The sequence below is a fragment of the Sminthopsis crassicaudata genome, chromosome 5, assembly GCF_048593235.1.
Source record: "Sminthopsis crassicaudata isolate SCR6 chromosome 5, ASM4859323v1, whole genome shotgun sequence".
Classification (NCBI taxonomy): Eukaryota; Metazoa; Chordata; class Mammalia; order Dasyuromorphia; family Dasyuridae; genus Sminthopsis; species Sminthopsis crassicaudata.
Genome location: NC_133621.1, coordinates 242,252,901 through 242,324,989, shown reverse-complemented (window position 1 = coordinate 242,324,989; position 72,089 = coordinate 242,252,901). Strand labels below are relative to the sequence as shown.

The 72,089-nt window shown below is 34.2% G+C and overlaps 1 protein-coding gene across 2 annotated transcripts; it reads right to left on the bottom strand.

Annotated features, from left to right (window-relative positions):
* Window positions 1–32,149: 32,149 nt before the first annotated feature.
* PTHLH (parathyroid hormone like hormone) lies at window positions 32,150–45,357 on the bottom strand. Of its 2 annotated transcripts, none has more exons than XM_074270666.1 (4): window positions 45,014–45,357; window positions 44,312–44,434; window positions 37,455–37,880; window positions 32,150–32,624 (listed from the first exon to the last, which is right to left on the bottom strand). In XM_074270666.1, exons 2-4 carry the CDS (start codon window positions 44,410–44,412, stop codon window positions 32,615–32,617), a joined length of 537 nt encoding a protein of 178 aa, XP_074126767.1. In that variant the 5' UTR covers window positions 44,413–44,434; window positions 45,014–45,357; the 3' UTR covers window positions 32,150–32,614. The 2 variants fall into 2 exon arrangements, with proteins under 2 accessions (XP_074126767.1, XP_074126766.1); XM_074270665.1 differs by lacking the exon at window positions 45,014–45,357 and adding an exon at window positions 44,582–44,725.
* Between the last annotated feature and the right edge of the window lie 26,732 nt (window positions 45,358–72,089).

Genomic DNA, 72,089 nt, shown 5'->3' with positions numbered 1-72,089 from the left:
TTAAGATTCACTGATTAATTATTGTTTTACTCAGTGACCAATATAGGAATTGCTTCATCATTCCCTGAGTTGTTTGGGTCATTCAGGGCTAAGTTACACAATATATATGTATATGTATCTATGTATGTGTATGTATGCAAACACGAATCTGTACAAATGCCTTGCCCTGAAGCAATTGGTAACTTGCAACTATCTTAGAAATTCTGTATTTATATTATTTCAGTGTTCACTATGTCCTTTATACAGTGAGTAGTAGTTACAATCCTTTTTTTGTAGACTGATAATTCCCACCTAGTACTTTCTTCCTTCTCTAGTTGTTTGAAAATAGACTTTTTGACTAATTCTTCATATTACATATACATAATTCATATACATAATTCATATTACAGGACTGATGACAAAATGGAGAATTTTGCTTTCTTTTCTTCAAATAACTTGACCTGAATTTTAAGTTATTCTGAACCTTTTAAAATTCAGCTGTAATACATGTCATTTCTTCCTCCCTTCTCCATCCTCCCTTGATTGTGACACCTAATGAAAAGTTATATTAGAAGACAATGACTATAATATCTAATTGAATAGGGAATTGGGATTCTGATCTGGTACTTTATAGCTATAGATTAACATCTGTTTCTTGGGATCCAGATCGTTTTACAATATTTGGAAAAAATTGGGTTTGAGTAGTATTTTGTTAGGACTAGGGTCAATTTTAGGGACATAGTATAGTTGCTCAGTGGGGCATCCAGTGCCAAGGAGTGCTCCAATAGGGTATGTACAGTACTCAATCTTAGACTTAGGTTTTCCCTTGGTCAATAGACCTTACATAATATTGCTGTATATCTTTTTTTTTTTTTTTAAGAGTAAAATGGAGTCAGATATACCAGAGTAGGCTAGGGTACTTCTCTGTTAGATTGATGACAATATATCTAGGAGATTAAAAAAAAGTTTCAGATTTGTTAGAGGAAAATCTAGGAAGAATTCAAGTGATTGACATGGACAGAGCTTTATGATGAATCAAGTAAAGCCGGGACCATAGACCAAAAAACCAAGTAAAGTCAGAGTGAAGTGTCAATTAAGTTCCATCTCTCTTTGCCTTTTTCCAGTCCCTACTCAAACTGGAGAGGAAGTTGAAACTAAAATCAGAATTTTTCTCATTCATTGCCACAGCGCCCTCCAGTGACTATATTTACTCCAGTTCTTTCCTAAATTGAATTAATTTCTTAGAAAACTTTTTTTTTTTTTTTTTTTTTTACTGCCTTTAAGATTTTAGAAATAGATAGTAAACAAACAAACAAATAAGTATGCCCAGAAACCAAAACTGGATGAAAGGAAGAAACTACTGCACATTAATTTATAACCCTCCCTCTCCTATCCCAAATGGACACTTTCACTCCAGTGATTTTACAAAATACACAGGGTAGGCACAGACATCTGTTAGCTGGAGAAATCATTAGCTGTTGAAATTATTTGTGATTGGTCAATGAATGAGTAAAAGCCATTCTGCAATGTGCCAAAATGTTCACATAGAAAATCAGTATGCTCAAGGGAAAGATGAAGGTAATTGGGGGGTGGGGAGCAACTCTTGAAACAACCAAAAGCTGAAGTCTTGGAGCAGGTTGAGAGGTAACAGAAAAGGAATGATTTCATCTCTGAGGTGGTCCCATTTTATAAAATGTTGAGCCTTTTCCCTGAAAGTGGTCCTCTGTATACTTTATATACCTGGCTGCCAGGAATCTTTCTCCTCCTCCTCCTCCTCCTTCCACTTTCCCTTTAAAGCCACAGCTGCTTATTTGAGTGACTGTATTCTATATATCTTGTACAAACACCTGGATGTGTTAACCTCAGAGAGAGAAGAAGGTGGGGGGATGTAGGTAGGAAAGAGAGGAGAAATGGAAGGGGGGGGAGAAGGAAATGGAGGAGGGGTAGAAAAAGCCAATGTATGTGTGTGCACATTTCATGAGCTGTGGTGAATATAAGGCTGCACTTAAATTATAAACTATAATTTATAAACTATAACTATGACTATAAATATATGTACATATGTATACATATGTACATATATATATATATATATATAGTAAAACATAAAATGATGCCTTGAAGGAAAGAAGTCATTGGAATGGCACAGCACTGTTTACTGTCATAGAGCGATTAGAATAAAATTAACTCATTGTATATGCATAAATTCATTAGACTTTTTAAAAGAGATGATCAAAATAATTATGGAAAGCAATATAGATTTTATTCCAACCTTTTGTTTTTTAATACTGCCTTGATTACTTACTTGATGAAGAAACATTAGATTAGTTTGTTCTTACTGGAACTTCATTTTTTATTAGGGGAATTATTAGGAATGAAAAAGCATTTATTACTGTAAAAGGCAGGAACTTTCTAGAAATATACTTAATATAATTGATTTAGTCCACATATGTTCTAAAACAAAAAAAAAGACGAAGATGTAAAGGGCAGAATTTTGGAGAAATATACTTAAGACTCTGTATGATTGTGTTAACTCAGTTGGAATTAAGATAATGATTCTCTAGTTTACATGTACTTAGTACTTAGTATAGTTCTACAATATTGACACCTATTCTACATGATTGACACCTATGATGATGTACTTGTAATAGGGTATATAAGAGCCAACATGGACTAGGAGAGAGACATTCCATCTGGCCTGTCCTCCTGCATTTCCTGCACTGCAACCAAGACCCATTCCGGAGGGCCTTAAGATGGGGACTTGGTCTCAGTCTAGGATCTTACATTCTTTTTTTTTTTTTTTTTTTTTTTTCCCCCCTGAGGCTGGGGTTAAGTGACTTGCCCAGGGTCACATAGCTAGGAAGTGTTAAGTGTCTGAGAACAGATTTGAACTCGGGTCCTCCTGAATTCAAGGCTGGTGCTCTATCCACTGCGCCACCTAGCTGCCCCAGATCTTACATTCTAGTAAGGGAAGACAACTTAGATATAAAAGTAATGACCAGGTAAGGAAGCATTAGGGAGTCACAGGGATGACTAAGTAGCCCACAATCAATTGAATTACACTTTCCAAAACAATGGCCCTATGTTGAATTTTTCTTTGGATCTCTGTGAGCAGCCTTTGTTTCAGGTCAGTAATCAATACAAATGCAGCCAGGTGTTAAAGTCCAAATCTTTTATTATCTCTTTCAAAGTCTTGTCTCCTTTTCCTAGGGCCGGTTAGCTTTCTAGAGGCTTGTCTCTCTCCTTGGTTCCGAGAACTTGAGCTCCTGACACCAGTCCTTTGTCTTCTCTACCTCTGCCAGGTTCTTGAGGTCCTCCTGAATGTGTCTTGCTTTCTGTGGGGGAAGCAGGAGGACCACCACCAGGGTCTCTGTCTTCCAGTTCTGCATTTTGGCTGAGTTTGTCTGAGTTTATGTGCTCTCTTAGCATAGGTGTGAATTTTGTGGGACTATAGTAAGTACTAAGTACATGCATTGAACTATCATTGTCTTTATCAATTCCACTGACTTAACAACTTGTAAGAATCCTTGTTTCAGAGTTCTGGCCCATAACAGTCCTACTATTTTTATTGCTGTGCCTGAAGTAAAAGAAAACTGATGGAGAAGAAAAAGAGCACAAGTTGTCTGGGAGATGAAGATGATTTGGGTGGATGACTGAATGAGAAGTGAAGGTGAAGCATGGAATTTAAGGCAAGTGAAAAATTGGGGCAATTATACATGGGGATTCCTTGCATAGATTGCATTATATTCTCTTTTTTTTCCTCCCAAAATAATAATGTTGGCTTGTAGAAGACCAACAACACTCTTTTGTCCTCTTTTAAACTCTCTCCTCCCTTTCTGAAATAATCATTAACTGGATAAAGTACAATTGACAGGAAGAGAGAGTTTTGATTCTTAAAGAGTTTGATTATTAAATTTCTCCTGCTGTGCCATTTAAGGAATGGGTTTTGCTGTCTTTTTTTTTTTAAATGTGTATATTTTCTTGGTAACTTCAGTACAGACCACAGGTGTATGATTTCTTACCTCATACCAGCTCCAGAGTTTTGCTAGCATTTTTGAGGAAGTGAAAGAAACAAAAATGTGAGTCAATAATGTCTAATTTCTGAATGTCGTCTCTTATTCTTCTAGTGCAGAACATGGAATTCAATATCACCTCTTCCCCCTTACTTTTCCATGATTACACTCATAAAGTCATAGAGTCTTTTTCTTTTCTCATGTCAAAGTAGTGCAGATTTTAAGGGGGGGGGTAGGGAGAGTCTTCCTTAAAACAATTCATTACTTTGTTTTTTTGCATTTGTTCTAAATTGTAAGTGCTTTTCTGTACTTCAGGAGAAAAAAGGAAACTCAGAGATTTTTTTTTTTAAGTCAAATACAAATATACATTTTTTTCTTTGTGAAATACCCCTTATGTTTTATGTATTTGTGAACAGGTAAAAAACATATCCCAGTATGTTAATGTTTTCATCTTAATGTTGGAAAGCTTTTGATAGGAATTATGCACATTAATCTTCAGTCCAAATAGTAGCATGTTTCTTTTTCATGTCTGGGCCCTGTGGGAAACTTCTGTGTAGTGTGTTCAAAGGAAGAGAACCTGATATTTTAAACTCTCCTCCCTTCCTTTGGGAATATTCCCAAACCTTTGCTTCTGTGCTTCCAGTGCTGAAAGAGGTCCTATTAAACCAGATTATGCAAAACAAAGGGCACTTTGGTGAGGAATTGATAATTCTTCTCAGATATTCTTTGTGGGGATCACCTCCTGTCTATTAGAATAAGGAATTAGTATTGTTTAATGGATGATGATATGATTAGAAGTTTGAAACTTTTAAGATCAAATGAAATCTTTGCTAAAGACAGACTCGAACTGGAAACTTGGCTTTTTAAAGTCTTTTTCTGATATTGAAAGAGAAATGTTGTCTACATATAAGGGGGTTATTGTGTGAAATTGTGCTAGGCATCCATGACTTACATGAAAAAAAGATAAGGCAAAAAGTTGCAACTTTTGTTTTGGGATTCAAGGAAGCACTGTTTCCTTCTCATAAGATTCCAGAATTTCAGATTTGAAAGTAATATGGGGTCATATAGTCCAACATGTATTTAAGCAAGAATCTTCTCTACATCATCAGCTGAATTAATAACTTCCATTGACAACAAATTCACTAACTTTTGAGATAGTCACTTCTAGTTCTAATATTAGGCAGTATTGCCTTACACTGAATCTGAAACTCCTCTTCTGCAACTTCTACTCACTGTTTCTTGTTTTGTGAGGCCTGAGGAAAAAATAATTCCTTTTAGGATAAAGTAGAAAAGATGATATTGATTTGGTAATGGAAGATAGAATTTCTAATTCCAGTTTTGCTAATTGCTATGCCTGATTGAATACAAATAATGCATTGCAAGTACTTAGATTTTTCCGTACTTATTAGAAAAACCAACTTTAGTAGGTGACTGTGTATAATAAACATATTTTTAACATTGGAAAAGTCTATTTTCCATGATACCTTGGCATTTATTTTGTTACAAGTCTAATGCATTACAGTAGTGAGGGCACAACTCTTCTGATGGGCAATAATATTCAGAGGTACAATTTTCTTTTTTTCTTTTTTTATTATTTTTTATTTTTTTAAATTTTTAAAAATTTAAAAAAAATTTTTTAAATTTTTAAAATTTTTTTATTTTTTTATTCATTTTTCCAAATTATCCCCTCCCTCCCTCCACTCCCTCCCCCCAATGACAGGCAATCCCATACATTTTACGTGTGTTACAATATAACCTAGATACAATATATGTGTGTAAATACCATTTTCTTGTTGCACATTAATTATTAGCTTCCGAAGGTATAAGTAACCTGGGTAGATAGCCAGTAGTGCTAACAATTTACATTCGCTTCCCAGTGTTCCTTCTCTGGGTATAGTTATTTCTGTCCATCATTGATCGACTGGAAGTGAGTTGGATCTTCTTTATGTTGAAGATTTCCACTTCCATCAGAATACATCCTCATACAGTATTGTTGTTGAAGTGTATAGTGATCTTCTGGTTCTGCTCATTTCACTCAGCAACAGTTGATTTAAGTCTCTCCAAGCCTCTCTGTATTCCTCCTGCTGGTCATTTCTTACAGAGCAACAATATTCCATAACCTTCATATACCACAATTTACCCAACCATTCTCCAATTGATGGACATCCATTCAACTTCCAGTTTCTAGCTACAACAAAAAGAGCTGCCACAAACATTTTGGCACATACAGGTCCCTTTCCACTCTTTAGTATTTCTTTGGGATATAATCCCAATAACAGCAATGCTGGGTCAAAGGGTATACCCTTTGTATGCACAGTTTGACAACTTTTTGGGCATAGTTCCAAATTGCTCTCCAGAATGGTTGGATTCTTTCACAACTCCACCAACAATGTATCAGTGTCCCAGTTTTCCCACATCCCCTCCAACATTCATTATTATTTGTTCCTGTCATCTTAGCCAATCTGACAGATGTGTAGTGGTATCTCAGAGTTGTCTTAATTTGCATTTCAGAGGTACAATTTTCTAACCTTGTCTGTTGGGTAAATATGTCTTGCCAAAATCTGGTTTAGAGTCTCAGTTTAATGAAATACATTAAACTGTGATATGATTAGAACTGAGATGGAAAAAAGATTGTAATCTCAAAGATTCATAGAATAATAGAGCTAAATGGAATTTTAAAGATAATCTATTATGGATTTGTTTTACAGAACAGGAAACTACTTTGTAAGTAGAGAGGTTAAGTAACTTTCCCAAAATTGCATCTGTGTTCATGGCAGGACCAGGACTCCAATTTCCTGGTCTAATGCTTTTCCCACTATATCATGAAAACCACTGGAGGTCAATGTCTAATGTTTCTTGAAAGAGGCACAGTCAAGCAGTCAATAGCATTTACTAAGAACCTACTGTGTGCTAGGCACTGTAGTAAGTACTGGGGATTTAAATTGAAAAAATGCAAAAGATAGGTACCCTCAAGATTCTTATAGTCTAGGAGAAAGAGCTCACTCAAACAACTAGTATCAACACTAATTGAGGTTAGTCTCAGAGGGAAGGCTAAGATAAAGCAAAGGTTTCTTGCAAAAGATGAAAAATTAGCTGAGAAGTAAAGGAAGCCAAGAGACAGAAAAGAAGAGGGAAAGCGTTCTATATATGGGGGACAAAAAGTGAAAATTCTGATCGGAGATGGAGTATCATGTAGGATGCCAGTGTCACTGAATCCCAAAATGTGTGGAGGGAAGTAAGTGATAAGCTAAGTAGAGTAGAAAGGTAGGAAGGCTTTAAAAGTCAAATAAAGAATTTCATCTTTTAATCTGATGGTAAGAGTAAGCCATTAGAATTTATTGAATAGGGTATTGATATGATTAAACCTGGCTGAGTAGAGAATGTATTGGAGTGGGATAAGAATACATTTTATTCTGAAGGTAGAAATAACAGAATAACAAAAGGTAGAAATAATAGGTGGAAGAAAGTAAGGAAATTTTTTTTCAAATTCATGAACAGAATAATTGATCATTGATAAAAATAGAACCAATTCTGTTATAATATGAATCTGTTAAAATAAGATAATATTCTCTTATAATGCTATATGTAATATAATATTTTATAATGAGATTCTGTTTTATGTTATAGATTTATTCTAAATTACTCAACTTATCAAATAGAAGAAAATAGGTTAAGATTTATACAGTTCTCACAGCAGGAATGAGATTAAGTAAAATTGTGGAGTGATGTCTCTAGAGAGAGCTCTCAGACCTCAAAGACATATTATTTATAAATAATGAACACTATAAGAATCTTTACAAATTGAATTGTAGTTTGTCTTTGTAATAACCTATCCAGTGATCCTACATCGTGTTCTAACACTTTTAAAATACTTTTTACTATGTTATCTGTTTTATTTTTCCTCTATGCATTAGAAATGATGAAAAAGATGTTTTCCCAACACTTTTGGAGGGCACCTACTTGTATATAGATTAAACCGTATTTGCAAATTTATTAAATAAAATTAAATTTAATTAAATTTAAAAATTAAAAATTAAATTAAATTTAAATACTAGTAGTGGAGTATATTGCAATAGACATCTCTTTGAACTCTATAATGTGGTTACTGTGTAGTAAATTAAAGATATTTTTAGAAGCATCATATCTCTTTTGTTCTTTGTGACTTGTAGAGGAGTCAGAGGAACAAAACATAACAAAAAGTGTGTTCTTCCACCCACATTCATTCAATGGGCTAAATAAGGCACAACTGGTATAGAGTGGCAGTGAGAAAAAAGGAACAGCTGTGACACTGGCATTAGAGGTGTGACATATTACTACTCCCCAGGAAATGCTTCAACTCCTCCATGATTTTCATTGTCATAGCACTTTTATTTGCATACTAGCCTTTTGGACAAGGGAAGAAGATGCCAAAAATGTTGGTCATGAAGATTTTCAGGACTAATCTTTTTAGCTGATCATAGAATATGACTTAATATGTTCTTGAAAGTATTAATGTCATTAGGAAGTCTAGTACAATAGAAAGGAGACTTGTGTGAACTGAGGTAAATCATTTCACTGCTCTGCGCTAGGTAGCACAGTAGTTAGAACACTGGCTTTGGAATCAGGGAGACTAGAGCTCTAGTCTGGACTCAGGAAATTATGATGTGACTTACAGGAAAAATCACTTTATCCTCTCCTAGACTTGGTTTCCTTCACTGTGAATAATAATAGCAATAACCTTGCATAGTTGATGCTAAGGATCAAATGAAAGTGTATATTCAAAGCACTTTGCACCTTAAAGTGCTGCATAAATACTAATTATTGTTTTCCTTATATAGAATCAGATTAGATTCCTCTCCATTCTATATATATATATATATTCTATATATATAGAATATATGTTCTATATATATAGAGAGAATCAGATTAGTCCCCTCCATTCTATAATGCAAGAGACTATAGTTTAAAAATATGTAGTTTTGTGTTCGTGTGTGTGTGTGTGTGTGTGTGTATGTGTGTGTGTATGTGTGTGTGTGTGTATGTGAGGTGGGGAGAAAGGGAGAAAGAGAGGAATAGAAAGGAAGAGAGATGGTGGTGGTGGAGATGGTAATGGTGAAGGAGACAGAACAGTCATAAATTGAATATTAAGAAAATCCTAAAAGTGGAGAAAAAGACCTTCATTATCACCCTCTTTGAGAAACAATCAGCAATTATATATAGTTCTCTAACTCTCATTTCCTCTTAAGTGGGTTTGGTTTATTTGTTTGTTTATTTGGGTTTTTTTTTTTTTTTTTTGATTGTTGTTTTGGTTTTGTGAGAGTCAAATTCAAAGAGAGTTTTCAGAAATTGATTTTATCTGTATAATTTTAGGAAAATTCTTTTTGTCTTCTGGACCTTGGCTAATTTAAGAAAAGGTCATTTACATTGATATTGCTGATTAACTGATAGGTTATAGCAACTTAAGCCATCATCATCATTTTAAATTCATTTACTCCTTTTTCCCCCTCCATTCAAAATGGTAATTTCGCTCACTTTCCTTTCTCTGCTGCAACTACTGACCCATTTTCCTTTAAGTCTCAACTTAAAATCTCTTTTCCTGAAAGTCTTCCTTAATCCCTCTGAATTGCAATCCATTCCTTCTGTCAACTACTATTTATTTTATATGTAGCCTGCTTTGTATAAATTTGTTTGTTATCTCCACCTTTAGATTGTAAACTTCTTAAAGGCAGGGATTTCTTCTTTTTATATCCTGAGTACTTAGCACAATGTCTGAAGCAGAGTAAGTGTTTGATAAGTGTTTATTGGTTGATTAATATGCCTGTTTATTAATTTCTCTTTCTATCTGTTCTCTGGTGATGAGTAATGTTTATTCACTGGAGGTTTAAGTAATACACAATTCATAGTCATATGTATCACATGAAAAATATTGCTATTCATTTCAACAACTATCTTGGATTTATTAAAAGCATGATTTATCTAATTCAACTCAACCCACTCTTCTGTTCAATTCTAGATCAATCATTGTATATCTGCAGTAATTGTTAGAGATACACACACACACACACATATATACACATATATAAATAGTATATCTATAGTAATAAGTACCTATCTCTGTGTATATAAAACTTTGTTGTTCAGTCATTTCTATTGTGTTCTACTCATTTGTGATGACCACATTAACAACCTAGATACCTTAGAATCAGCTAGAGTCAGGATAAGCAAAAGTCCTTAGTCTTTATTCTTGGTCTTTAGCAATAGAAGTGAAGGCCGAGGAGGATCTCCGTGACCTCACCTCTTTGTCTCCCGCCCAGAAGTGATCCTGCTAGTCTTACTCCATCCCCTAGTCCCTCCTCCAATTCTCTGTATATACCAAACAATTGGGCCAGCACAGGATAGTGGGAAGGGCCATATTCCAAGCAAATTCTTATAGGGTATTGTCCAATTGGTAATTAGCCTCAAATGCTCAATTGTCTGACCTCAGTGCATTAACTCAAGAGTTTCAGCCCTTTACATCTCCTGCTTTCTTTTGTTTTAGAACACAGGTGGTCATGCCATTCCTGACTTCTCAAGCAGGTGAGAACCCCAAAAAAGAGGTGATCACACCCTCCCTGACTTCTCAGGAAAAGAGATGAAAACACCAAAAAGGATGTGATCACGCCCCCTTACCCCCTGACTTCTCAGGAAGGGAGGTGAAAGCACTAAAAAGGAGATGATCACACCCTCTCTGATATCTCAGGAAGGGAGATGAAAAGCACCAAAGGGAAGTGGGGGTTTCTGGGCTGAAGGATCTTATTAGAAACAGGTATGCACAAACCTGTCAGCATGGGAGGCATTAGACAAGCACATAGCAATAACGCACAAGCTTTTAATGATGACTCTCCCTACAGCCAGTGCAGGCTCAATGTGGTGTGTTACATGTAACATGAATTGTACATGCAAGTAATGATATAACAAACAATATAAATCAACATAGTGTTTTAAAAGATTTCCAGAAGGCCTAGAAGGAGGGTATGTAAATAACAGTCACACATACACTTTCTTCAGCAGCCAAGAGATAGTCCAAAACCAATCTACTGTCCATAGCTTCACAAGTCAGAGAATCCAATGATCCCCACAAGTTTTTGAAGTTCTGCAACAGTCTTTTTATGTGTTAAGGAATCCAATGATTCCTGCAGATTTTGAAGTCCTGCAATGGTTTTATCATGTCTCAGAGAATCCAATGATTCCTGAGGGTTTTGAAGTCCGTGTCTCAGGGATTCCAATGATTCCTGAAGATTTTGAAGTCCAACAATTTTTGATGTCCATGAGTCAAATGCCATAACTGCCAGGCTCTTTCAGTGGTGGGCACAGTCAGCAATGGGACCACCCAATGTTTCTTGGGTCTTCTCCTTCATTTCAAGGGTCTGCTCCATCTCTTTCCTATGGACAAGACGAATATGGCTCATTGGCACCCATCTGATTCTTTCTCCATCTGTGGAGATACAAGCAAACCCTCTTCCCCAAGCAGTTAACCTAACTGGTCCCTTCCATTCACTGCTTTCTGGGTCTTTCTACATCATCTGGAAGTTATCTAAAGATAGTGGAGCTGCTCATACTGGACACTGCCCTTCCAGTGGGTTATAAAACCTGTCTGCTGGAGCCAGTGCATCTTTGTCAAAAATCAAGAAGTTAATAGTATAAAGAGCTAGATTTAGAAGTTCTCTAGGGTTACCTGTGGCTTCCCCTTTCTTTTGTTTTTGGAGGAAAGTCTTAATTAATGTCTCTCTCCTCTCTACTATTGCCTGTCCTTGAGAATTAAAAGATATGCCAGTGGTGTGTAAAATCTTATACTGTGCACAAAAGTATGCAAAATGTTAAAAGTATATGCAAGGCCATTATCTGTGTTTATTGCTTGTGGCACACCCATAATTGCAAATGCTTGTATAAGGAATTCAGTGACCACTTGGGCCGCTGGTATTGCAAAAGTTAATCCTGAAAAAGTGTCTACCACAACATGGATAAAAGACAGATGACCAAAAATTTTATAATGGGTCACATCCATTTGCCAAATTTCATTAGGCCTTAAAACATGAGGGTTCTTCCCTGGAGGGAGCATAGGAGTGTGGAAAGGAATGCAAGCTGTACAGGCTTTCACTATATTTCTAGCTTCCTATCTTGTTATTCCAATTTGTAAACATAAAGCTCAAGCAACCTGATCATATTTAAAATGAGATTCTTGGGCTTCTTGAAATAAAGATTGGCCAACATGGTTAGAAGGCCTTTGAATTACCATCAAAAATAAGACCTGGAAGTCCACTATGAGAGTGGCATACAAGATATAAATTTTACCTGAATGCTTTCTCATTTGTTCTTGAAGTTCCTTAAAGAGCTGATATATATTAGAGGCTACAAATTTTATTTAGGCTGTGGCAATTCTTTGTACCACACCTACTGAATAGGCCAAATCAGATATTATATTTAAATCTTCTGGATAATAAGTAAGAGCTAGAATGATTGCATACAATTCATTCTGCCGAGTGAACTGAAAAGGAGTTCTGACTACTCTCTTTATAGTTAAGTCCTGAGAGTATACAGTGCAAATATTATGTTTGGATGAATCTGTAAAGATAGTTTGTCCTTAAAGAGGAACTTTAGAAGCCTTTTCTTCAAGAAGCCATTGCCAATTATGTAATAGTCTGGTTATCTTTAATGGAGACCAGTGTGTAAAATTTGGAGCTATGGCTAATAAAATTTGCCACTCTGGATGGTTTCACAGCATACATTAATTTGTGCATTAGTATAAAAGTGTATATCTTGTCAGGTTTTATCCCAGATAATTGTACTGATCTCTTAATGGTCTTTAATAAAATTCTAGCCACAAGTATTGGGTAAGGAGTAAGGCTTTGTTCTGGTTGTGTTGGGAGGTTCACCCACTCTATCACACTGTCTCCTTGATGAAGGACTACTGTGGGTGCCTCTTGTGTACCAAAAACTGATATTTCCAAAGATTTTTGAGTGACTCTTTCAACCACATTGGATAAAACCAGTTCAACTTCTCTCAAAGCCTTTTGAGCTGCTTTTGTAAGCTGGCATGGTGAGTTTAAAGCATTGCCTCCCCTTAAAATGTCATATAATGATTGTAATTGATAGGTAGTCAAGCCTAACACTCGACACAGCCATTGGATATCTCCTGTCAATTTCTGGAAGTCATTTAAGATGTTTAGCTTCTCTGTTCTTTTTTTTTTTAATTAATTTTATAGTTATAAATTTTTTTGACAGTACATATGCATGAGTAATATTTTTTTAACAACATTATACCTTGTATTCATTTTTCCAAATTTTCCCTTCCCTCTCTCTACTCCTTCCCCTAGATGACAGGCAATCCCATACATATTAAATGTGTTTCAGTATAACCTAGATACATTATATGTGTGTAAATACAATTTGCTTGTTAATCGGTAAGAATTGGATTCTGAAGGTATAAGTAACCTGGGTAGAAAGACAGTAGTGCTAATACTTTACATTCAATTCCCAGTGTTCCTTCTCTGGGTGTAGTTATTTCTGTCCATCATTGATCAGCTGGCAGTGAGTTGGATCTTCTTTATGTTGAAGATATCCACTTCAATCAGAATATATCTTCATACAGTATTGTTGTTGAAGTATATAGCGATCCAGTTCTGCTCATTTCACTCAGCATCAGTTCATGCAAGTGTCTCCAAACCTCTCTGCATTCATCCTAATAGTCATTTCTTACATAGCAATAATATTCCATAACATTAATATACCATAATGTACCCAATCATTCCCCAATTGATGGATATCCATTCATTTTCCAGTTTCTAGCCACTACAAAAAGAGCTGCCACAAACATTTTGGCACATACAGGTCCCTTTCCCTTCTTTAGTATTTCTTTGGGATATAAGCCCAGTAGTAGCACTGCTGGATCAAAGGGTATGCACAGGTTGATAACTTTTTGGGCATAATTCCAAATTGCTCTCCAGAATGGCTGGATTCTTTCACAACTCCACCAGCAATGCATCAGTGTCCCAGTTTTCCCACATCCCCTCCAACATTCATCATTATTTGTTCCTGTCATCTTAGCCAATCAGACAGGTATGTAGTGGTACCTCAGAGTTGTCTTAATTTGCCTTTCTCTGATCAATAGTGATTTGGAACACTCTTTCATATGAGTGGAAATAGTTTCAATTTCATCATCTGAAAATTGTCTGTTCATATCCTTTGACCATTTATCAATTGGAGAATGGTTTGATTTCTTATAAATTAGGGTCAGTTCTCTATATATTTTGGATATGAGGCCTTTATCAGAACCTTTAGCTATAAAAATGTTTTCCCAATTTGTTACTTCCCTTCTCATTTTGTTTGCATTAGTTTTGTTTGTACAAAAGCCTTTTAATTTGATGTAATCAAAATCTTTTATTTTGTGATCTATAATGATCTCTAGTTTTCCTTTGGTCATAAATTCCTTCTTCCTCCACAAGTCTGTGAGGTAGACTATCCTCTGTTCCTCTAATTAATTTATGATCTCATTCTTTATGCCTAAATCCTGGACCCATTTTGATCTTATCTTGGGATATTATGTTAAGTGTGGGTCCTAATCTAATTTCTGCAATACTAATTTCCAGTTTTCCCAACAGTTTTTTTTCAAATAATGAATTCTTATCCCAAATGTTGGTATCTTTGGGTTTGTCAAATACTAGATTGCTATAGTTGTACCCTATTTTGTCCTGTGTACCTAATCTGTTCCACTGATCAACTAGTCTATTTCTTAGCCAATACCAAATGGTTTTGGTGACTGCTGCTTCATAATATAGCTTTAGATCAGGTACAGCTAGACCACGTTCATCTGACTTTTTTTTCATTAATTCCCTACAAATTCTCGACCTTTTATTCTTCCATATGAATTTTGTTGTTATTTTTTTCTAGGCATTAAAATAGTTTCTTGGGAGTCTGATTGGTATAGCACTAAATAAATAGATTAGTTTGGGGAGTATTGTTATCTTTATTATATTTGCTCAGCCTATCCAAGAGCAATTAATGTTTTTCCAATTATTTAAATCTGACTTTATTTTTGTGGCAAGTGTTTTGTAATTTTGCTCATATAATTCCTGACTTTTCTTTGGTAGATGGATTCTCAAATATTTTATACTCTTGACAGTTGTTTTGAATGGAATTTCTCTTTGTATCTCTTGCTGTTGCATTTTGTTGGTGGTGTATAAAAATGCTGAGGATTTATGTGGATTTATTTTGTATCCAGCAACTTTGCTAAAGTTGTGAATTATTTCTAATAACTTTCTATTAGAATTTCTGGGGTTCTCTAAGTATACCATCACATCATCTGCAAAGAGTGATAGTTTGATTTCCTCATTACCTACTCTTATTCCTTTAATCTCTTTCTCAACTCTTATTGCCAAGACTAGCATTTCTAATGCAATATTGAATAGTAATGGTGATAGTGGGCAAACTTGTTTCACTCCTGATCTTACTGGGAAAGGTTCCAGTTTATCTCCATTACATATTATGCTTACTGACGGTCTTAAATATATGCTCCTGACTATTTTAAGGAATAGTCCATTTATTCCTATACACTCAAGTGTTTTTAGTAAGAATGGATGTTGTATTTTGTCAAATGCTTTTTCTGCATCTATTGAGATGATCATATGGTTTTTTAAAATTTGATTATTAATATGGTCAATTATACTAATAGTTTTCCTAATATTAAAGTAGCCCTGTATTCCTGGTATAAATCCTACTTGATCATAGTGTATTATCATGGGGATGATTTTCTGAAGTCCTTTTGCTAATATCTTATTTAAGATTTTAGCATCAATATTAATTAAGGAGATTGATCTATAGTTTTCTTTCTCAGTTTTCAACCTACCTGGTTTAGGCATCAGTACCATGTCTGTGTTATAAAAGGAATTTGGTAGGACTCCTTCATCCCCTATTTTTTCAAATAGTTTATATAACATTGGGGCTAATTGTTCGTTAAATATTTGGTAGAATTCACATGTAAATCCATCTGGTCCTGGGGATTTTTTTCCTGAGAAGTTGATTAATAGCTTGTTCTATTTCTTTTTCTGAAATGGGACTATTTAAGCAGTTTATCTCCTCCTATGTTAATCTAGGAAGCTTATATTTTTGGAGGTAGTCATCCATTTCACTTAAGTTATCAAATTTATTGGCATAAAGTTGGGCAAAGTAACTCCTTATTATTTCTCTAATTTTCTCTTCATTGGTGGAAATATCCCCCTTTTCATTTTTAAGACTAACAATTTGATTTTCCTCTTTCCTTTTTCTGATCATATTTACCAAAGGTTTATCTATTTTATTGGCTTTTTCATAAAACCAACTCTTAGTTTTATTTATTAATTAAATAGTTAAATAGAATTCCTCTGTTTCATTAAATGTCCATCTTTTTCCATTGATGAAAATGCTAAACTTAGCTGGGTAGTTTATTCTTGGTTGCAGTTCTAGTTCTTTTGCCTTTCAGAATATCAGATTCCAGGTCCTTCGATCCTTTAATGTGGAGGCAGCCAGATCTTGAGTGACCCTTATTGTGGCCCCTTAATATTTGAATTGCTTTTTCCTATCTGCTTGCAATATTTTTTCCTTTGTATGGTAGTTCTGCAGTTTAGCCATAATGTTCCGTGGAGTTCTTTTTTTAAGGGTCTTTTTCAGAAGGTGTTCTATGAATTCTTTCAACGCCTATTTTCCCTTCTATTTTACGAGGCAGCTAGGTGGTGCAGTGGATAGAGCACCAGCCTTGACTTCAGGAGGACACTTAACACTTCCTAGCTGTGTGACCCTGGGCAAGTCACTTAACCCCAGCCTCAGGGAAAAGAAAAAAAAAAAAAGATGGGCATGTTTAGCCCTAGAAGCACAATAGTTTTTTGTTTTTATTTATTTATTTATTTATTTGTTTGTTTATTTATTTATTTAACTTTGAATATTATTTATTTCTCCTTTTAATTTTAGAATTTCAAATTTAGTTTTTGGTTCGGGGTTTTCAATTTGGTCTTTTTCTAGCTTTTTATGGTGCAGGCCCAATTCATTGATCTTCTCTTTCTCTATTTTATTCAAGTAAGCCTCTAAAGATATAAAATTTCCTCTTATTACTGCTTTAGTTGTATCCCACAAAAGATGAGGTTATTTAGTTTCCAATTACTTTTTGGTGTATTTACCCCTAACTTCTTGTTGAATGTAGTTTTTGTTGCATTGTGATCTGAGAAGAAGGCATTTACTATTTATGCCTTCCTGCATTTAATTTTGAGATCTTTATGTCCCAATATATGGTCAATTTTTGTATAGGTTCCATGAACTGCTGAGAAGAAAGTATACTCCTTTCTATCACCATTCAGTTTTTTCCAAAGATCTATCATACCTAGTTTTTCTAATGTTCTATTTACCTCTTTAATTTCTTTCTTATTTGTTTTGTGGTTTGATTTATCTAATTCTCAGAGTGCAAGGTTGAGATCTCCCACTATTATAGTTTTACTGTCTATTTCTTCTTGCAATTCTCTTAACTTCTCCTTTAGGAAGTTAGATGCTATACCACTTGGTGCATATATGTTTAGTATTGATATGGCTTCATTGTCTATGCTACCTTTTAGCAGGATATAGTTTCCTTCCTTATCTCTTTTAATTTGATCAATTTCTGCTTTTGCTTGATCTGAGATAAGGATGGCTACCCCTGCTTTTTTAGCTTCAACTGAAGCATAATAGATTCTGCTCCAACCTTTTATCTTTACTTTGTATATATCTCCCTGCTTTAAATGTGTTTCCTGTAAACAACATATTGTAGGGTTCTGACATTTGATCCAGTCTGCTATCCACTTCTGTTTCACTGGAGAGTTCATCCCATTCACATTTACAGTTAAAATTACTAATTCTGTATTTCCTGCCATCATATTATCCCCTGATTATGCTTTTTTTCCCCTTATCCACTCTGAACTCCTTCCCCAGTATTGAATTTATGGACCCCACTTGTGATGCGCAGCCCTCCCTTTTTAGTATCCCTCCCCCCTCCTTTTAAATCCCTTCCCCTTTCTTGTACCATTCCCTTATTCCTCTTTTCCTTTTCCCTTTTCCTCAACCCCCTTATAATGAGATGAGAGAAAATTCTCTGAAAAACAAATATGTCAATTATTTACTCTTTGAGCCTACTCTGATGAGAGTAAGATTCACACAATGTTTCTCCCCCTCTCTAAATTCCCTCAGATGTGATAAATTTTCTATGCCTCTTCTTGGGCTGTAGTTTTCCTCTTTTTATCTCTCCTTTCCCTTTTTCTGATACTATACCCCTCCGTTTACTATTTCCCTTTTTTAAGTTATATCAATAAAATCAAATTATCCATGTGGACTTTCTGTATATGCACAATAGAGATACAGTTCTCAAGAGTTCTTTTTATCTTTTTCTGCTTCTCTTCAGTCTTGTAGATGTAGATCAAATTTTTTGTTTAAGTCTGTTTTTTTTTCTTAGAAACAAATGGAATTCCTCTGTTTCATTAAATGTCCATCTTTTTCCATTGATGAAAATGCTAAACTTAGCTGGGTAGTTTATTCTTGGTTGCAGTTCTAGTTCTTTTGCCTTTCAGAATATCAGATTCCAGGTCCTTCGATCCTTTAATGTGGAGGCAGCCAGATCTTGAGTGACCCTTATTGTGGCCCCTTAATATTTGAATTGCTTTTTCCTATCTGCTTGCAATATTTTTTCCTTTGTATGGTAGTTCTGCAGTTTAGCCATAATGTTCCGTGGAGTTCTTTTTTTAAGGGTCTTTTTCAGAAGGTGTTCTATGAATTCTTTCAACGCCTATTTTCCCTTCTATTTCTATTATCTCTGGACAGTTCTCTTTGATGATTTCCTGTAAAATAGAATCTAGGCTCTTTTTTTCATCATAATTTTTGGGAAGTCCAATTATCCTCAGATTATCTCTCCTAGATCTGTTTTCCAGGTCTATAGATTTTCCCAGTAAATATTCAACATTATTCTCCAGCTTTTCATTTTTGTTGTTGTTGTTGTTGTTGTTGTTGTTTTGTTTCACTGATTCTTGTGTTCTCAATGAATCATCCATTTCTATTTGTTCGGTCCTGATGTTTAAGGAGTTATTTTCTTCATTCACATTTTTAAATTCTTTTTGTCTATGTCCAATTGAGTTTTTAAATGAATTATTTTGCTCTGTTGAATTTTTTTCCATTTCACTAATTTTTTTTTAGTGAGTTATTTTCTTTTTCCCAAATCATAAATCCTACTTTCTTGGGAATTTTTTATCTTTTCCAATTCAGAAATCCTACTTTTCTGTGATTTTTTTAACCTTTTCTAATTCACAAATTTTGTTTCCCTGCACCTCCTGTGAATTCTTTATTTTTTCCAACTCAAATTTCAGGACATTTTTATTCTCTGTCATAGCTTCTCTTTCCTTTCCCCATTTTTCTTCAGACTATCTTAACTTTTTAATAGTCTCTTCTAGGAGAGAGTTATGTGATGGGGGGCAGTTATCATTCCCCTTTAGGGTGTTATTTGGAGACTGTCTGCTGTTAGCCTCCTCAGTGTTGGATACTTGCTCTTTCTCTGTATAGAAGGTGTCAACTGAAGACAGTTTCTTACTCATTGTTCAAACTCTGTGGAGGGGTCTGCCCTTGGGTAGGAAATTTACCAGCTTCCTCCCAGATTGTGGATAGCATGCAGAAATTCTGTGACTTGGCTAAGAGCGAGAGCTCTGAGAGACAGTTCCCCTCCTCCCCCCAGAAATGACTCAGAGGTGGTTAGCACAGCTGCTTTGCAAGGAATGCCCAGTGATGAAGCCCGCTGTGTGGCCCAGCAAGTGCCCTGAGGCTAGCGGCTGAACAGTAAAAGCGTCACAAACCCCAGCCAAAGCCTCCCATGGGGCTGTGGATATTAGCAGCTGATGCGAAATGCTCCTGTGCTCAAACCAGAAGTCTCTGCCCGGGAAATACTGTCCCTGGTGTGGAGGTTTCACTGCTGTGGGAGTTCTGCTGCTGCTGGAGTTTCACTACTTTGAGAATTCCACTGCTTCAGGCTGAGCCCCGCACTATGTGGATTAGAGGCTGCCCTGGGCTGTGTCCCCCGCTTTTCAGGTTCTTAACTGCCCCAAGGAAAAGCCCCACACAGCAGCAAGGGGTTGCACAGCCGTGCTGAAATCGGTGTTAGGTCACTTCAGGTTTGGGGTGATTATATTTTCTGCCTTTTTGTTTTAAAGTGGCTTTGATTTCTCTACTGATCTGCTGTTTTATAAGCAGAGTAGAGTTCTCATCCTATGCCAGATTCCTCTATCTCAGTGGCTTCTCTGATCCCAGAGATCTCCCCAGCCCGTTTGGCACAGTGTGCTAGCCCCTAGTCCAACCCTATGTGTGATGGTCTTTTTTTTTCCTCCCCTTGGAACCGACCTTTTCTGTCAAAATTCCAGATTCTCTTTGGCTGTTAAGTTGTGCTTCTAATCCTTGTGGTTTTTATCAGTCCAGCATTATTTTTGAGGCTGATTTAACTAGTTGGTTTTGAGGGAAGAAGGGAGCTTAGAAATTCTCGTGTATCTTCTCTGCTATCTTGGCTCCACCCCTCCTAGCTTCTCTGTTCTTAAGGAAAGTTTTTGCATTGTAAACACCTTAGGATATACTTCATATCCTAAATATTGAAAAGAAGCATATCTTTGAATTTTTTCTGGAACTATGTGCAATTTATAGTTCCTTAGTGTTTCCATGGTCTTTTGTAGACATGCTTCTAACATTTGTTCCTCAGGTGCACATCCCAATATATCATCCATGTAATGTAATAACATTACTTTTGGAAATGTTTTTCTTACTAGAGTAAGAGCAGCAGCAACATACACTTGACACATAGTAGGGCTGTTTTTCATCCCCTGTGGCAAAACTGTCTATTCATATCTTTTATAAGGCTCAGTTAAATTAATGCTGGGCACTGAAAAGGCAAATCTTTTCATATCCTCCTCATCTAGAGGGATAGAATAGAAACAATCCTTAATGTTTATAACCCAAAGAGGCAATTGAGTAGGAGATGGAAGTCCAGGCTGAAGAGTTCCCATAGTTTCCATCTGTTCATTTGCCTTTCTTAAATCAGTCAACATCCTCCATTTTCCAGTTTTCTTTCTAACAACAAATACAGGGGAATTCCAAGGACTTAGGGAAGGTTGTAAGTGTCCATGATGAAGTTGCTCCTGTACTATATCTAATAAGGCCTGAATTTTATTGCTACTTAAGGGCCACTGTTCTATCCACACTGGTGTATCAGTGTTCTGGTATCAGTTTTCCATTGGATAGGAACAGGTGAAAGTGTTAGCAGGCCTTCAATAGAAGCCCTGCCTAAAAAACCGAAGTACTTGTTTTTAATCCTAATTGTTGTAAAATGTTTCTTCCCCACACATTGATGGGGATTTTTTCAACTATAAAAGGAGTAAAAACTACTGTTTCATCTTCAAATATCCATCTCAAAGGGGGTAGCACTAACTTCAGCTGCTATTGCTCCTCCTATGCCAGAATGTAGGTGTCTGCCTTAATCTTTGGTCAGTGACTCGACCACTTGTTACCTCTAATGACTAAATGATCTGTACCAGTGTCTACCAATTCTTCTAATGGTATGTCATTTATATAGATAGTGAGCATAGGTCTGTCAGCTGTCACACCTACTGTCCAATATATTCCTGGATTTTGTTGCTTGGAGTCAGAATTTGGGAGATTAATACCAGTTTGCTTATTAGGAGTCTGTATCAATAAACCTGATGCTACTACTTTTCATGGTTAATAAGTCACACATGTATTAATGACTGTATATTATCTATGCATTCCCCAGTTTCCCACATCAGTGTATGGATAGACACTGTTTTGTAAGCACACTCAGGAGGTGAAATGGTCAAGCCTACTGTGCCTGAAAGCAAGGGATCCATAGATTGGAGAGGAACAGATTTCACCTCTCCAAGGGGTATCTCAGTTGTCCCAGCTGCATACAATTCTATTCTCGCTAATTGTAATCTCTTTCTTCCATCAGGTTGCTTCCTGTCTGATTTATTGTGTAATCCCTTTCTCCCATCAGATGGCTTCCAGGCTGATTGGTCATGTCTGGGTATTGGACTTCTAGGCACTCTCTGGCTGCCATCATGCCCCAAGTGTTTTTGTCTTGGGCCCTGGGGCTGGGTCTGTTTCCCTGAATCAGTCTATATTCTGATGCCCAATGGAAGCCTCTGTTGCATTTTGGACATGGTGTATTGGGTCTTATTCTCCCACCTCTTTTCTCCCTTGTATGCCAACACTGAGCTTTCAGATGCCCTACTTTACCACATTGAAAGCATTGATGTCTCTCTGGAAGTCCCTTGACATAAGGATCCCTGTCTTCCCATGTTGGGATCTTGGGAAGTCTACATCATAGCCTTGCTATAAAAGGTATTTGTGCCCACTGTGGTACAGCATCTTATGATCTCCTCTAAAGGAGCATCTTTGTGTAGTCCTAGTATAATCCTGCAAACCTCATTAGCATTTTCTTTAGCAAATTGCTTTACCATAATTTCGGTTACTGCATTTTCACCATTAGTTCACCATTACCATATGACAGCTGTCTGAAAACATCCCATAAAATCAGCAAAGGGTTCATTTTGCCCTTGTGCAAATTTTTGTGAAGGCTTCACCCTTGTCATTTTTACGAGGGAGAAAAGCCCATGCTTTGATAGCAGCAGTAGCAGTTTGCTCATATGCTGCTATGGGTTAATTAATCTGTACTGAAATGTTTGCATAAGAACCTACACCTGTTAGTTGGTCATAGGTGATTGGAGAATTAACTCCACTATGACTATTTTGTTGGGCTTGTATCCTACAGAGCTCACTATATTCAGAAAGGCATAACAAGTTTTGTCCAGATTTTAAGCATGTCCTTGCTATATAGTTCCAGTCTCGAGGTGTTAAGACTTCATAAGTCAAATTCTGTAACAACATCTTAACATAAGTTGATGTAGCCCCATAAAGAGTGCAAACCTTTTTCAGGTCTTTGTTGAATCACCGGATACATACTGATTTTCAGGTCAGCTAAATCCTGCCTTTCTTCTGTGGCTTTAAGTAGTGCCTTTTGCAATCTAGTCATAGGAGGAGGTGATTGCTGGGGGGGTGGGGAAATGCTGTTGGTATCATTCTTCCTCCCTCCATCCTGGAAGATGAAGTTGATGGGGGTGTGTCAGGAACCAGTTCTGATTTAGTCAGGGTTGAAGCTGCCTGGTCAGAGGGAGAATCACCATGCCCATCACCATGCCCTTCATCCTCACTTAACTCCATATGCCCTCTAGTGATATTGCTATTAATCTGTTCATTGTCTTCCTCTTTTTCCTCACACTTCCTCATCTGGCTGTTCTTAAAATTTTTATTTTTTCTATAACTTGCAGGATTCTTTAAGGCCAATTATATTATGTTGTATATATAGAATGTTTCCTTGGAAATTGAATGAGGACTTTTATCATTGTAGTATTCACATAGTTGATCTCCTACCAGCTTCCAATTATCTGGCCCTATTTCTTCTTCCTTTAAGAACCAAGGGGATATGTGTTCTAATGTACCCAAGAGTCTAGTAATCTGCCACCAAGTTATAATTAAGCCTTGTCCTTTAATTAACTTAAGCTTGCTTTCTATAGTACTCCCTCGGTGTGGAGGTGGGGGTGGGGTAGAATCTTTTCCTAATATCTGCCCCATTTCAGCTAGAAAAGCTTACTAGTTTAGCCTTTAACAAAGTAAGTTCCCTTTTTGTCTATTAAAATACTCACCCTATTTCCTGGTCACCAGGGACGACTTCAGTAAAACTAATTTCTTGGTCCCACATTGGGTACCAAATGTGATGACCATGTTAGCACCATGGATACCTTAGAATCAGCTGGAGTTAGGATAAGCAAAAGTCCTTGGTTTTTATTCTTGGTCTTTAGCAGTAAAAGTGAAAGGAATGGCCTCGTAGGATCTCAGAAACCTCACCTCTTTGTCTCCCACCCAGAAGTGACTCTGGCTAGTCCCTTCAATTTTCTGTATACACCAAATGATTGGGCCAGCACAGGATAGTGGGAAGGGCCATTTTCCAAGCATATTCTTATAGAGTATTGTCCAATTGGTAATTAGCCCCAAGTGCTCAATTGTCTGACCTCAATGCATTAACTCAGGAGTTTCAGCCCTTTACTCTCTTTGTGACCCTGTTTGGGATTTTCTTGGCAAAGACACTGGAACAATTTGTCTTTTCCTTCTCCAGCTCATTTTACAGATGAGGAAACTGAGGCAAACAAGGTGAAGTGACTTTTTCAGGGTCACATTATTCATAATCATCTGAGACAGATTTGAACTCAGGAAGATGAGTGTTATTGATAACCTAATGCTCTAAATGTTTATGTATATGTGCTATATATCATAAAAATTCTTAATATACTTTTTCCTGTATGTATACTTAGGTTATTCTATTTTGGTTGCATGGCCTTAAGAATTTTGGAAATAGAATTTCTGCTTCAAATACCATATCATCTTGGGAAAATCATTGACCCTCTCTTTTCTCAGAACTGTTGTGTGGATTACATGAGATAATGTATGTAAATAATTTTCTGAGCTTCAAATCATTATAAAAATTCTAGCTATTATTGTTTTGAATGATTATGGATCTCATTTAAGAGGTTCTTTATGTTCTGGGGCTAAATGCAGTCAGAACAATATAAATCCATAAATTAACCCTGATATAGATTTACTTGGAAATCCTTTTTTTATTTGGATTCTACAAGGAACAAGACATTGATTTTGCTTTTGGAATCCATACATCTCTCTATCTTTTGCTCTTGCTTGATTTTAACTATCAGTGGGTCACCAAACAAAATTATTAATATCTTCCATTTCAATGAATTTTTTATAATGTTGACATATGTAGGGAAGATATCTCTTTGGAAGAATGCCCTTAAGGTAGAATTTTATTCCTTTGAATCAAATAATTTTCAAAATTATTCCTTTATTGTTTGTTAACAATAAGCATATGGGGATAACTTATTACCTGTTGGCTTCAGTTAATTAAGGATTATAACTGATTTCTTATAAGGTATCATTTGTAAAAAGCCACCTGTATATCTTTTTCATAATTTCACCAAAGATACTCTTGCTCAAAGAAAAACTTTGTGGAGATGAGAAAGTAAATATATTTGGTAGACATACATGTTTTCTTGAACACCTCTTTTGATAATAATACCCATGAATTTTCTTTTGGGGGGGAGGATTTTCCCTACTCTTTTGTAAAAACTTTTTTCTTACTTATTCTTACATATAAAGTATCTTTCAGTCTCAGTTTTCTCTTTCTATATCAAGGGATCTTTATATTTTTCTGACACAAGTATTAAGTGGTTGCATAAGAAATCATAAAAAGGGATATATTCAGAGAAACCAGGAATACTTACATGAACTGACAGTGTGAAGTGAACATAAGCAGAATTTTTTATATAGTGACTTATGTTCTTCTCTAAAGTATGTTCTCTGGGAGCAGGTTTCTTGGAGGGCTTCTGGAGGTAGTTTCAGTTCAGTTCAATTATCTGGCTGAATTCAGGAGTTAAAGTCCAGATCCTTTACTGTCTCTTTCCAAATCTTATCTCCTTCACTTGGGGCTCTGCTAGTTTTCTGGAGGCCTTCCAGATCTTGGTTTCAGTGTTCTCCTGCCACTCCTTCTCTGTCTTTCTTCTTTCCCCCTGATTTGTGAATCTCCTCAACTTGTGCATCTCCTCAACTTATGAATCTCCTCAACTTGGAAATTGGAATGAATCTAACTCCACCTCCAAGAGTGGGATTATGGGCTTCTGACTTGTGAATCTCCCAGAAATCAGTCCTAGTTGTGAATCTCCTGAAGTCCAAGAGTGGGTTTGTCCTTTAGTGGGCTCGTGTCCTTTAGTATGCTCTCTAAAGGTGTGAACTTTAATGTGTGAACTAATGTGTGAACTCTCTTAAAGGGGTGAACTCCTTTAAAGGTGTGAACTAAGTACATAAGCATTAGCACTTTGTTTCAAGTTCTGGCCCATAACAGTGACTACTATAATATAAAACAACTTTGAAATACTTAAGGACTCTGATCAATGCAATGTCTAATCCTGAGTCCAGAAGTCTAATAATGAAGTATAATGTCCACATCTTTATTGAAAGATACTGAGAGGTTCATAATTTCAACCATAAGCAGCATGTAATTTATCTGTCTTGTTTAACTATGTTTATTTATTACAAAGGAAGGCTTGAGTTAGAGAGGAGAAGGGGGACAGATAGTCCAAAAGAAAGTAAAGAAAAATACATCAATGAAAAATTTAAAGAAGAGAATAGGAATAAGTTAAGAATATTGTCAATTGGGACAAGTTTGGCATCATGGTATTAAATTTAATATATCCTTTAAAAATAAATATAAATTATACATAATAGACATTTCCAGGTTCATGAGCAGTCATTCTACCTCCACATACATATTGACAAGATTTTGTTTGTAAATTTTTGTAAGTTAATAATTAATAGAGGGACAAATTGGTGGCTTTTAAAGTACTTTCTAGCTCTAAATCTATTATAGTTTAGTTTCCAATTTTCTTAGTTGTTTCAAATAGAGAAAAAGTTATTTCTTCAGGTGACTTAGAATTTTTTAATCACTGAGTTTATTTCTTATTCTTCCTTTCCTATTCCATTTCACTGATTGCCTTAATTTTTAAAAAATCCATACCAGTTTTGTTATTTACTGCATCATAATAAAATTAAAGGCCTAAACATATTATTTCCCTTTCATTCCTACTTTTTAAAATTATGTTCTTTGATATTTCTTTGATATTCTGGATCTATTGTAATTTCAAATGAATTTTGTATTACATTAGTATTGCATCATCATTTTTATCTTATTGGAAATACAATTAGAAATATAATATAATCAAAAGCAGTGAATATCCTTTCAATTATTTAAGTCACTTTAAAAAGAGGGTTTTATAATTCTCTAGTGTGTCTAGGTAGACATTTTCCATATTTTATAGTTATTTTGCTTTATCTTTCTATTACACTTCCATCTGGATTTTGATATTTGATTTGGATATTGATATTTGATATTGAAATCATAATCATAAGATTTTTTTGTGGATGTATATTGTACATTCTTGTGTACTGTCACAAGTAATTTACTGATTCTCTAAGGTCTTCTAAATAAATCATTGTATTATCAGCAAACAGAGATAAACCTTTGTTTAAAACCAATATTGATACCTTTAATTTCTTTCTCTTGAGAATCCAACCATTCTGGAGAGCAATCTGGAATTATGCCCCAAAAGTTATCCTGTGCATACCCTTTGATCCAGCAGTGCTACTACTGGGCTTATATCCCAAGGAAATACTAAAAAAGGGAAAGGGACCTGTATGTGCCAAAATGTTTGTGGCAGCCCTTTTCATAGTGGCTAGAAAATGGAAAATGAATGAATGTCCATCAATTGGAGAATAGTTGGGTAAATTATAGCATATGAATGTTATGGAATATTATTGTTCTGTAAGAAATGACCAATAGGAGGAATACAGAGAGGCTTGGAGAGGCTTACATCAACTGATGCTTAGTGAAATGAGCAGAACTAGGGGATCATTATACACTTCAACAATGATACTGTATGAGGATGTATTCTGATGGAAGTGGATCTCTTCAACATAGAGAAGAGCTAATCCAATTCCAATTGATCAATGATGGACAGAATCGGCTACATCCAGAAAAGGAACACTGGGAAATGAGTGTAAACTGTGAGCATTGTTTTTTTGTTTTGTTTTGTTTCTCTTCCCAGATTATTTTTACCTTCCGAATACAAAGGATTGTTCCTTTGCAACAACAACAACAACAAAATTCGGTTCTGCACATATATACTGTACCTAGGATACACTATAAGATATTTAATATGTATGGGAATGCCTGCTATCTAGGGGAGAGGGTGGAGGGAAGGAGGGGAAAAACTGGGAACAGAAGGGATAATGTTGTAAAAAAAATTTACCTATGCATATGTACTGTCAAAGAAAATGTTATAATTATAAAAATTAATAAAAATAAAAATAAAAAATAAAAAATAAAAAAATTCTTTCTCTTGTCATTGCAAATGTTAGTATTTATTAAATCAGTTAATGTACATTTATTAAACATTTATTACTTGTCTGGTATAGTGCTAATTGGGGTGAGGGGGAGAGCAAGAGAGCAATCAAAACTTAAGTGAAAGGGTCCCTCTAGAATTATGTCAAATAATAGTTCCCCAAAATAATCTTTTTTTATTATAACTTTTTATTTACAAGATATATGCATGGGTAATTTTACAGCACTGACAATTGCCAAGCCTTTTGTTCCAATTTTTCCCCTCCTTCCTCCCTCCCCCCTCCCCCAGATGGTAGGTTGACCAATACATGTTACATATGTTAAAGTATAAATTAAATACATGTCCAAACAGTTATTTTGCTGTACAAAAAGAATCGGATTTTGAAATAGTATACAATTAGCCTGTGAAGGAAATCAAAAATGCAGGTGGACAAAAATAGGGATATTGGGAATTCTGTGTAGTGGTTCAAGTCATCTCCTAGAGTTCTTTCCTTGGGTGTAGCTGGTTCAGTTCATTACTGCTCTATTGGAACTGATTTGGTTCATCTCATTGTTGAAGATGGCCAGGACCATCAGAATTGATCATCATTGTATTGTTGTTGAAGTTTATAATGATCTCCTGGTCCTGCTCATTTCACTCAGTTCATATAAGTCTCTCCAGGCCTTTCTGAAATCATCCTGTAATTTCTAACAGAATAATAATATTCATAATTTATTCAGCCATTCTCCAATTGATGGGCATATATTCAGTTTCCAGTTTCTGGCCACTACAAAGAGGGTTGCCACAACCATTATTTCACATACAGGCCCCTTTCCCTTTTTAAAGATTTGTTTGGGATATAAGCCCAGTACTAACACTGCTGGATGAAAGAGTATGCACAGTTTGATAACTTTTTGAGCATAGTTCCAAATTGCTCTCCAGAATGGCTGGATGTATTCACAATTCCATCAACAATGTATCAGTGTCTCTGCTTTCCCACATCCCCTCCAACATTCTGCATTATCTTTCCCTCTCATTCTAGCCAATCTGACAGGTGTGTAGTGGTATCACAGAGTTGTCTTAATTTGCATTTCTCTGATTAATAATGACTTGGAGCATCTTTTCATATGGCTAGAAATAGTTTCAATTTCTTCATCTGAGAATTGTCTGTTCATATCCTTTGACCATTTATCAATTGGAGAATGGCTTGAACTATTATAAATTTGAGTCAATTCTCTATATATTTTGGAAATGAGGCCTTTATCAGAATCTTTGACTGTAAAAACATTTTCCCAGTTTATTGCTTCCCTTCTAATCTTATCTGCATTAGTTTTGTTTGTACAAAAACTTTTCAATTTGATATAATCAAAACTTTCTATTTTGTGATCAATAATGATCTCTAGTTCTTCTTTGGTTATAAATTCCTTTCTCTTCCACAGGTAAACTATCCTATGTTCCTCTAATTTATTTATAATCTCATTCTTTGCTAACATAATTTTAACAAACATTTTACGTACTCTATGTGTTGATATAGCTTAATTAATCATTGAGTTGGCTTTATTCTGAAGATCACATTTCTTGAGAGAAAATATTAATAAAGCCAACATTATAATTTCCCTCTCAAAAATTCAATTCTGTCAAAAATAAGGCAAAACTTAGATTAACCTCTGACCACAAATATTTTTTCATTCTTTAAATTCCTATAGTACTTATAATTTACACCATATTATTTCTCACTTCTTTATGCATTGCCTATTCATTTATTATTTATTATAATAAACTGTTTGACTTCCTGCTCATGCTTCCCTTTAAGTGAATTATTTTATCCACCCTGCAGATTCTAGCTGCTAAGCAGACATATAAGACCTACACATCCATAGATGAGGTGGGTTGGTACTATCAGCCTTGCAGATGACTGTACTCCAACTGGGGACAATTCTTGTAAATTAAGTTTTGCCTCATTTATTATGATAGAGTCCACATGTGCCCTAATAGTTACTTTTTTCTCTTTTCCTAAAACTCTGCCTCTTATCTGAGATTCATTGGGACTGAATCCTGCCTTATTTTCATTTAGCTTCCCAGAGAAGAGATATCCCCAAGCCACAATTCTTCTTGCTTGTCACTACCTGGGCACCATACTCTACTCATCTGCTTGGACAAATCTGGCTTCATAAGACTAAAATTTCTTCCACTAAATTCTTAACAATACTTATTGATTGACTGATTTTTGACCACATACTTTCCTATGTAGATTGAAACCCATTGCTTAATGCCTTGTTTCTCTGATATTTGATCTCCCTATTCAAATCTCTACTGGAGATTGCATGACACATCAATTCTCCTATCTTGTCCTTAAAAACATCAAGTTTTTTAAGTTCTGGTCTCAACCATTTCATCACCTATAATGTTCACCACCTACAATGTCCCAAGAGTAATGATTACTTCATATCATATCTCACACATATATGGGTACATATACACATGCTCTCCTCTCTATGTATTTCCTCCCCCACCCATCTACCCTTTTGTTTATAATATGGACCTGTGATTTCATTGATTTAATGAACTCTTAAGGAAATTTCTTTGGCTAATGAAGAGCTAAAACTTCTCTGAACTTGTAGTCATAGATCTAGATGGCAATGACAATGGCAGTGAGAGAGATCAAATGACTTGCTTATAATCAGATTTTCTTGACTTAACTCAGTTCTTAATTCCAATATCTACTTTCTATTCACCACACTAGTCTCTCTATCACTGCCTCTAACACATAAACACATACACATATATGTTTGTATTTATGGATATGTGTCTTTTATATATTTATTAAATACATGTATGAATATATATTTATTTTATATTTTATATTATGTACAAACATATAAATTATACATTTACATATCTATCTATCTATATCTATATATCTATATAAAACTTTACTCAGTAAATTAGACAATTAGATAGCACAGTGGATAAAGTGCCAGGTCTGGAGTCAGGAAGACTCATCTTCCTGAATTCAAATCTGGCTTCAGACACTTTATTAACTGTGTGACTTAAGTGACTTAAGCAAGTCACTTAACCCTGTAAGCCTTAGTTTCTTCATCTATAAAATTGATACTGGAGTAGTATCAATAAAGTTCAAACAACCGAACAAGATTCAAGAACCTTGAAAACAAGGTGTCTTTTTTTTTTCTACAAGAACATTTGGCACTGCATTAAGCTCAGAAAAAATGAACTTTATAATTGCTTCCTCCATTGGTTTGATTTTAGTTGCTTTTAATTCTTGATCTATAATTCATTACTAAGTTATATGAGAAAATTTATATCTATTGTAGTCAGAATCTTGCATTTTCTCAGCAAAATAACATAAAATAAGTAGAATGAGCATGAGAAAAATATGGTATTTAGTAGGATATTATATGTGTAGTCACTATTCCACTCATTGGTTATTTTATATATATATATATATATATATATATATATATATATATATATATATAAACAATCCTTTCCCTTGAGGACTATCTTGTTGTTGTTCTATCTACGAACCTAAAGACTTTTTTTTCCTCTTCCTCCTCTTCCTCCTCCTTTTCCTCTTTCTTCTTCTCTTTTTGAAATTCTAAAGATATTTTATTTTGCTTAGGCTTTTGAATAGTATAAATTTCTGAACAATCTCTAGTTTTTCTCTTGAGGTTAAGTCTATAGCTAATTTCCTTCCCTTTTTGCTATCTGCACTGAATTTCTCTATTGCTGGGTTCTGCTCCTATTTTCAAAAGAATTCTCTTTAAAAGATGGGGTCTAGATGGTCTCTACTGGAGATTGTATGAAACATCAATTCTCCTATCTTGTCCTTAAAAAAATCAAGTTTTTTAAGTTCTGGTCTCAACCATTTCATCACCTATAATGTTCACCACCTACAATGTCCCAAGAGTAATGATTACTCATGTCATTGATTTGAAATGATAAGTTGGATCAAAATATAAATTAAACAATTTAAAACTATGCCATACAATCTTACTAAAATTAAGACAATTTTCAAATGTAGTTTTAAAAAAATATATTGTTTCTTTTCCTAAATATTTTAAATGACAATTTTCTTGAGTCACAGCATAAGTAGATTATATTTTATTAGACTTTCTTTACAAATTCAACATACTGCTATTTTTACATGCAGAGAGGAAAAGCAGTTTGAACAATTATACTTAAGCATTCATTAAAATGAACCACAAATAGCAACACTTACTTATGTCAGTTATCCACATAATTGATATGTATATCTAAAGTGCATTATGTTACAAAAAAAATTAAGTCAGCAGCACCAAGATACATTTACAAAATAAATACATCATTCAAAAATAAATTATGATAAAATGGGATAATAATTGGCTTAGCCTGGAGGGGAAAAAGAAAATTCACAATGACCAATGTGCCATTTCATTGAGCAATAGGGGAGGGGCACCGTTTTATTCCAATGCATTTACAGTATTTACAGACAATAAATATTTCTAATACTTTCCATATGTTTACTATTACAGAATACTGCAATAAGTTTTCTGAAGTCCTCAGATAAAAATTTCAATGCCTCCTGCAAAGAAAAAAGAGGGGAAAAAAAGAGAGAAATCGATTAATTCTCTTTACATATGAAATGGTGGAACATGAAAACTATAAAATTAAAGAACATAACATAACAAAGTAAAAAAGACATGTTATATTTTAAATATTTCCTCCAAAGGAGTTAAGAAATAGCAATGAGTAAAGTTGAGCCCAAATATCCCTTTAGAATTTCTTTTGCACACATGATTTGAGGACAGACAAAGCAGTAGGAAAGTTTGTAGATAACCACTTTTAAATCACTGAGCTTGTGAAACTAAAACTGCTATCTGTATTAAAACAAAATTATCAGAAGGAAAAGATTGCAGTATTTCTGCTAAAGCTGTCAGAAAAGAAAACTTACAGAGACTTTTTAGATGATAAGGATGGCAGAGAGAGAAAAAAATGAACTTGAAAATGATATAGAAGTATAAAATATCTCATCTATACTCTCTGCCTTTAGACAAAGCTTTAGGCAGATTTCTTTCCTCTGTGATTCCTGCCATTGAGCAACCTAGATGTTGACTGTTTTTGCTCAGTTTTCCTCCTGTTGCTGTCTCATTTGGCCTACCATTTTGTCATTTTGAATCCATTTTGAAAATAGATTGCTTAGGATTGCTAGAATGAAAACTTTTGACGTTCATTGATATATGAATTCAGCTTTATATTGTGTCATATATGTAAATCATATTTAAACACAATATTCTTCATTTATGATTTGGGGGACAGACAAAAGATTTATCTTCAGCAGTACTTATAAATACTAATGAACAAACTTACTATAGTTTTAGAAAACCATAAATGATTGCAACTTTAAAGCCAAAAAAGACTGAAATTGAGGCATTTCTCTGCTTATTTCTCCTAACCAAAGAATATTAATTTAGAAATGAAGGAAAACACATTGAAATTTAGGGGATAAATTTAGGGGATTGAAAAAAAAAAAAAGGACCAGCATGTTACTTCCTCATGTGTTCTTTTATTGCTTGTATTAACACTAGTATTGAGAACCTTTAATCACTTTGGTCTAATCAATAGTATTTTAAGAGTATATACCAAAACTTTTCCTGCATTTCTATTCCCCCCTTCCCTCTTGGTCTACTTCATTTCAGTTATTGTATTGGTTGCTAGGGAAACAATATAGAATGGAATTGGATTGGCTTTGCCATTGGATTGACTGCAAGGATTGTGGGCAAAGTTTCAAATGGAAGACGTGGGTGTGAGACACATAAAAAGAACAAATTCTTGACAATTTAGGGGTTTTATTTGTTGTATGAAGCAAAACGCATACTAGATCTTTAGAGAAGTTTTATTATGAATCCCAACTTAGTCACTTACTAACTTTGTGATCTTGGGCAAATAACTCATTTCTCTAAACTGCAGTTTGCTTCTTTGTAAGAAGAGGAAATTAGAATAGATAACTACTAAAGTCCTTTCTAGTTCTAAGTCAATGATACCATGACTCTCTGAATATGACCTATGGACTAGCATTCCTAATTATATTGGGATTTTTCCAAAATGCAGAGAAGACAGAGTACTCATTTACTCACAGAATCCCACTATCTCAGAATTGGAAGGGACTTTAATCTGTCTAGATCAACTTCTGCTGAACAAAAATTCTTTCTATAATATTTCCCACAAGTTACCATCCAACAATTTGCTTGAAGATCTCTAGAGAAAGAGAACCAATTGCGTTCAAAACAACAACACTTTGAAAAGTTTTCAGTATTAAATACTAGTTGCTGAAATGTGTTGAGAATCAGTAAGTAAAGAATTAAGACTATGTTGAATATTCCTTCCAAATCAAAATTAAAGAACCAAAGGAAAATTTTTAAAATACTCCTTAAAATGCTCAATTAATTTGCTCATTGTCTTCGCTTGTGATTTCACTTGTAGCATATGCACACACCTGAATATGGAAACATTTAAGTATATAATCCATGTGTACAATGAACAAGTGCATTTTATTACAAACATGCTTATACAAACACACTATCCTTCTGAGCCTTCTTATTTATTGAGGAATTCTGATGTATTATTATCTTTCTCAAATAAATATTTACTGAGGCAGAAGATATCTGATTTAAAGTTATAATTAAAATGGTTTTCTGAATTATGACATTTCAGTCAGATATCAGATCAAAAACATGATCATAATGTAATTCTTAGAAAGTAAAGCAATACATTTCTTACTGTGCATATCATATGAAAAGAAACAAAAAAGTTGTCTGGATAATTTTTAAAAAACAAAAACTCTATAGATATTACTATAAAGTATTCTAAGCTTACTATTTTACCATTTCTATTTTTTTCCATTCTCAAAAATTTTTGTTAATAATGTTTTTCTCCCCTCTCCAGGAAAAGAATACCTAGATGCCCTCTCCCCGTGGTGGTCTCATACTTATATCTGAAAAAAGTTTTATCTAGCTTATCTCAGTGCTGAAAAAGAACATAAAATACATTTACATTTCTTAAATATAAATTAAAGGGATATATAAATATAAACTTAAGAGACATATCAGCCAAACAAATTTTATATGGCTTATTATCCTATATGCTTAAAATTTTTGAATGGCCCCATCCTTTTTTTTTTTTTTTTTTTTTTTTTTTTTTTTTACCAGTGACTTTCTTCTATAGTTTGCCCATAATACTACATTAAGAGAATACAAATATCAGGCTATAACATGAAAAACTTAGTTCTATGAGGCTTCTTTCCATCCTCTTATTGTTAGAAGCCTCATTTATCTTTTTAGCCTGTTAGGCACTGGACTGACTACCAATTCTGTGGGCAAAGTTTTACATGGCAGACAAGTGTGGGTGTGAGACCTAATTGCATCAGGCCAATGTCTAATTTTTACTTGATCTACTCTGGTTTCTTTTGGGCCCTTGTTACGAGAACTGGTGCTTAGTTTCATAATTTCTCTAGACACTCAAGGGCACTGAAAACTTAAACTGTCAGCCAATAAAATCCATAATAAAGCCAATAAAATCCATAATAAAGTATTTATGTTATCTTCTTCAGAACTCTAGCATATGTAGCGGTAATCAAATAGAAATGGAATTTAATAATAAATTTTACTAGTTTTCATTACTTACTTTCATGGATATGTACATGTAGGAATATATCTTAAAACATGCTGAAGATATTTACTAATTATCAGCAAATGGTCTAAGATATATAGGCCTTACTGTAATTTATAGATGCCTTCAGTATTTGTGCTGTCATTCATAAAATCCAAGCAGTTTTCAGTGATGTCATCACTTATTGTTTTAGATATCCTAATGACATCAAATAACATGGCACTTGATATAATTTACAAACTAAATTTTAGTCAACTAATTCAGGAAATGATGCTGATTATCAAGCTCAGAATTGCCTATAAACAAATCATTTTGTATGCCAGAGAATTGGGAAAAGATTGGTGAGATTGAGGGGAGTATTGAATGGTAAGAAATCATTGGTTGCAGCTCATATGTTCTTGTGTTGTTTTCATCTGTCTTTCAAACCCCATAGATTTTCTGTACTGAAAAGTAAAAAAAAAATCCTATTAGTAGAAATGTATGTATAGGAAGGTTATGTCATCTAATGGAGTAGATGGACTGAAAATGAGAAGACCTGGCCTTTAAGTTTAAGTCCAAATTCTAATTGTGATCTTGGGCAGGTCACAGAAATACTCTGTAATTTAGCTTTTCCATTTGTAAAACAGAGTTAATATTTGGTACCTTTCTGACAACATTTTCATGACAAATGTAATTATAAGTAGATATCAAAAGTACTGTTAGCATTTAAAGTAAAATTTGACATAAAAGTCCACAGTGAAACTATCATTATCACTAATGATCTCTTTTAATAAAATCCTTTTGGTGGTCTATTGGAAGCTTGTGTTGTAATGGTATATGGGGAAATTCTTTGAAAGTCAGTACACATTTTTCTCAGTAGTCATAATCCATAGTAGAATGTAAGCTCCTTAAGGACAGAGACTATTTAGTTCTTGTTCTGAATCCCTAACACAGTGCCTAGAACAATAAATGCTTGTTAAAATAAACCAAATTGAATTTCAGATCAGAAAAATAAAATGAATTAAAATGTTGAAGATTGTTTTACACATATAATACAATTGAACATACATAATACATATACAATGTAACATGTATTGTAATATTGTACATATACAACACAATATATATTGTTCTGTAGTATTTGTAGACATGGAGAAAGCAGAAATTCCTCTTTTTCCTTAAGATGAAAAGAGTACAATTAAAAGTCAACATTGAACATTCATTTGTTTTATATCAAGGACACAGCCACTAACTTATTTGAAGATCAATTAATATTCAAGCTGAACTTTGGTCAACTTAGACTGGGGAGGGGCAACATGGTATAATGGATAGAGAGTTATACATAAAGTCTTGGATTTCACTTATTCTTTACCCATACTGTCTCTGTGCTTTCTGAACAACTCACTTCTTAAATGTTCCTTCCCTACTCCTATAACTTGCAGAGAAAGTACTGATATGTATTGATAGGAACTTCCTTACCTGGAAGTTCCCTCTATCAGTGAAATCACACGTCTAGTCCCTATCCTAAACTGGGGAAAGATATTTAGAAGGGTTGGGAATCTCCAATTACTTTAGTAGAGTTCTGACAGAATTTCATAAGAGATCTTAAAAAGTGTTCTTGTAGAGAAGACTATATTGTCATTTTTGTTGTGATTTATATATCGCTCAATAGGGACAAAGTTCAAGATCTATGTGAATTGTAGAGAGAATGTATACAGTATCTCAGAATAATGAAGGTTAGGCAATAGACCTAGAAAAGTTTAATTACCGTAAATTGAGATCCAGCGTAGTCCCAGAGATGTCTGATAGGTGAATCCCTTCAACCCCACTACCAGCTACTCCAGAGTTTAACCAAGTTGATCGAGTTCGCCGTTTTTTCTTTTCCTGTTCCTTGCGTTTCCCAGGTTTGCCTTTCTTTTTCTTGTTAGATGTCCTCAGTGGCTGTTCTTTATATGTCTGTGCCTTGTTGGTCTCCTGAGTTAGTAGATATCTCCCTTCATCTTCACTTCCAAAGCGGACAGGGTAGTTCTTTGTATTGGTAGCAGGTTTGGGATTAGGAGAAACCTCTAAGGTAGCTCGTATTTCAGCTGTGTTAATACCTTCAATCAAATTTTGAAGAAAAATTCTTCGTCGTAGATCTTGAATAACTTTCCCTTTGTCATGGAGAAACTGATGTTCTGATACAGCTCTTTTGCTAAAAACAAAACAAAAAAAAAAAGTTGGGGGAGAGGAAGCAGGAAAAAAATTACAATTTAGTTACTAGTATTTGCCTTGATTTTATTAATTCTCCATATAGTTCATTATAAACAAGACTACAATAGCAAACTCACTTAGAATTACTATTTCTAAAGAAAAGGGGAGTTGGAGGAGAAAAGAAATGATGTTTGACTAAGTCATCATGAATCATTAGGTTTGTATCTATTCTTTTCAGAGTTTTATGGGAGGAAACTCCTTATAATAAATAGTATGAGTTCCTGGAATAAGTCAATTAAGCTGATTTAGAAATGCAGAAGAAACTAATGTGTCCTTTTAAAACACATCTCCCTCCTTCCACACACTGACCATAGAATGCCAAACTGAGAAGGAGCTTCCCCTTCACTACTTTAATAGTCTAGTTAACTTCCCTTCTTGCTATTTCTCATAGTCTTGTCTCTGTGCCTGGAATGCTTTCCTTCACTTCCACCTCTAAGAATTGCTAGTACTTTTCAAAGTTCAACTTAAATGTTACTTCCTGTATATGTCATTTGTTATGTGTTGTATGCATTCTATTATATATTATATGCATATATTGTCTCCTCTGGGGGAGAAAGTAAGTTCCTTAAAGTTAGGGACTGAACTTTTATTTTTGCCTTTATATTCACAGAATATATATACACAGAGTAGGCCCTTAATAAATGCTGACTGCTTAGATACCAGATTTAACTATAGCAGCTTGTCCTACTCCCATTCAAAACATGAATCTCATCATTATTGACAAGTAATCATTCAACAAATTTGAAAATCTCCAGTAATGAAAAATTCACTCTCTCCCAAGGCAGCTCTTTAGAGGAACATGTTGCTTGTGCAAAGGATGGAGGTGGGAAATGGAACGTTCCCTTTTCAAGCTCTAGTTGCTAGTGTTTTTCTTTATATCCAAGTGAAATCTGCCTCTGTAAATTCCATTCACTAGTTCTAACTCTGCCATTGGATTTGGAACCATAAAGAACAGATTTAATTTATCTTTCACATGACATTTCAAATATCTGAAAAAAAGGCAAAAGAGTTAACTATCAGGCTTCACTGTATGCAATCTAAATACAATTTTGCTATTTTAAAAATATGTTTCAAGTAATAGAAGTGAGTACTCCCCTAAATTTGAGGAATTCAATGTTCTAGTGTTTTTACCTGTCTTATAACATTTCTATGAAGGTAATAAGTTCCTTGTTCTACTCACTGATGGTTTTTTTTTTTTTTTTGGTTTGTTTTTTAAAGCATATGTAACATATATGTACAACATCACTTAATGCAAAGACAGTGAAAAATATAAAGGTGGAGGGAGCTAAAATTTTTTTTATAGGGGATATTTATTTTTTTTTAAATTTCATTTGTAGTGATATATTGGTGTGATCTGATGGATTTCTGACTGTGAGTATACATTGTATGTAATAGAACTTTCATTATTTCCCCATTATTCCTGCTTATTTAATTTCCTACAAAGCCCTTTTAAATTATCTCCAGTCTCTTACAAATTTGTTTATTTCTTCTTTTCCTAACCTCCCTCTTCTCTTTTCAGTCATAAAAGCTATTCTGAGGTTATTTAGGTGAACTTTTAGTTTAATAAGCCAGATTTCCAATTATATAGCTTTCAGAGAAAGCTTCCTCCATTTCCATCTTTTTCTAAACTATGTGTTTACTTGTGGTCCAACCTCCATAAGTAGATTGGAGAACTAGTTTGTTGCCTTCAAAAAGGCAATAAATAGGATTCTGAAGGATAAAGGTAAATAATATTCAATGAACCATAAAAAAGATTCTAAAACATCAAAAAGATTATTAAACAAGGGCTAATCTCAAATATATCTGAGGAGAATTGGAAGGGTTATTCTTTAAATATCTTGACATCTATATGATGTATCATTATATCCATACTCACTGTTCCTGCCAAAGAAACATTTTCCCCTCACAGGAATGAAAATATCTTACATTTCCTCACCCTTTTTTTTTCTCTTTAGAAAATTAAAGTATCTCTTAATTTGGTTCCTGAGAGGAGGAAACAAGAATAATATAAAGACTAGTGGTTCCATTGTAGTAGTGAGGAGAGGAGAGCAATCTAGACCTTTGGCATTTGAAATATAGCCACCATCACATGATCTAAAATTAGTATTATTATTTCTCTCTTCATTACAAAATAAATAATTATGGTTCCTAGAGTTTTTCTTTAAAAGAGAGGTGTTTCTCTAGCAACTTTGTAAGTGAAAGTACACAATGAGATTTTAGATTTAAATGGTAATTTCTTTGGATATTATACTTAACATTCAAACTACACATATATTTTAAAGTCCTGACTGACTTGAAGACATTACTTAATGGAAAGGAATTTAAAAGGAGCCTGATTTAAATGTACCATGCAGTAGTCTCTTTTCCTTTTTGAAGGTGCCACATGTAACTAGATTAAAATTCACTTAGTCCATGGGAACTTTTAATATCTTGGGAAATTTTAATATTCTGTGTACTTGGAAGTGCGATATTATTATTACATCTTTTAAGTATAGCAGTTTTGTATTTTCTTTTAAAAATAAGTTTAATAGAATTGTATATCTCATAATTAATGGGATTTAGAAAGCATCCTTTGGCAAAATGCCAAACATATACAAGAGTATCTCAGCCATTAATCATTCATAACATATTCTGCTCATTGCTCCAACAGATATTATTTCCATTTCTCCCATTTTCTAATTTTGTAATACAGACTACCTCATTCTGTTAGTTGTAAGTTAACTTTTAAAAGTAGTTGGTTTCTTCTAATCAAGTCAGTTTTGCTCATGCCCATTCTCACTGGCATACTGTGCTTCTGTCATATGTGAGTCACATAGCTTTCCTAACTTAAGCTCTGGTTTTCTCAGGATACTTCTCATGGGAAAAGTAGTTATCATTCTATCCTCCTATTTTATAAAAAATCATAGAGATTTATAAGACTTTGCTTAGTTTAAAAGCTTACATCTTTTGTAAGGAGCAATGCTTTCTTCTTGTCTGACAAAATTATTAGTAGCTAATTGTGATTATCACAGAAAATGCTTTCTGGTACTTTACTTAATGTGCCAAGGATTCCAGTTTTGAAATATAGCTAAAAATGAATGACCTGTCCTAGATTTTGCCTCAGGCATATGGATTAAGTTCTAGGCCTCTTTTAAAAAGAGTAAATAACCTGCTTTTTAAAAGGTGTGTACATATATAGTAGAGGGAAGAATAAAAAAGAATGGAGGGGCTTTCCATGTAAATAGTTATATAATATTTGAGAGATATGTCTGTTCCAATTACACTGGCATTCTATACTTCTGTAAAAGATGGCATAGTGTTATGTTTCACTTAACATTTATTATTCGGGTCTAATATTAAAAGGAAAACAACAAATCCTTATAATATGCTTCATTGTTTTCTTTAAATATTGAAAAACTTTTTTTTTTTACAAAGTGTATAGAAAAGAATTCTTAACCAAGATTTATGTGGATCACTGTTCTGCTTCACTTCACTTTATGGATAAATATTCATGGAAATAGATTAAATTTCTAAAGAATTGTCAAGGAGTACAGAGAGTAAACAGTACAATAGAGACTCCTTCCTAAGCACAGAATGGAGAAGGCTACTGGAGAAGAAGCTTGGCTCTTAAGGAAACATGGAGAAGAAAAGTTCTGTGGTCCATGGAAGAGACAGGGTTAGGGTGTTAGAAATAGGATGACTCACTAGAAATCCCTTCCAACTCAAATGATTCAGTCAAAAGTAATGCTTTTTATTAAGTGGAATAGACCAAGTCTGACTCCAAAGCAAATGCAGCCAATGATGTTTTAAGTTTATGAATATACTGGAGAGAGTCATTCTACAGTTTGAATGCAAAATGTACCCACCTACTAGCCCAAAGTATTTTAACTTGGAATATTCTGCTTCCTGCTTCTTGGTCTTTGTCTCATTCACTTTTGCCTTAGTAAATGTTTGGTTTTTAGTCAGAACCTGCAAATTCAACAGTGTGGAAGAACTCCTACTATAGGAAAATTCAACTAACATTGCAATTGGGTAATTATCCTACAATTTGCAGTTATGGAGAGTCACCTGGGGATACTAAAAGGCTAAACTATTTGATCATGTTCACATAGTATATGTCAGAGGCAGAATTTGAACCTACACATCCCTAATATTAAGACTATCCATTGGATATTGCCTCTTTCCCCAATCTCCTTCACACACATTAAATCTATTTTTTATCAAATCCTCAAACTCCAGAACTTGAAATATTTCCAATATTTTTTAATTTTCACCTGCTTTAGGAAGTTTTGCTAAGTTCTGTTGTATTATAAAACTGCCCACTATATTTTAAAAGCAATACTTCTATGTCTTAACACCCTAAAACACTGAAGGATTTCTAAAGGGTACTGAAATATTTATGTAGTTGAGGTTAAACAGTTTTCCTAGAATTTGGTTTGAAGAGTGATTGGGGAATAATATGGCTTGATTATATGTTAATAAAAGTTCTTTCAAGAAATTGACTTATTTCGTATTTTTAATAGACTCATGTTTTGTCTAACATTCAGTTGACTGTTATTTGGTGACATTGCAGATCTAATGACTTGTTTTTAACTCCATCTGGCAGTAGTAATTTGGTGTAATATTTTTGTCTACTGATGATTTAAGCTTCCATGAAAAAGCCTGGCTGTAATGTAATGTGATGATTAATCATTGACTATAGCAATGTTTTGTGGTAGTTTTATAACTGTCTACAGAGTGTGAGTATTTAACTACGAGATTGTGTTTCACCCACAAACAAAACTGTAACAGTGTTACTGGCTGCTAACTAATTTCTGATGTATTTCCCATACTATGGCCAAAAAAAGAGTTAAAACAGCATTAAAAAAAACTCAGCACAATTTTGTGTAGTAATTGTAGAGAGGGAGAAGCAATAATGATTCACAAATGGTTCCACACAACAGTTACAAAACTTAAAAGAAAAAAAAATTGGCTCCATTCCAATTTAGTGTTTGTTGGTCAAGTAAATAGATTATTAATGTGTCACATTTTCTTATTTACATATACCTAATCATTGATTCTCTTTATGTCTGAACTGAACAATACAGTTTCAAACGTAAGGGGGAAAATATGAAGACAATTTGCAGAAATGCACCAGTAAAACTGATAATTTGAAAAAACAATGTAGCTTCATCTTTAGTACAATGTTTTACATGTTTGCCTTAGGAGATTCATAATAGATTTTCATTTTAGTGCCAAGGTTGAGACATGTCTAAAATAATTTCATTTAGAAATTTTTCTGTTCTAAAATAACAACAATTAATAATAATAATAAGGAAATATATGAAACAATTGCTTTTTTGTGTTCCCTGGAAAATTGACAAGGAAAGCCTACTGAACAATCGTTGTAAATATTGGATATTATTACCCTTAATATTTGTTAGGTTTTCTCCCTTATTTCCTTCTCCAAACCCTCATTGTTTTTGTAGTTTCAAATAAAACTTTTATAGTACTTTGGGTGTTCTTTCAACTGGAATGTTCAGTATACAGTTAAAATGACTGCACAAAGAGCATGAAGCATACATTCAAATTCAACCTTTTCCTTTAGTGATCAGGTTAAATATTGATCTGGGCCCTTCTTCTAACTTTTCAGTAATATGCTATAATTGAAGTCATGTTATTTCTCTAGTGTTGGGTGGATGGCTGATTATTTTGGATTCAAAGTTCATCCTCAGAAGATCTCCAAAGGAGAGGGATATCCAACTCCTTCAGCAGAAGCATCAAATAAAGGATTCCACTAAAAAAAATTTTTTAAAGGGGCAATAATCCAAAGAAAGAGCTTTTTATACTTAATGTTCATTATAGCTCTAATTACCATAACCTTTTTGGAGTTTCTTCTTAAATTTTGCCAATGAGAAGTTTTAACATTATTTTACATGATTATGCCATTCATAATTAATATACATATTTTTATGATTCTTAAAGACCTGCATATATGTAGATATAAGAAAGTGCAAACTTGCTTCTTCTGCTTCCTCTAGTTTATTTAATTTTCTTACAATTTTCAGATATTAAAATGAGACCCATACTGTCCACTAAAGGAAAAAAATTAGTGCTTAGGGAAATTAGGTTAAAAAAATATCCTTTATATAAATCCTATTTTTTAAATCTTGAGGCTCAACCTGTTATTAAGTCCATTTCATAGATCTCCTCTCAACTAGCAGGCTTCAGCAGGTAGCCTGAAATTGATCCTGTTCAGAACTGAAGTGGGTAGCAACATTCACACATCAGTGGAAAGTTGGGAGAATTCCTGGAGGCCTACTACTGCCAGCTCCAAGGCGGCCACAAACTTTCCTTTCTCATCCCCCTCTGTATTTGTCCAGGAATCACACAAGAAGAGAAGAGAGGACTTACAGTCGGCGGCTGAGCCCCTCCACTGATCTCCCACAAGCGGGAACAGAATAACTCAGCAGAAACACTGCAAAGCTCCACTGCTGAAACAATTTCCTGAACATTGTATCTTCGTGGTCTCGGAACCTGCAACGGAATGGGGTGGGGGGAGATAGGGAGGAGGAACGAAAGAAAAGAGGGAAAAAAATTGGGTCCAAAGTGCCACTCCGTACTCCCCCCAACTTCACTTTCTTTAAATTAAAGTGAAAAAGAAAAAGAAAAAGCCTTTTTTACATTAAGGGCATCTCCAAAGTTGTAAAAGAAGTGTTCTCTAGAATCTCTCTCAGCATTCACTTCTTCAGAAATCAGCTCCTCTAACTGGGATCGTGCACGCGCGCGTGCACATATACACACAATACAGACATACACAGAGGCAAATCAGACACTTCCTCTGAAATAATAACGACAATGAAATAGTTTATATATGCATCAGGGCAAGGAGTGTATTTACATGTCTCCCATAATTAGCAATGCTTAATTAATCTGGCAAAAAGTTTTCTCATGGGTTTATGGAAGTAGGCAACCCCCCTTTTTAGGGGAAGAAAAGTTCGCTAGTTAAGTCAGCCTCCTTGAACATCAGAAGTACCAGACCTCTTTGGTTTGAGAGACACATGGAGACAACAGGCACACACATACACACACACACACACACACACATTTATATACCTCCTTGGATGCAGTGTTCAGATAGAAAGTCGATTCCACACACACTTTTGAAAAAGGCGTATGTCGTCGTTTTTATCTAGGGAGCCAGGTTGCAGAGGGATCTTTTAGAAAGCAGCAGAGGCAGCAGCAGAGGCAGTGGAGGCAGTGGCGGTGGCAGCAGCAGGAGGTACAACGACGGGTCCGCTCTACAGGCTGGAAAGCATGCTTTGCTTGTGCAGGTTAGAGCAGGGTTAGAAACTGAGCTGGGGCTGGAATGTTCACACGCTCTGGAGTCAAAAACCTGCTGAAGAAGTGAGCGACTCGCAAAGAGGTGGCGCCCTAGGAACATGCTGGGAGAAAGAAAGCCTAGAGCCCAGATGAGGCGAGGGATAAGAGAGGGGAGGAGAAGAGGGGAGGAGGGAGGGGAAGGAGGAGGCTGTGGATTGAGAGAGAGAGAAACAGATACAGAGAGACTTGGAGAAGGAGAGGAGAGGGAGAAATAAAGAGAGCACAGATACACAAACAGACGCACGCATAAAGACACACACACATACATACTTTTGCTTTAAAAGTCTCTCTGATTTTAGGACTCTAAGATCTATATTGTTCGGAGGCAAATGTTTATGGGGGAGGATGGAAGGAGGAGGGATGAAACTAGAGGTAGCTCCCCGGGCTCCCCACGCCTGAGGCTGGGGGAGTAGGATGGGTGAGGGTGTCATTCTAAGCTCCTCTGGGAAACTTCATTCCCTTGAGGTAGGAGGTAGTTTGAATGCAGTCACCTTCAGTTCTGGTTCTAAGGCAGCTCCCAGTTTTCACCTCTTTTCCCCCTGGCCCAGCAGAACTCAGGGGCAGTGCTTCTGATAGAGAACTAGGGAGGAGAGGGATAGGGATAGTTCGAAGGGGTTAGAGTAAACTTCTGAGCAACAAGCAACCTCAGATTGCGGGAAAGTCTTTAGGTTCTAGCTTTTCAGGCACCAGTAGGGAACTCCACCTCCTTCCTCCACTTCCTCTGCAATAAGTTTGCAAGGAAGCATACAGGGCCAAGGGCACTAGAGGAGAGTGGAGAAGCCTCCATTTATACAAGAAAAACGGTTTCAGCTTTCAGGCTGAGATAGAATTTCTGCCGGAGAACAGCTAGGGACATCTGGAGTTGGTCCAAGAAACTTCGTGCAAACTTACTTTTCCTGCAGAAGGAGTGACACTCTTGGTAGGGGGCACACAGTTTACTACTTCTAGTAAGAATGACTCCCACCGTTTTTTTTCCAGTTACACTAACACTACCCTTTCTCTGTCTCCCACCCTCGCTCAACACAGCAAACCTTACTTCAAAAAAAGAAAAGTATCCTTGAATAACTGCACCAAAAGACCCCTTCAGTTCAACAGACGCAGTTCAACAACCTCTCTATAAAGCTACCCTGTCGGGGAAATCAGAGGAAAGCATAAGAGCATCTTCGGATAGAGTTAGGAACAACAGTTTTACATGTGTAATCGCCATTAAATTATGAACATCCTGGATCTATGTCTATATTTTGAAATGAATGTAATTCATTGAAATCATTCAAAGATGTCTATAATCTTTTAAAAGATCAATAGTAGTTTCATTATTCTCTGAAAACCCGGATGATACTGAGGCTTAATGCTTGACTTTTAACTGGAGTTGTCAGTAGCAGTCATCACCATTCACATCCATGCCCGTCTATATAATTTTTGTTCTGCACAAGTATATTTGGACGGAATGAACTTTAGTTTTCATATTTTCCGTTCTTCACTTGAACTTCTTTATTATTTAAAATATTCATCTCCATAACTTCATGAAAGATTAAAGCAATTCTGTGGCAGACATGAGTCAGCTCTACAAAGATGCCTATCATTTGATCAAACTAGTGACACATGACAATTTCTAAACAAATTGACAAGTCTTAACATAATCCTTAGGATCTATGAAAAGCAAATTACAAACAACTTTATACGTGAATTGTTTTAAATTAACATTATTCTTTTTACTTTTGCAACAATAAACCAAAGCATTTACCCAAATTTCATACTAAATAGGCAAAATAAACAAAACTCTAAAGACTGAAATTCAAATCAAATTTACATTATAAGCAAGTTCACTGTACACTATAACACTCACGACATCTTAATTTAAGAGGTATCATCAATAACTTTTTTGATCTATGCTGATTTTTTAACTACTTAAAAATTTGACCTCCCTCTTCTCTTCTTACTCTATTTGCTTTACCACACATTCCTTACTCGTGTTAATGGCAACACATCTATCAAATATTTTTAAAATTTCCTCTCTTCCACAAAAGAAAAAAATACTTATGAAAAATAGTCTTTATATACTTGGAATACTGAAGTTTCCTTATAATTTATTACTTCACCTTTTCCTTGATTTACAGTCTTCTTTGCCTTTCTGGTCAAATGAGGGAGATTCAGCGGTCTTTTCCAAAAGTATATTTTTTTCCTACTTTAGAAAAATGAAATCAAGTTTGTGATGAATTAGAATGAACAAATCTTAAATACTTTTCCTATAAGGAAACTTTCTTGCTCCCATCAAAGAAGTTTTAGCAAAGTAGGCACCTTCTCCTAAACTGTCTTTTTAAAAATTGTCCTGCAGTAGGAGATTCTTCTCTTAATATATAGACTGGGACATCTTCTTCCCCCCTCCCCTTTTTGGAAAGAATATATTGACATCATAATCCACCTTCTATTCAGCTGAGTAACCATGGGTGATGTTCAGACACATGACTAAACAGAAGCACTAGGTAGGATTCACCTCCCTCTACTTTTTTTTAAGTTTAAGAAAGGAACGAGGGCCAATAAAAGTCAGATGTTTGCTTATGACTTGTTATCATCTAAATGCCACCTAGCAAAAGAGATTTGAGAACTTGCTTTTAACCAGAAGCATTTCCATGCAAAGAAAACTTGGCATTCATTGAATGATCTACACCTACATGAATACCTAGTATATGAGCAAGCTCCAGTTCTCCCAACTATTTATATACAGTGGCAGTATTATAATCCAGCACTACATTGGAAGAGGTTCTCTGTATTTGTTTCATTTTACATTAAATTAAGATAAAAATGTTTGACAATCTCTGAAGATGATTGCTTTGGCAATTAAAAAAAAAGTTTCTTTAGTTTTAGTTTCCTGTATTTCTTCTTCTCTCACCCTCTCCCTCTTATCCCAAAAGTAATAACAGGAACAATAAACACATGACCCTGTTCATTTCAGGAATTGATAAGTTTACCTGTTAATCTAATAATATGATAGTGATATAGAAGGTCTCTGGGAAACATACAACAAAACCTACATTATAAAACTCCTTTATTTTTGACCAACATTTTCTCTAGTTCTTTCAGAGTCCTTTTGAGCCATCTTTGTTTACATAAAATTATATTCTGGTTTGAATTGTAAAATGTGGCATGATTGATTTTCCAGACTTAAAAGAACATTTAACTGAGAATGGTAAGTTGTATACAAAACAGAAAATAGAAAATTGGAAGTTTTTTGGTTTGTTTTTTAAGTTAGCAATCTGGTAGATATAGGAAAGGAGACAGTTAACTATTGGCACAAAAATTTAAAAAGTAAACATTTAAGATTCTCTCTCTCTCTCTCTCTCTCTCTCTCTCTCTCTCTCTCTCTCTCTCTCTCTCTCTCTCTCTCTCATTTTCACTCTTTCTTTCCCCTCCTTACTCCGTGTATGTTGTATGTGTATGTGCCTGCATGCACACACATAAAACCTGCTTTTTTAATACCAAGAGAAATTGCCTTAGGTATTACTGAATAGGCTTTAGATAACTACCAGATTAACTGAAAATTGTGTGAGGGATTTTGTATCTTTTTTCTTTCTCTCTCCCTTAGATCTTAACAATCTTTCAGCAGTTTTTAGTTTATGAAGATAAGCAGCTTACATGGTAAATTTCCACTGAAACTCTTCAAGTTAAGGTGAAGATGAGACACTCTTTAGGAAATGGAAGGCATTAGTAACTGCTCTTCCAAACCCCAACACTTTCCAAAACTTTAACCATCAAAGCATCTCCTGTAGTCTTCAGCTATTATCCCTGTGTATGCATATGTGTGTAGAATGTTTCCATGTCAGAGACAATTAACTTCTGGAAGATTGCCCATCAGTAATCACTCTTGGCTGGGTCGACTTGCCTTGCTCCAAACAGAAGGAGGCAACTGGGGGGAAGCCATATTCTAGAAAACAGACCAGGAAAGCTAAAATTCCCATCTGGCTCAGCAGAGGATTCATTGGACTTGAGTAATATCTCCCTCACAATTTCAACCCATATTAGGTACTCCAAAGAGAAGTTTTTTTGTTTTTTTTTTTTTTTTATGAAAGAGGGGTCAGAGTCCAGGACAAGGTATAGTTCTGGGTGTAATCCAGGTATTTAAATTCCCAGAAGACAAAGAGAATTCTGTCATCTTGGGTATTATAATCACAGTCCAGAAAAACAAAGAAAGATTGAACAAGTAACTGCTTGCCCATCTTAAGTTCTGGAAGTGTGAATATCCTTACTTCCAAGAGCTGGGAACCCTTGGAAATATAACAAGAAGAGATATGGAGGCAAGATTGCAAAAAGAAACATCCTTTCATTTTTGAACTCATTATAACTATACTTTCCTTTTTTGAGCCTCAGTTTCCTCACTTGCAATATAAAGAGGTAGTACTAAATAATTCCTAAGGTCTCCTAAGCTATAACATTTTATGATTATAAGGTTTCCTTCCCTGTACCTTTTTTGGTCCCTTTGTTTGCAGATGGAAGAATGGTTTCAAAGGTTTCATTGTTTTCTTGTGAAAGGGCCACTTTTTCCTATTGTTTCTTTTTGCAATCTTGTCTCCATATTTCTTCTTGTTATATTTCCAAGGGTGCCCAGCTCTTGGAAGCAAGGATATTCACACTTCCAGAACTTAAGATGGGCAAGTAGTTACTTGTTCAATCTTTCTTTGTTTTTCTGGACTGTGATTATAATACCCAAGATGACAGAATTCTCTTTAGCACTTGTGAGACAGGCAAAGAAGAAACTGAAATACATAAAATGAAGGGGCAGGGGTAAGTGGGAGGAAGATCATTAAGATAACTGCATTAGTTTTGACATTTTGTGGAATTTATTGGTCTATTTGTCTTATGAATTCAATACCATAAGTATTGGCTGCTGCAAAATATATTTTTAGAAATTGGAATTGAAGATCTTTTTCTCCTCCTCCCACTTCCCCTTTGTATCTTCTTTACTTTCTCCTCCTCCTACAACTTCCTCATCTTCTTTGATCTCTTCACCTCTTTTGGTAAACACTTTTGAAACTCTTTTATAAAAATTTTTGCTGGCTTAATGCGATATCCTACTCATTTTCTGTCTCCTGGCAGGAAAACTAAGGGAAAAAAGTCTGGCAAAAGGATATAGACCAGAAAAGGAACTTCCTTTATATCCTCCTTTCTCCTTCATGACAATGCATAATTTTAAAAGGAAGATAGCTCCTTTTTAGACAGGGAAAAATTCATCTTGCCACTAGAAATCAGAATCTCCTTGCCCTATCCCCTCATTTTCTGTCAGTGACCTACCAACTTTAAACAATGTAGGTAGGAATAAAACTATGTACTATATGCAAGGCTCCAAGAATTCCACTTCCTCATTTATCTGGTTTCTATTTAGCCCAACTCCTGACAGGCTAGCAACATCCACAATTTTTTCTTTAACTTATTTAAAACTTAGATGATTGATATGGGTATGATGAAGAAAGGGATAGAAAAAGAAGAAAAAACAAGTAATATGTAATGAAATTTTTTATTAAAGCCTTACTCTTACTCTGTTTCATAGAATCAGCAGACACCATATTGGAGGGCAAGTTATAAGTTCATAAAGTTTATTTTTTTCTATAAATAGTTGCAGAGTGGTTGCAGTTGGCATACATTTGTGGTGTAGATTGTGAAGTCTATGGAATCTCTCTAAAGCATAAAACACATTCAATTGTGGCACTGATGGATTTTGTAAATGGAGCTGAACTTGTTGTAGTGAGCTGTCCATGGTGGTTAACAATTTCTGTATGTCAGTTTTCTTCAAACAAGACACAGACCACCCCTCCTCTAGGTACCAGTAACACACTTATTCTGGAGCCTGCTGAGAGCAAGAGCAGTTTAAAGGCAGAAGCTATGAAAGTTGGACATTGTTCATTCAGGAAGCTCTATGACTTGAATTCAAAGTTGGAAAGAAAAGAAAAATTCTAGATATTATAGATTGTGGTTTCTATTTCCTTTTTCGTTCTTTTTTGGTCAATATTTCTTGAGCTTTGAGGAAATGCCTCTCCCCTTCTTCATCTCTTCCCCCAAAGCAAACAGTGCTATCATATCATATCTTGGATCAATTGATGAGAGATCGGGCAGCTTCATGCAGCAGTGTTTTTTAAAAATTGTTTTCTTAAGCATCTACAAATTGCCCATTCTATTTTTTTGAGGGGTTGGTATGGTCTGTTATTATTCTGATCATTAAAATGATCTGTTTTATAGGGTCTGGAAACTGATGCAGAAAGATCTTATCAGTTATCCAAAGAATTCTGATTAGTTACTATTTGTGGTAGAGTTGTAAATCTAGTCCCAGTATTCACCTTTTCCTATTTAAGACAGTGTTTCTGGCTCTCAGCCGTATATTAATTACCTATTGACCATTCAATTAGTTTTCTTAAGATGTTCTTTTCTTCTCAGTGAAACAGAGATCTGTACTCAACTCTTAACAGTACCTATTATGTAAATTTAGAAGTATATTTAAGCTCCTTTACATACTTATGGGGAAGATGTTAAGATTTTTCTAATTCTTGATTGTTTATTATATTTTAAAGATTATATATTTTATATATTAATTATTATTATCTTATGAATTTTTTTGATTACTACCATACATTTTCAGCCATTTGTATTTCTGTCTGCTCAAACAAATTAATTTTCTTGGATACTAGATCCTGAAAAATCAATTATATATTGGGGGCCAATTTTTATATTCTGGAATGTTAATACTTTATGTGCTTAATGTTAATGTTTTGCTGTATGTTTTTGAAGAAGACAAAAATTTGGAAGACCCGTTTTACTATCTTGTTCCCTATTCTCCAGGTGGTTTTGTAAATATCCAGTTTTAATCCTATCTAGTTTCTTTATTGGTCTTTATTGATGCTTGGTTGCAAGATCTGACATCCATTAATATTTTGAAGATTTCCCTCACCCTCAGTCTTTCTAATTCCATAATAGAAAAATCTTTAAGAATATATAGAAAGGTATGGGGACTTCTCCAAACTAGACAAGTCTTTGTGACATAGTGCCTAATGCTGAACTTGGAGTCAAAAAATGAATTAAAATCCTGCCCCAGACAACTACTACCTGTGTGATCCTGGGCAAATCCTCATCTGTAAAATGGGGATAATCGTAGTCTTCTCTTAGGGCTATTATGAAAATCAAATCAAATTATATATGGAAATTTCTGCCAGCTCCAATTAATTTAGAAATAATTTAAGCCAGCTGCCAGGAATCTGTATGAAGCCTGACAGTTTTTAGATAATGGTGATTGTAACTATCTCCTGTTGTCTAATATATTTGATTCCATTATCTTTCTAGGATCATTCCTTGCAATTAATTTGTGTGTCAGCTCCAATGACATGAAAATAGAAAATACAAGGTGAATTTTTGTTGTGTACCAAAACAACCAAGTTCTCCTGTTGTATGTCTCTTCCCTGTCCACCTCCAAATTAAGCCTCACATGGCTGGATTCCTAATGCACTTTTTTTTGTGCTCATCCCACTAAGCTGTTAATTATACATAAAACTGCCAAGGTGTTTTTAATGGTTAAAAATGGTTTTCTGTGGAAGGCTTTAAAATAAATCACTTTGCCCTGTAAATATAGGTCACATTCTTTGTAAAGTGGTTCTTAATGGGCAAAAATGTACATGTCTTTGTAATTTAAATTGTAATTTTAAAAGATCTATGCTAGCCTAGCTAAATGGAGCTAGCTTATGATAGAAGCTTAAGTATGGTTGACAAGTTTCCAAAAAAAAAAAAAAATTAGCTTTTAAAAAGAGTTTCATTGTCAATGTGCACCAAATCTGTAATAAACTAAACCAAAAGCATTGATTCTGGAGACAAAAGACCCAAGTTCAAAAAGGCCCACCTTCTTTGATACATTCTAATTAATGAATGTTATGGGGTTTTTGAACCTATATATGGATTATGCTGCTAGATGTCCTCAACTATTAAAGGAGAAGTGAACTAAGTGACCTGAAAAGACTCTTCCTTGAAGTTTTGTGAACTGGATGTTTCCCTCACTTTTTCCAGTCTCACTGTGACCAAAACCAAGCAAACAAGTTAGGAGGAGAGATAGAAGAGATTGGTCTGTAAGACCTTTCCTAGTTTTTACAGCAGTTGAGATTTTACTATTTCCTAAGTAATGCAAAATATCCATGGATCTATTGCTGATGGTATGGACATGACCAATGAATACAATTCAGAGCCTGAAAGAAGATACTTATGTTCTATCTGGCATAACCATGCCAAGTTCAAGGCAAAATTATAATATTTTGGGTTGCCTTTAACCAGAATTGGTTTTCTTGTAAAAATGTGAAAGCTAATATTATCACATTAAGGCAGCATTGGAACAGTTTGGCATGTCCTACATGTATAAACAATTATTATCTCAAATGGACTACATGCTGGGCATTACTCCAAGAATTTTCAGAATAAATATAAAATTCAGAAAAAATATAAACAAAAGAACAACTTTTCCCCTTAAATTCCAAGCAAAAAATTTAAACATCAATGATTTCACATTTATATGCAAACGGTGACAGATCATTTTAGCACTAAATATAATGGCAAACTTTGAAATTTTTAATCAGCATATTGTTGTGGATTGGAAAATACCACTGGATTTGAAGTCAGAGGAATTAGGTTCTAATTCTAACTCTAATACTTAACACCTTAGACAAGTCACTTTCTCTAAGGGTCAGTTTCCTCATGTATAGAATGAAGAGGTTTTACTTGATTTCTTGTGAAGGTCCTTCTAGGTCTACACAAATAAATCCTTAGAATAATTGTAATTGAAAGAAACTGGCAGACTGTATAGAACACTAGATTAATGATTGCTGATGTCGGTTCATATATTCTTGAGCTATGAGTGTGGGGGTGGGGTGTAGAAGAAAGAGCTAACACTTTGGAGTCAGAGACACAAAGAGCAAACACTAGCTTTGTTATAATCACTTGTTTCCAACAAATATCTCACAGATAGGATTACTTTGGATTTAAAAACTTAAATACTGTCAGTTTAAAAAATAAGTTGAGAAAATAGTTTAATGTGAAATAATTTTTCCTATGTAATCTTGGAGGTGTGATTTTGTTTGTGATGCATAAAGACCTATAAGGAATATATGAAAATATAGAGAGGAAGAAAATAAGGAGAAATTTCTATCTCTCTGGAAATATTTTAACTATATAGTGTTATAAAGCAACTTTATGAAAAGGGTAAGGAACTACAAACAATGTGTTTTATGGAAAAAAATGTTTTCCTGTGATTACTAAATCAGTAGAGTGAAAAATATTTTCTTGTCCCAAATCCCCTTATTACCACTATGGTACAATTGAGAGTGACAAGTTTTTAAAAGAGTTTGGAATTGATTTAAGTATTATGATATGATGATGCCTAAAGTTTTGGTTGATTAATAATTCAGTTACTATTTTTAATTACCAAAAGTACAATAGTCATTATTTCCTATTAAACATGAATTCTTGACACAGATTATGGCAAAATAAAAGTCTACACTTAGACTTTAGCATCTGATACTGAATATCTATTTTGGTTGTAAAAACAGTCTATTTCTGAATGTTTATTTAAACATTATTTAGAATTTTAAAAATATTTATTGTTTAATTGGGTATTTAGTCTTGTTACACTTTAGTTATTAATAGGAAGTAATAATGGGTATGGAAGTGGCATAAAGAAATTTGCTAAATTAGGGTAGATATACTATTTTTTTCTTAAATAAGTTTGTATTTACATGTGCAAAGCATATGCATTTATGAGAAAATTTATTTGTACTTTTAGCCACAGCCACTCGAGACTACTTTTAAGATATAGAGCGATTGTGAACTGTTTCAATAGAGAGAGTATTATATTGCCATAATACAATAATTAAAGATATGGAGAAGAAATCACACATCTTTTGAAGAATACATATCTTTTTAACTCTTTATAGTATCTTTGGTAGCAAGTCTTTAATTAATGGGTTAATTTTCCTGGATTGAGCTGAACAGACACTGTGGTCCTCATGCATAACTTTCTTCTAGGTTAAGTACACAGACAACCACCAAATCCAACCAGAGCCCAACTGTGGGTTTGACTCAGTTGCAGACCAGCAGCCACTAATACTTTCATGACTCCAAGATAAACAGTAAGCCAGAAGCACCAGTTTATTCCAAGCATAGAACCTTACAGATTGGCATAGCTAATTGATTTAAATGAATACATGATTCCAGCAGGATTTGACAGTTGGGTGTCCATATAACCTCATTATTCTAGAACTGGACTTTCAGTTAAGGTCTTGAACTACACTTGTTACTAAAAGTGAGGGAAAGTTCATGGAGGAGGAGGAAAGACATTAATAAGGTCTTTTATTAATACTATAAGTACCTAAGATAGTAATAGAATGGAATAAGAAAATAAAAATAGATTATAGGTTACCACACTATATCTAAGTACCATATTGTAACTAAGTAATTCAAAACACTTAAATCTAGATTAGCCTATGAATTCCCATATGTCTCATGCTCATAGTATCTTGGTTCTCTCATTAAGGAAAAAAAAAGGCCTGGCTTTGGAAGAATTTTTCATTGCATTTTTATAATTTTGAAAAACTGGGAATTGAAGGAAATGATTGAGGGAGTTGTGAATTCTCAATTTCACCTATACCTCAAAGTTATTGTGAGGATCAAAACCCCCCCCAACATTTTGCAAATCTTTCAGCCCTTTAAAATGTAATTCTTGTTGTTACCCTCCAAATCAACTTGATACACCCTGTGGTACTTGATATTTCCAGTGCAAAAGTATGAAACAAATCAGAGGCAAGACTTGTAGATGTCATCCAAACCATGCCTTTATAGTTAAATGTATAATTAAATCATCTCTGAAAAAAAGAATTGGTAAGTCATGGATATAATGAGCATCAAGTAACATCACAAAGAATGAAACTGACTTCATATTAACAGCAGGAGATATTTGAGTCCCTGACAATTTGGTGACAGCTAGGTGACACAGTGGAGTGAAAGCTGGACCTTGAAGTAAGGAAGATTCATTATCCTTTCCTGAGTTCAAAGCTGGCCTCAGACATTGAGGAAATTTTTAAACTCTGTTTGCCTTAGTTTCCTCACCTATAAAATGAGCTGAAAAAGGATGTCATAACAGTCCAGTATTTTTGTCAAGAAAAGTCAAATCAGGTTATAAAGAGCCAGATCCAACTGAAATGACTCAACAACAACAACAACCTTGAATAGATTTTTTTAAAAAGCAATTTAATATTTTTATTTCTCCCCAATTACATGAAAAAAAAAACCCAGTTTAACATTCAGGGCTTTAAAAAAATTGAGTTCCAAATTCTCTCCCTTCCCTCCAATTGAGAGAACAAGTGATTTGATACAGGTTATACACATGCACTTATACAAAGCACATTTCCTCATTAATCATGTTGTGAAAGAAAAGGTTTCTCCCCTCCCCTTGTAAAAAGAAAGAGGAAGCAAAGAAAAAAGTATGCTTCAATCTGCCTTCAAACTTTATCAGTTCTACATTACTCTCAAGAATGGTTGGATTAGTTTGCAACTCCACCAAGAAAGTATTACTATCCCAGTTTTCCTACATCACCTTCAACTTTCATCATTATATTTTCCTGTCATTTTAGCCAAGCTGAGAGGTGTGTAGTGGTATCTCAGTTGTCTTAATTTGCATTTCTAAAATCCATAGTGATCTAAGAGCATTTTTTCATAAGACTAGAAATGATTTAAAATCTGAAAATTGTCTGTTCATATCCTTTGACCACTTATCAATTGGAGAATGGCTTATATTTTTATAAATTTGAGTCAATTTTCTAAATATTTTGGAAATGAAGCTTTTATAAGGACCTTTGGTTGTAAATTTTTTCTTCCGTTTTCTGCTTCCCTTCCAATCTTGTCTGCATTGCTTTTTGTTTTGGGTTTTTTTTTTTAATACAAAACCTTTTAATTTAATATGGTCAAAATCATCCATTTTGCATTTCATGTTTTCTAGTTCTTCTTTGGCTACAAATTCTTTCCTTCTCCACAGATGTCAGAGGTAGACTAACCCTTGTTTTCCTAATTTACTTATAGTTTCACCCGTTATGTCTAAATAATGAACCCATTTTGACTTTATCTTGGTATAAATGTTAGGTGTTGGCCAATATCTAGTTTCTGCCATACTATTTTCCAATTTTCCCAGCAATTTTTTGTCAAATAGTTAATTCTTATCCCAGAAGCTGGGATCTTTGGGTTTATCAAACATTTTATATATACAATGAGTATTCTACTCATTGTAAAACTAACCTATTCTATTGGTTCACTACTCCATTGCTTAGCCAGTACCAAATGGTTTTGATAATCGATGCTTTATAATATAGTTTTAGGTCTGATATAGCTAGGTTGCCTTCAATGGCATTTTTCCCCATTAATTCCTTTGAATTTCTTGATCTTTTGCTTTTCCAGATGAACACTGTTATTATTTTTTTCTAGCTTTATAAAGTGATTTCAGGGGAATTTGATTGGTATGGCACTGAATAAGTAGATTAATTTAGTTAGAATTGTCTTTTGTATTATATTAGTTTGACCTACTAATGAGCATTTAATATTCTTCCAGTTGCTTAGATCTAAGTTTATTTGTGTGAAAACTGTTCTATAATTGTGTTATATTATCCCATGGCTTTGTCTTGGTAAGTAGACTCCCAAATATTTTATATTATCTACAGTTATTGGTAACATATAGAAATGCTAATGATTTATGTGGATTTATTTTGTATCCTGCAACCTTTTTAAAGTTGTTAATTATTTCTAGTTTTTTAGTTGATTGTTTAGAATTCTCATAGCATCTGCAAAGAGTTATAATTTTGTTTCCTCATTTTAATTTCATAATTTCTTTTTCTTCTCTTATTGGAAAAGCCAAAATTTATAATACAATATTGAATAGTAATGGTGAAAGGGGGCAACTTTGTTTTACCCCTGATCTTATTGGAAATGCTTCTGGTTCATCCCCATTACATAAGATTCTTGCTGATGGTTTTGGATAAATGGTGCTGATCATTTAAAGGAAAATTCCATTTATTCCTATGCTCTCAAGTGTTTTTAATAGGCATGCATGTTGGATTTTGTCAAATACTTTTATCTGCATCTATTAAAATAATCACAGGATTTCTGTTACTTTGGTCATTGATGTAGTCAATTATGCTAATTAGTTTTCCTAATATTGATCCAGTCTTGCATTCCTAGGTATAAATCCTACTTGTTCATGGTGTATTATCCTGGTGCTAACTTGCTGTAAGCTTTTCATTAATATTCTATATAAAATTTTTGCATCAGTATTCATTAGAGAAATTGGTTTTTAATTTTCTTTCTCTGTTTTAAACCTACCTCGTTTAGGTATCAGAATAATATCTGTGTCATAAAAGGAATTTGGTAGGACTCCTTCTTTCTCTATTTTCCCACATAGTTTGCATAGCATTGGAATTAATTGTTCTTTAAATGTTTGGTAGAATTCACTTGTAAATTCATCTGGTTCTGGAGATTTTTCTTTAGGGAGTTGATTAATAGCTTGTTCCAATTTTTTTTTTCTAGAAATAACACTATTAAGCAATTAATTTCCTCCTCTGTTAGTCTGGGAAATCTATATTTTTATAAGTATTCATGCTTTTCACTTAGATTATTAGATTTATTGGCAGAAAGTTGGGCAAAATAGTTTTGACTTCCTCTTCACTGGTGGAAAGTTCATCCTCTTCATTTTTGATACTAGCAATTTGATTTTCTTCTTTCCTTTTTCTAATAAAATTAATTAAAGGTTTATATATTTTGTTGTTGTTTTTATCACAAAATAGTATTCTTACTTTAAGTTTTATTGATTTCCTCTTTTATTTTAAAAATTTCAAATTTGGTATTTAATTGGAGGGTTTAATTGGTTCTTTTCCTACCTTTTTAGCTTCATGACCAATTCTTTCATCTTCTCTTTTTGATTTGATTCAAGTAAGCATCTAGAGATATAAAATTTCTCTTAGGAACTGCTTTGGCTGCATCCCATAAATTTTGGTATTTTGTCTCATTATTATCATTCTCTTTACAAAATTATTAATCATTTCTATGATTTGTTGTTTTACCCACTCATTCTTTAGGATTAGATTATTATTATTTTTTTACTTTATAATGATAATTTTTTGACAGTATATATGCATGAGTAATTTTTAAAAATAACATTATCCCTTGTATTCATTTTTCCAATTTGTCCCCTCCCTCCCTCTACTCCCTCCCCTTGATGACAGGCAATCCCATACATTTTATATATGTTACAGTATAACATATATATACAATATATGTGTGTAAATACCATTTTCTTGTTGCACATTAAGTATTAGATTCCGAAGGTGTAAGTAACCTGGGTAGATAGACAGTAGTGCTAACAGTTTACATTCACTTCCCAGTGTTCCTTCTCTGGGTGTAGTTGTTTCTATCCATCATTGATCAACTGGAAGTGAGTTGGATCTTCTTTATGTTGAAGATATCCACTTCCATCAGAATACATCTTCATACAACATTGAAGTGTACAGCAATCTTCTGGTTCTATTCATTTCACTCTGCATCAGTTGATGTAAGTCTCTCCAAGCCTCTCTGTATTCCTCCTGCTGGTCATTTCTTACAGAGCAATAATATTTCATAACCTTCATATACCATAATTTACCCAACCATTCTCCAATTGATGGACATCCATTCATCTTCCAGTTTCTAGCCACTACGAAAAGAGCTGCCACAAATGTTTTGGCACATACAGGTCCCTTTCCCCTCCTCAGTATTTCTTTGGGATATAAGCCCAATAGCATATATGCTGGATCAAAGGGTATGCACAGTTTGATAACTTTTTGAGCATAGTTCCAAATTGCTCTCCAGAATGGCTGGATTCTTTCACAACTCCACCAACAATGTATTAGTGTCCCAGTTTTCCCACATCCCCTCCAACATTCATCATTATTTGTTCCTGTCATCTTAGCCAATCTGACAGGTGTGTAGTGGTATCTCAGAGTTGTCTTAATTTGCATTTCTCTGATCAGTAGTGATTTGGAACACTCTTTCATATGAATGGATATAATTTAAATTTCATCATCTGAGAATTGTCTGTTCATGTCCTTTGACCATTTATCAACTGGAGAATGGTTTGATTTCTTATAAATTAGGGTCAGTTCTCTATATATTTTGGATATGAGGACTTTATCAGAATCTTTAACTGTAAAAATATTTTTCCAATTTGTTACTTCCCTTCTAATCTTGTTTGCATTAGTATTGTTTGTACAGAAACTTTTTAGTTTGATGTAATCAAAATCTTCTATTTTGTGATCAATAATGATCTCTAGTTCTCCTTTGGTCATAAATTCCTTCCTCCTCCCCAGGTCTGAGAGGTAGACTATTCTCTGTTCCTCTAATCTATTTATGATCTCACTCTTTTTGCCTAAATCATGGACCCATTTTGATCTTATCTTGACATATGGTGTTAAGTGTGGATCCATATCTAGCTTCTGCCATACTAATTTCCAGTTTTCCCAACAGTTTTTTTCAAATAATGAATTTTTATCCCTAATGTTTGTCAAAGACTAGATTGCTATTAGATGTACCCTTTTTTGTCCTTTGTACCTAATCTGTTCCACTGATTAGCCAATACCAAATAGTTTTGGTGACTGCTGCTATATAATATAGCTTTAGATCAGGTACACCTAGATCACCTTCATCTGACTTTTTTTTTCATTAGTTCCCTTGCAATTCTCGACCTTTTATTCTTCCATATGAATTTTGTTGTTATTTTTTCTAGGTCATTAAAATAGTTTCTTGGGAGTCTGATTGGTATAGCACTAAATAAATAGATTAGTTTGGGGAGTATTGTCATCTTTATTATATTCGTTCGGCCTATCCAAGAGCACTGAATGTCTTTCCAATTATTTAAATCTGACTTTATTTTTGTGGCAAGTTTTTCATAATTTTGCTCATATAATTCCTGACTATTCTTTGGTAGATGGGTTCCCAAATATTTTATACTCTTAACATTTGTTTGGAATGAAATTTCTCTTTGTATCTCTTGCTGTTGCATTTTGTTGGTGATATATAAAAATGCTGAGGATTTATGTGGATTTATTTTGTATCCTGCAACTTTGTTAAAATTCTGAATTATTTCTAATAGCTTTTTAGCAGAGTCTTTGGGGTTCTCTAAGTATACCATCATGTCATCTGCAAAGAGTGATAGTATGATTTCCTCATTTCCTACTCTAATTCCTTGAATCTCTTTCTCTGCTCTTATTGCTGAGGCTAGCGTTTCTAGTACTATATTGAATAGTAATGGTGATAGTGGGCAACCTTGTTTCACTCCTGATCTTACTGGGAAAGGTTGCAGTTTATTTCTATTGCATATTATGTTTACTGACAGTCGTAAATATATGCTATTGATTATTCTAAGGAATAGTCCATTTATTCCTGTACTCTCAAGCGTTTTTTAGTACATATGGATGTTGGATTTTATCAAATGCTTTTTCTGCATCTATTGAGATGATCATATGGTTTTTATTAATTTGATTATTAATATGGTCAATTATACTAATAGTTTTCCTAATATTAAACCATCACTGCATTCCTGGTATAAATCCCACTTGATCATAGTGTATTATCCTGGGAATGATTTTCTGAAGTCTTTTTGTTAATATCTTATTTAAAATGTTAGCATCAATATTCACTAAGGAAATTGGTCTATAGTTTTCTTTCTCAGTTTTCAACCTACCTGGTTTAGGTATCAGTACCATGTCTGTGTCATAAAAGGAGTTTGGTAGGACTCCCTTCATCCCCTATTTTTTCAAATAATTTATATAACATTGGGGCTAATTATTCTTTAAATGTTTGTTAGAATTCACATGTAAATCCATCTGGTCCTGGGGATTTTTTCCTGGGGAGTTGATTAATAGCTTGTTCTATTTCTTTTTCTGAAATGGGACTATTTAAGCAATTTATCTCCTCCTCTGTTAATCTAGGAAGCCTATATTTTTGGAGGAAGTCATCCATTTCACTTAAGTTATCAAATTTATTGGCATAAAATTGGGCAAAGTAACTCCTTATTATTTCTCTAATTTCCTTTTCATTGGTGGAAAGATCCCCCTTTTCATTTGTAAGACTAACAATTTGATTTTCCTCTTTCCTTTTTCTGATCAGATTTACCAAAGGTTTATCTATCTTATTGACTTTTTCATAAAACCAACTCTTGGTTTTATTTATTAATTCAATAGTTTTTTTACTTTCAATATTATTAATTTCTCCTTTTAATTTTTGTATTTCAAGTTTGATTTTTGGTTGGGGTTTTTAAATTTGGTCTTTTTCTAGCTTTTTAAGTTGCAGACCCAATTCATTAATCTTCTCTTTCTCTATTTTGTTCAAATAAGCCTCTAAAGATATAAAATTTCCCCTTATTACTGCTTTAGCTTCATCTTACAGATTTTGGTATGATGTCTCATCATTGTCATTATCTTGGGTGAAGTTATTAATTGTTTCTATAATTTGCTGTTTCACCCAGTCATTCTTTAAGATGAGATTATTCAGTTTCCAATTACTTTTTGGTCTATTTACCCCTAACTTTTTACTGAATGTAGCTTTTATTGCATTGTGATCTGAGAAGAAGGCATTTATTATTTCTGTCTTCCTGCATTTAATTTTGAGATCTTTATGTCCTAATATATGGTCAATTTTTGTATAGGTTCCATGAACCGCTGAGAAGAAAGTATATTCCTTTCTATCGCCATTCAGTTTTCTCCAAAGGTCTATCATACCTAGTTTTTCTAATGTTCTATTTACTTTTTAAATTTCTTTCTTATTTGTTTTGTGATTTGATTTGTCTAAATCTGAGAGTACAAGTTTGAGATCTCCCACTAATATAATACTGTCTATTTCTTCTTGCAACTCTCTTAACTTTTCCTTTAGAAAGTTATATGCTATACCACTTGGTGATTATATGCTGAGTATTGATATGGCTTCATTTTTATGCTATCTTTTAGCAGGATATAGTTTCCTTCCTTATCTCCTTTAGTTAGATCAACTTTTGCTTTTGCTTGATCTGAGATAAGGATGGCTACCCCTGCTTTTTTGGCTTTACCTGAAGCATAATAGATTCTGCTCCAACCTTTTACCTTTACTCTGTATGTATCTCCCTGCTTTAAATGTGTTTCCTGTAAACAACATATTGTAGAGTTCTGACTTTTGATCCAATCTGCTATCCATCTCCATTTGATGGGAGAGTTCATCCCATTCACATTTACAGTTAAAATTACTAATTCTGTATTTCCTGCCATCATATTATCCACAGATTATGCTTTTTCCCTTGACCCCCCTGAACCCCTTCTCCAATATTTAATTTAGAGACCCCACTTGTGATGCGTAGCCCTCCCTTTTTAGTATCCCTCCCCCCTCCTTCCAGGTCCCTTCCCTTATTTCCCTTTTCCTTTTCCCTTTTCCTCTCCCCCTTTTAATGAGGTGAGAGAGAATTCTCTGAAAAACAAATATGTCAATTATTTACTCTTTGAGCCTATTCTGATGAGAGTAAGATTCACACAATGTTTCTCCCCCTCTCGTCCCTCAGATATGGTATATTTTCTATGCCTCTTCTGGGATGTAGTGTCCCTCTTTTTATTACTCCCTCACCTTTTTTTATACTACCCCCTTCCCTTTACTATTCCCCCCCTTTTTTATATCAGTAAAATCAAATTATCCACACGGACTTTTCATATGTTCACAACAGAGATAAAGTTCTGAAGAGTTCTTTTTACCTTTTTCTGTTTCTCTTCTGTCTTGTGGATGTAGATCAAATTTTTTGTTTAAGTCTGTTTTTTTTCTTTTTTCTTAGAAACAAATGGAATTCCGCTGTTTCATTAAATGACCATCTTCTTCCATGGAAGAAAATGCTAAACTTAGCTGGATAGTTTATTCTTGATTGCAATCCTTGATCTTTTGCCTTTCAGAATATCAGGTTCCAGGCCTGGAGGCAGCCAGATCTTGAGTGCCCCTTATTGTGGCCCCTTGATATTTGAATTGCTTTTTTCTAGCTGCTTGCAATATTTTTTCCTTTGTGTGGTAATTCTGCAGCTTAGCCACAATGTTCTGTGGAGTTCTTTTTTTAGGGTCTTTTTCAGAAGGTGTTCGATGAATTCTTTCAATGCCTATTTTCCCTTCTGTTTCTATTATCTCTAGACAGTTCTCTTTGATGATTTCCTGTAAAATAGAATCTAGACTCTTTTTTTGGTTATAGTTTTCGGGAAGTCCAATGATCCTCAGATTATCTCTGCTAGATCTATTTTCCAGGTCTATAGATTTTCCCAGTAAGTATTTGACATTATTCTCCAGCTTTTCATTTTTTTTTTTTTGTTTGTTTTTGTTTTGTTTTGTTTGACTGATTCTTGGGTTCTCAATGAATCATTCATTTCTATTTATTCAGTCCTGATTTTTAATGAGTTATTTCCTTCATTCACATTTTTTTAGTTCTTTTTGTATATGCCCAATTGAGTTTTTAAATGAATTATTTTGCTCTATTGAATTTTTTTCCATTTCCCTAATTTTTTTAGAGAATTATTTTCTTTTTCCAATTCAGATATCCTACTTTCTTGAGACTTTTTTATCTTTTCCAATTCAGAAATCCTACTTTCCTGTGATTTTTTTACCTTTTCTAATTCACTAATTTTGTTTCCCTGCATCTCCTGTGAATTCTTTATTTTTTCCAACTCAGATTTCAGAACGTTTTTATTCTCTATCATAGCTTCTCTTTCCTTTCCCATAGGATTAGATTATTTAGTTTCCAGTTAATTTTTGTTCTATTTTTCCCTGGCCTTTGATAACAAGTAATTTTTATTGCATTGTGATCTGAAAAAAGATGCATTTACTATTTCTGCTTTTCTACATTGGATTTTGAGTATTTTATATATGGTCAATTCCTTTCTGTCCCCATTAAATTTTCTCCAAAGATTTATGATACCTAACTTTTCTAAAATTCCCCTTAGTATTGGTTTGGGTGTATCCCATTTATTTTGGTATTTTGTCTTATTGTTTTCATTCATTTGATGTAATTATTTTATCTATAAATTGTTCTTCGACCCACTTAATCTTTAGGATTAGCTTATTTAATTTTCAATTAATTTTTAACTTATCTTTCCATTGCCCTTAGTGAACATAATTTTTATTACATTATGACTTGAAAAGAATACAATTTATATGTCTTCCTTTCTACGTTTGATTTTGAGGTTTTTATGCTCTGTTGCAGAATCTGTCTTGTGTAGGTGTTTATATGCTCCTTAGAAAAAGCCTTTTTTCCCATTCAGTTTTCTCTAAAGGTCTGTCATAGCTACCTTTTCTAATATTCTATTTGCCTTCTTAGTTTCTTGCTTGTTTTTTGGTTGGATTTATTGAGTTCTGAGAGGGGACAATTAAAGCTCTTTAAAAGTATATTTTTGTTATTGTATTCCTTATTGTAACTCATTTAACTTTTAAGAATTTGAATGCTATCCATTCATCAGACAAGGAGCATTTACTTTATGATTTTTCTGTGGAAGAAGGTGGGAATGGGATTTGAGGATGCAATTCTTTTTTACATATTTTATTTTCTCCCAGTTAAATATAAAATTATTTTTAATATTTATTTTTAAAACTTTGAGTTTCATATTCTCTCTCTTAGTATCTCATTATTTCTCATTCATTGAGAGGGTACATGTGAAGTTATGCAAAACATTTCCATAAAAATCATGAAGAAAATATAGATCCCCACCTCCTTTAAAAAAAGAATTTGAATTACTGACATAGCTTCATTGGTGCTATAGTATGATACTATAGTACCTTTTAGCAAAATGTAGTTTCCTCCCTCATCTCATTTAATTAGATCTATTTTTACTTTTGCTTTGTTTAAGATCAGGATTGCTTTCCCTGATTTTTTTTTAACTTCAGCTGAAACATAAGTGGCTCCAACCACTTATGTAAGTGCCACTCTGCTTCAAGTGTGTTTCTTTTAAAGAACATATTGTAGGATTCTGTGGGGTTTTTTTTTATCCACTCTGCTATCCATTTCTGTTTTGTGGGAGAATTCATCCTATTCACATTTAAAGTTATGATTACTTTTTGTGTATTTTCCTCCATACTATTCTTCCTCCTATTTTTCTTCTTTTTTCTTTTCCTTTCCCTCCTCACCAACATTTTGCTTTTGTCTACCACTTCTCTTGGTATATCTTTCCTTCTATCTGTCCTCCCCCTCACCTGTCCTTACTTATTCTTTTCCCCTCCTAATTCCCTGTGGAGTAAAATTGATTTCTGTATTCGACCACTTGTGTATACTTTTCCCTCTTTGATCCAATTCTGATGAGATTAATCTTCAAGTGATGCTCTTTGTCCATTTTTCCTTCTTCCCTTCTATTTTAAAGGGTTTTGGTGTCCCTTCTTGTGAAATTACTTTGTTCTAACTCTTACTTCTAAATTTAGTGACTTCTCTTTCTCATCCCTTAGTTATTTTTTTAAATGTTATTTCCTCTAATTCACCTTATACCCATACTCTTTATGTATATTCCTTTTAGCTGCACTATTGGTAATAGAATTATTAAGAATGTTAAGTATAATTTCCCCCTATGTTTTGAGTTTACATGTATTGAATCTCTTATGTTTTCTTTTCCCTTTTTACTTGCTTGTGTTTCTCTTGGGTCCTGATATTAGAAACTAATTCAAAGCTTGAAATCCTTCTATTTCATTGAATGATCATTTCCTCCTTGAAGTACTTATTTATTTTGCCAGGTAGTTGATTTTTGATAATCCTAGCTGATTTGACTTCTGAAATATCATATTGCATGATCTCCTGTCTTTTAATGCTACAGCTGACAAGTCCTGTGTAATCCTGATTGTGATCCCCTGATATTTGAATTATTTTTTCTTGTCACTTGGAATATTTTTCCCCTTGACTTGATAGTTCTGAGATTTGGCTATAACATTTCTTAAAGTTTTTTATTTTGAAATTTCTTTTTTTGAGGTGATTAGTTGATTATTTCAAGGTCTATTCTGCCCTTTGGTTCCAGGACATCAGGGCATTTTCCTTGATAATTTCTTAAACGATACTATACAGGTCTTTATTTTGATTATGACATTCAGGTAGTCTAGTAATCACTGATATTGGATCAATTTTCAAGTTCAATTGTTTTTCCCATGAGTGTTTTACATTTTCTTTTATTTTGCATTCTTTTGAATTTGTTTGATTGATTTTTGATGTCTCACAGAGTCATGAGTTTCTACTTACCCATTTCTTACTTTTAAGGTATTGTTTCTAGAAGGTTTTTTATGGTGACAAAGAATTGAAGATCAAGGGGATAACCATCAACCAGGGAGTGGCTGAATAAGTTGTGGTAAATGAATGTAAAAGAATACTACTGTACTATAAGAAATGACAAGCAGATAGATTTCAGAAGAAACCTGGAAAGGCTTACATGAACTAATGTTAAATGAAATAAGCAGAATCAGGAGAACATTGTGCATAGTAACAGCAACATTGTGGGATGATCTACTATGATTGACTTAGCTTTTCTCGAAATTTTTCATGATGAAAAATACTATCTACATACAGAGAAAGAACTGATAAATTTGTAATGGAGATCAAAGCATAATATTTCCAATATATTCTTTTTCATACTTCTTTGAGCTAATTCTTATATGAGTAAGATTCATTTCCTTTTTTTTTTTTTTTTACCTTTCCCCTCTTCTCCACTGTAAAAGCTTTTTCTTGCTCCTTTTATGTGAAATAATTCCCTCATTCTACCACTACTTTTCTTTACTCCCAGTACATTCCTTGCTCACTCCTAAATTTTATTTTTTTAGAGATCATTCCCTCATATGTAATTAACATTTATGCACTCTGCCTGTCTATATGTGTGTGTGTATATATATATATATATATATATATATATATATATATATATATATATATATTTTATGTATATATACTTAACTGCCCTAATAATGAAAAAGTTTTTAAGTTACAAGACTCATCTTCCCATGTAGAAATGTAAACAGTTCAATCTTATGAAGTCCCTTTCCTGTTTACCTTTTTATACTTCTCTTGAGTATTGCTTTTGAAATCAAATTTTTTAGTTCCAGTCTTTTCATCAGGAATGCTTAAATGCCCATTTCTGCACACTGCCCCCCCCCCATCCCCAATGATTATACTTAGTTTTGATCGTGAAATTGGTTGTAATCCTAGCTCCTTTGTCCTCTGGAATATCATATTCCAAGCCCTCAGATCCTTTAGTGCAGAAGCTGCTAAATTTTGTGTTATCCTTACTGTTACTCTTAAATTACTTTTTTTTGGCCACTTGCAATATTTTTTCTTTGACTTGGAATTTAGCTACAATATTCCTGGGAGTTTTTATTTTGAAAGAGATTTTTAGGGGGTTTGGTAGATTCTTTCAATTTCTATTTTTTCCTCTAGTTCTAGAATATCTATACAGTTTTTTGGATTAATTTTTGAAAGGTAATATCTAGGGTCTTCTTTTGATCGTTGCTTGCAGGTAATCCAACAATTTTTAAATGATTTATCCTGGAATCTATTTTCTAGATCAGTTGTTATTCCAATGAGATATTTCACATTGTCTTCTCATTCTTTTGATTTTGTTTTATTGTTTCTTGATTTCTTATAAAAGCACTGGTTTCCGTTTCTTCAATTCTAATTTTTAAGAAATTATTTTCTTTAGTGAACTTGTATACCTCCTTCTGCATTTAGCCAATTCTACTTTTGAAGGAGTGATTTTCTTCAGTGAATTTCCTATGCCTTTCTTTTTCATTTGGCCAATTCTGCTTTTAAAGTATTCTTCTCATTTTTGTACCTCTTATCATTGAGTCTAGTCTAATTTTTAGGTGTTATTTTCTTTAGTATTTTTTGTGTGTAGGTCTCCTTTGTTAAGCTGTTGATTTATTATTCATGATTTTCTTGCATCACTCTCATTTCTCTTCCCATTTTTTCCATTAGCTTTCTTAATTTTCACAATCCTTTTTGAGCTCTTCCATAGTCTGAGCACAATTAATACTTTTTTTGAAAGTTTTGGATGTAGATACTTGGATTATGTTATCTTCATCTGAGTGTTTGTTTTGATCTTTCTTGGTCATTTTTTTTTCCTGTTTGTTCATTTCTCCAGTGAACTCTTTGATAAAGTAGGGTTCTGCTTCTAGGATGGAGGGTTCACTGTTCCAAGTAAAACCTAAGGGCTTTATGCAGCTGTTTTCAGAGATACTTCTAGGATTTGTAAGTTTGTGTTCTGGTCTATGAGTGACTATGAATAATACTCTTTTCTGCCTTGGAATTGTGAGGAGGGTCCCTGCTCTGCTACTGGATCTAGTGCTCCTTCCTGTTCTGGGACTGCCACCTAGAATTGTGACCCAGATTTTAATATGGGACAAACAACAGAGTTCTGCGTCAGTGCTAGCAAGGAGATCCTGTAATCTCTGATCAGTTTTTCAACCTCTTTACTGTCTGTGGGTTGAGAGCTCCAGAAACAGCCCCTGTCTCTGTTGATTCAATGACTCCCAAGATTTGTTTCTGTTTGCTAGGATCTGATCTTACTGTGCTCTACTCTCCCAGGTGAAACCAACCTTTCCAGCTGAATTTCTAAGTTGTCTTTGGTGTCTGTGGACTATGAGGTCTTGAAACTTGCCATTGATTCAGTATCCCTGAGACCTGCTATTGTTTTGCTGGGCCCCTATCTGTCTTGGCACAGGTAACTGTGTTGGACTGAGCTCCACTCTTGCCCTGGTGCAGCAGATCTTTCCCCTGACTTTTTAAGTTGTCTTGGGCTGGAAAATTATTTCACTTCATCTTTTTGGGTGTTCTGCTGCTCTAGAATTGTTTAGGAACATTATTTAAAGGTATTTGGAGGGGTTTGGGGAGAGAGCTCAGGAGAGTCCTTTTTAATGTATATTACTACATTTGATGATTTTATCAGCCCCCATGAGTAAAATGGTCATGTCTTTGCAGATGTTTCTCAGATTTAGTTTAAAATGTCCCTTGTTAAGTTTCTCTTCTGAGCCCCAGTCCTGCATCATCAATTGCCTCTTTGACATCTCAAAGTGAATGTTTAATAGGAAAATCAAACTCAACATGTCCAAAACAGAACTCATTATCTCTACTCCTAAAACCTTCCCCTTTCCAGGCTTTCCTTTTATTGTTAAGAGCATTTCCATTCTTCTGGTCACTCAGGCTTGTAAACTTATCCTTAAATTCTCTGACACACACCCTACCTATCAAATATGTTTTATCTTGTCACTTTCATTTTAATATCTCTCATATATGTTTTCTTATTTCTACTCATAAAATCCCCACCCCAAGTCAGGGTTTCATCACTTTGCATCTGAGCTATGGCAATAACTGTCTAAGTCACTTCCCTACCTCAAATCTCTGCTCACACAAATTTGTTCTCCATTTTGTTTCAAAGATGATTTTTCTAAAGCTTAAGTCTGGCCATCCCCATACTCAGCTCCAGGGACTCCTCATTACCTCTAACATCATTAAAGTTCTGTGGTTGGAATTTAAGGCTCTTCAAAACACAAATCCTTCCTAAATTTCCAATCTTCTTATGCTTTTTTCCTCTCCATGTATTTTATGATTCAGTTAAACAGGTCTACTTGCAGTTCTTTAAGCATAACATGTCTTTGCATGCTCAACCTCCTCAATACCTTTTTTTAAAACTCAGTTCAAGTTCAGCCATCTGCAAGATGCTTTCTCTGGTCCTCCCAGATGTTAGGATCTTTTCCTCTCAGATTACCTTCCATTGTGTCTCTATATATCTGAAGTACCTAGTTATTTATTTGTCATCTCCTTTATTAGAATGTATATTCCTTGAAGAAAGGAACTATTTGCAATTTTTCCCCATCTTTATCATAGTGTCTGGCATGTGGTAATCATTTAACAAAAGCGTGTGTCTAACACCCATATATACATATATATATATATATATATATATATATATATATATATATACACATAATAACATATATCATTTTTTTTTGAGGCTGGGGTTAAGTGACTTGCCCAGGGACACACCGCTAGGAAGTGTTAAGTGTCTGAGACCAGATTTGAACTCAGGTCCTCCTGAATTCAAGCCTGGTGCTCTATCCACTGCGCCAGCTAGCTGCTCCCTAGTGTTTTTTTTTTCCCTGCAGAGAATGTGCATTCAAAGTATTGACTTTGGGACTTTTTTTTTCTTTCTTTGGGCAATGAATATATCTTACCTTTCAATTAGCTCTATGGAACTTTCTAGGCAAAAACATGACAGGGTGACTACATATGTTCCCTGTCTTTTACATGGTTTTTAGGATGTCCCAGGACTACCTTAGAAGTCTGAATAAGACTGGTAAGGTTTCATTAGGAACCCACACAGTATATTAAAAAATGGTATATTTTCAGCATATCATGGGATTCAGGATATTCCTAGAGGGATGAGCATACTCAAGAATATTCCTGAATGTCTCCTTTTTGCTTACACCAGAGAATTAATGCTAAACTTTCTTTGCATTCTATTTTCTGTAAAAATTTCTACAGATGAAAAGTTTTTCCATCCATACATTTAATTTTTAGCTTGACATATTCCTCATATGCTATTATCCAATTCCTGTAAATATTTGTGCCAACTTTTTGCCATTCCTTGTCTTTCCCCTCAATCTCTGGCAGCAAAATCAAGAAGGATTGAGGTTTAGAAAAGATGAAGAAGACATGTTTATATCTGCCAATCTTCAACATAATGAAGTGTTATTAACACAGCATTTTCTTCTT

Excerpts from the sequence above, each read along its gene's own strand:
- PTHLH (XM_074270665.1), bottom strand. The coding sequence starts at position 44,637 with ATGCTGAGAGAGATTCTAGAGAACACTTCTTTTACAACTTTGGAGATG. Across the intron at positions 44,435-44,581 it reads ACTTTGGAGATGCCCTTAAT|GTTCCGAGACCACGAAGATA; the intron begins GTAAAAAAGGCT and ends ATTCCGTTGCAG. Across the intron at positions 37,881-44,311 it reads GAGGGGCTCAGCCGCCGACT|CAAAAGAGCTGTATCAGAAC; the intron begins GTAAGTCCTCTC and ends TTTTGTTTTTAG.